Here is a 72,089-nt window from a genome sequence, read left to right as displayed (position 1 = left end):
AGGCCTTCTGTGGAAATGTAGTATTTTCAGATGTGTTCCTCTAACATGTATTGTAAAAGTTCACTAGCATTCCAAAATCTGAAGGGGAGAAAAGGAAGGGAGTAAATGAATAAGAATGCATATTCATACTCTGATACATAATAATTATGGCTGCATAAGCATTATTTTCTCTGGATTCCAAAACTAATGTTTACAAAGTCACATTAAAAAATAAAAAGTAAGTAAGTGAAATGTAACAGTGGATAAGCTTTTTAAATGTTATTCTATATTGGACAACCTCATATACCAAAGCAAACTTGTTTTCCTTCCTCCATTTCCCTAACGGCTACATTTATCTGCTTAGCTTCCAGTTTTATTTCGGAATATATTGTCCTGGGTTCAGCAGAACATGACAGCTTAAACCACAACAATACTTTTTCAGATTACCTATATGAAGTGTTCAAGACCAGGTTGGATGAGTCTTTTAGCAATGTGTTCTAGTGGAAGGTGTTCCTGCCTGTGGCAATGGAGCTGGAACTAAATGATCTTTAAGGTCTCTCCCAACCCTAACCATTTTATGATTCTATGGTACGATAAAAAACATAAATCTACCAACTAAATTTGGCATTGGGTCCGGTATTCTTTGAAGAAGACTTTAATTTTTTGACATATATAAACCTGTTGTGAAATGCTAGCAAATCTGAATCTTAGTATTAGACACTCATTTTGCTCTTATTTTGCACAATTATATAGCTGCATATATAGAGATGTATTTTTACCTTGACTTACCTTTTTTGAGAAAAAAAAATCAATTTGTATAAATATTTGTCTTGCAACAATAGTTTGCACCAACCTATCGGATATTTGAGAGCAGCAGTAGAACGTGTTAACATGCTCTGAAAATTGTTTACTTTATAATTTTTGATAGGCTCAGTAGTCTGTTGGACCAATTTCAATTCCCAAAGGTTCGTTTGAAGATATACCAGAGTAAATTGAATGTTTTTAAAGGGAGAAGTATGCATGTGTTTCATAACACCCTCTTATAATTTCTAGCATATGCAATGTCAAGGTGAAAAAAAAACATTAAGCTTAAAGTGTATTATATTCTTTCTCACTTTTTCATGTGTGATTGGCTTTGAATTTTCAGGAAAAATGATGGTTTTCTTCACTGAATTTGAGGTGTTTTTAAATGTTTCCTTAATGAATAATTATTTCAATATACATTTGGCACTAGCAAAATGTTTATTTTTTACTGGAAGCAGAAATTAATTTTTTTTAACCAGGAAATTACGTATTGTCACATTGATCTTCCTAAAGAACTTAGACCTGCTGACAGTGATTACTGTGGATCTGCACAGTTTAAATACTTGGAACTCATAATTGCTTTTCATAGTTAAGAGAAAATAAATTAACTGCAAGTGCAGTATGAAAAGAAAAATGTCATTCATTCCTTTAACACATTTTTGGCCCTTCTATGATCTCAGATAGGAATTTCCCAAATCATGTATCTAGGCAAAGCATAAAGGATTTTGCCTAGCACTGTAGGAATTCAAAAAGCTTTTCACATTAATCTTTTACTGACAAATAAGTTGTTTGAATTTACTAAGCTTAATACACATGGATAATTAATCATAGAATATACGTGTATGTGTGATTTAAAATTTAACATGTATTATATTTCTGGAATTGTTAGACATGTTCTCTAATTTCTTGGATATCTAGCCAAGTGATTCTGACAATATTCTTCAATTTGGAAGAGTATAGTAGCTTTTCGTATTAAATGTACTTATGTACTAAAAATCCATAATATAATGTTCTTCTGAAAATTTCTAAGTTATCTAGTAGAAACAATATAATGTAAATCATGTGACTAGCTACATCACATAAAAACTTAGCAGGAAACGAATGAAACAAGTAGCTGGCAAGAACTTATGTGCTTTGGAAGAAGAAGCTGAATATGTTCATTTAGAGTAGACTTTTGCAGACAGAGCAGAGCACTGTAAGCAAGCAATATGACAGGAAGCAGCATTATAGCAGCCTTTCAATATCTGAAGGGAACCTATAAGGACGCTGGGGAGGGACTCTTCACTAAGGACTGTAGTGGTAGGACAAGAGGTAACAAGCTCAAACTGAAATACGGGAAGTTTACGTCAGATACACAGAAGAAGTTCTTTACTGTGAGGATGGTGAGACACTGGAATGGATTGCCTAAGGAAGCTGTGAATGCTCCATCCCTGGTGGTGTTCAAGGCCAGGCTGGCCAGAGCCTTGGGTGACATTGTTTAGTGTGAGGTGTCCCTGCCCATGGCAGGGAGGGTTGGAACTAGATGATGTCAAGGTCCTTTCCAACCCTAACTATTCTATGATTATGGAAATGATAGCAATGTTAATTAACCATCTTTTGGAAGAATTTGAAAATTGCAATTGTAATACTTTAAGCATACAGTAGGTGAGATGTCTGCTGTTGCACAAAGAAGCCCACTCGAATTTCTATCCAACTGTTGGGTGCAATTTGAATCAGTAAGTATTAACAGCAAAATTATTTAGATAATCTGTGATTGCTGGAAAAGGGCACTAATTTTCAGATGAGCAATAGTTTCAATAATGGTGTATCTATAAATTTACTTTCCTTCACTGTTGCAGACATTCAACAGGGACCTGATGCTTATCGTAACTAAATAAAGTAAGTAGTTCTTAAATAATTATTCAGTCTAATGGAGTTGACATACACAACTGCTGAAATACACAGCACAGCAATAAAACTCCAAGTCTGGAATTTTGCTACATGAGTGAAGCACACATAAATTGAAGACAAAACAAGACATGCATACATTTAAGACATAAAAATACATTCATAAATGTAGTTGGTGAAAAAGGAAAATGATTCCCTGTAAATGAAGTTTGTTTGCTCAGGGAACAAATTAACATTTAAGAACAAAAAGAAAGGTGGCAGTTATCTATCTTGCCCTTTTATACAGATGCCTGTCACTCTCACGTTTCTCCACTCTCACATTTTTCCACTCCCACATTTCTCCACTCTCACATTTCTCTTATTGAGGCAACAGCAAAGTCAGTAATATACTTTCTAATGTTATTGGTTTAGGAAAGAAGAGGGAAACAAAAATACTTTTCCCATATTGCTGTCAACATTGTCTCTCAAATTGAAAATGTCATTGTGTTCCCATTCTTTCTCCTACTATCCCCTTTACTCTGTCCTAACCTTCAACAATAACCACTGAAAACTCCTACAGATTTTGACCGGCAGCCCTACTGATAGTGACAGGCAGATTTCATACCCTCTTCAGCATGACAGAATCAATACAGAGGATAAATGCTTCAGCAATGGGGAAAGGTCCCATCTTCTTAGATTCCAGTCTGTCAATCATATGCCACAGCAGAGCTGGAAATCAAACTTCTTTATTTTACTGTATTTTTTAGTTTAATAATGTACAGTTGTGTTTAGATTTTTCACTTTCTTTGAAAGTGTGTTAGTGGAGCGTTTGCATCACCTGTAGTGATGATCTCTGTTTTTACTTTGCCTCTACTGTTTAATACCCTAAACTGAAAAAAAACCTCACCCAACCCAACAACTGTTTAAGTTTTTCAACTGAAAAGATATACATGATAGAAATACTGGCTTAGCTTCTTTCCAGGAAGAATAAGCAAAATTTCGAAATATGCCTTACCAAAACAGGTCTTTCTGGAGACAGATGATAGTTTGTACAACTAGGTAGGTTTTCTTGAAGCTTCTTTTACCAGTTTGACTACCAAAGGGCTATGTGGCTTTACTGTGGGAGTAGTAGGGATTAATTTGATGAGAATTAGAGACATAGGAGTGTTCAAGTAAGCACATGGTATTTTGCACATGGTATTTCACCCATGGTATTTCACATGAGTGAGAAACACTAGAAAAAACATACATTTAAATGCTTTCAGGAATCTGCAGATATGGGATGTAATAGAAGTGGGACAATTACTTTTTTCAAGCTGAGTTCTCCCTGAGAAACAAGGTATGAGAGCTGGTTTTCGGTTCATCTGCTGTTTCAGTGACCTATAGAAATATAAGAACTGCTCCCTACTAAATGTTGTGGAGGAGTCCAATATTTTCCAGAGCTACTTTTTCTCCTTATGGTCCTTTATTTTACCCACCAACAATCTTCTTTTTCTGCATTTACTTTTTACCTTTCTTCTGTCTTTCTGTTTTTCATTTCTGGATAATAGTTCTTTATATTGAGAGAATTTGTAGATATCTAAGGAAATTCTAGTGACCTGTGCCCATATTTAATTTGTACAACAAAATCATTTCTCCCTCCTCACAAAAGCTGAAGTGTAAAAAAGGCGTAAAAACTGAGGTGTAACCTGTAAAACAGGTAAACTCATCTGTTTTATACATAAGGGAGATGGATCAATGCTCAAGTTACATGAATTCTGCTAATCCATATTTCTCTCAATTGCATTACTGCTACCTTCTGCGAATTAATTCAAATATGGGTGAATTAAGTCTACTAAGAAAGTAGGCATACTCATATTGGTCCTTTCGAGTCAAATAGTAAATAAAATAAATCAAAACAGCACCAAAAATTGCAGTAAAGATGAAGCTTAAGGAAAGTTACAAATCACTGTGCCAGACTGAAGGCTATCTGTCTGCTTCTCCGACATAGAACTCTGCATGGAAAATACTCTGTTGGTAACAATGATATATAAATCATCCTCTGAAGCAAAGAGGTGACATTTAAGTTGTCTTCCAGTGAAAATATTTCAAGAGTTAACACCCCAGCATGATCTTTGATCTATTAATGCTGCCTAGTTACTTTCAACAGACTGAACATGGCATCAGTTCATAGCCACTTCATGTTTAGGAAGCCCCAATTCCTGGGGCTGGAATGTGGAATTGAAAGGAAATTGCGAATTAGATTCTTAAAGGTGAGCTTGACATTTTTAGATGTTGATAAAATGCAATAGAAAAGGTGGATAGTCAGTTCCTCTCTTCCTCTGAGATCTGCAACTGAAGTACAAGGAGAATTTTCTTAGCTCAAACAACCTGTATTTTTCCTTGACTCAGCATCAACTGGAAAGAAGAATTATTTGTGTGTGTAAAGTAAGATATATTTTGAAATTATTTTCCAAAGTGCTGTGGTTTTTGGCTTATGTCTCTTACAAAATAGACTTCCTTCCCTTCACTTAAGCAGTAATGAAGTATCTGAGATTTGAAACTCTGAAAGGAAAACCACCATCATGAGTCTATTCTCTTTCTCAGTTTTCCTAGATGCTGGATGGATTTAAGAACAAACATTAGACTATACCCCAAATGTCCATATGGGTGTGTTTCTCACATCTGTTTTCCAAAATAGATGTTTGTCTGAATGTGGACACTGGAATTTGACACATCCTTACAGAGGTCTTTCTATTTCTTGCATACTAAGTCCAAACCATTTCCCTACTTTGACAGTTTGCTTTCATATATTCATGAAGAGTGTTAGCCCTTTGCTCTAGTATGAGAATGAAAGGTCAAGGTAAGGAAGTTCAGTGATGATTTTGAGTTGTTTTCTGAATAATTTCTTTCCAGGTAGTCTCCTTTTCTGTAGGTATAGATGTAGTTGTTTCTTTTGGTATTACCCTTACTGAAGTGTGTTAAATACATTTTAGTAGGCTGTGACCATTTATTTGTGACTCAGGTAACTAATCACTTGTCCTCATTCCACCCTTAAACATATCTAGCATATGGCTCCCAGCATTGTCTAATATAGTAATAGGCTCCTAATAAAAATGTTCTATGTGTGGAACCCCAGTGGTAACAGTGACAGAAAGTGTATGAAGTGCCCCCATGGAAACCTTAGGGCTCTGCAGGACTGTAGCCATAAATTTCTCATGGATTTTTAAGTATCAAAATATTGGTGACTAGATGCTAAAATATAGCTTACATCAAAGTAAAACAAAATCAGCTTACTCTTAATAATCTTAAACACGCAAACACCCACAACCTGCTGGAGAATTTCTAAACACAGTAGTGCAGAAAAACACATTTAGATACTGCTGTCATTCCAAGTTTTCTCATGAACATGACTCTTGGAATACCCCTACTGCCTGGGAATTGTTTAGTGATCCAGCCACAGGCATAAGGATCGAATATGTAAGTTCCATTTACTTGTACTCTGTCTATTCAGGACATGAGTTTCAATTATTCTATAGCATATAATGAAAAGGCAGAAGGATTTAACTCACTTGAGTAATCCTATTTCCTAACATTTATTATCACTAACTTCACAGCTGCTATATGGCGTACTTATTAAAAATAAAAATTAGAAATAGAAATCTGTGGATGTCGGATTTATTCAGAATGGCAAGACTTACCACCTGACACATCTAGGTAATTAGAGGGGGACTTTAGCAGAAGGTTAAAGCTCAAATATTATTGCTTGTCATGCTGAATTGAGTCTTGGCCAACGTAAGGAATTTTCCCAGTAATGTTCTGCATTGACATTATGCAGAGATGTTTGAAGAGTTTCTCTTTAGAGTTTGTTTTTTTTTCTCCAGTCATCTTCCTCTATACTGTTGTCCTCTGAAACTCCACTCCAGTGATTCATCCTGAGCTAGGAAAAAAAACAGATGAATGATTATACAGAGCCACACTTTTGTCAGGGGAAGCATGTAGGTGAAGTCAAATTTCTGAACAGAGATGAGATGAAGCATAGTCTTATATATTGTACTAACTTGGAAGTGACATCACCAGTAATGTAATATATATATATTTTTTCCCATTATTCTGTTGTTCTTTTTTTTTCTGATAAAACTTGTGCTTTTTAAATGCACCTTCTGGAAGGTTGTCCTTCTAGAATGATGAAGAAAGAAGTCTGAATTGGTTTGGAATAAGCTTCCTTGCTGTGCACTGCTTCCCCTTCTGAGAGCAATGTCCCAGAAATAGAGTTCTAGGTGTGCAATCTTAAACAGCTATGGTAACAAAATGGAGGAGACATGGACAGAATATTTGCAGTAACAACAGTGTCCAGACATACTGGAAATTATATCTGCTCTAACCAGCCCCATGCATAGCTTTGCGGAACATCTATTTAGTCTTAGGCATTTGCCACTTATCTTTGCATCAGCACAGAGGCCATTGAACTGGATACAACAAAGCACCCCTCATGCCTTTTTGTAGCCAAGCTTACCTTTCAACCATATCTGACAGGCAGGTGCCATTCTAGTATTTAAGTATTGTATTCAACCAGCTTACTTACTGGTGTTTTCAAATAAAGATTGTAGATGACAAAAACATCACTTCTGATATTCAGGTAATCAGAAAACTGGAAAATAATGCTTTCACACTCATTTCCTTTCTCCAGAGTAGCAGAACATTTGGCACCAGCAGGATTTAGACATGTATTTTTCAAATATGAATCTTACAGTATAGTCCTCTTTCTTCAGATAAGCATCTAATTCTGACAGTAAAAGAGAAGAAATTTACAAAATAGGAAAGTATTTTATTGTTTTCCTAGAAGAAACAGTATAATAGAGGTGGACTGAGTATGGGAATAGAATTTTCCCCAATATACAATTCTTGTATCTCCCCTGTGGTTCTATACAAGCATTAGAGAGAATGTTTCAGCAGACAACAAAAGAGAGTGATTATGAAAAGTGAATTAACAATAATTTGGTTAGCCAGCTGTTTTCACTTCCTGTGCATGCCAGTTTTTGAGACATTCCTTCTGGTTTACTTTGCCTGCCATCCCGTCAGATGGTTGCAGTGTAGCATACAACAGAAACCAGCAGAGTACTGTGAGTATTTTTGGACTGCAGTTCAGCATGCTCACAGCTGACCCACAGCATGCGCAATCTGAATAAGACTGATTTGTCTTAAAAGTGTTCCTTAAAGGGAAGGAATTTATCTTTGCTGACACTGTTTTTTGGTGAAAAAAAAAAAATAAAGGTTTTGAATTAGCAAGGTTTGGGGTGGGAGAGTGTGTATTCTTCACAAATGTTCGTTCCAATGTAACCTTTCTTTCCCAGCCCTGTGAACTGGCAAATGCTGGGAAGATTTTTTTGTTATAAATTTTCTCATCATGTCAATTTGTGCTTGTTTCTAAACATCATAAATATTACATGGAAAATCTCTTTAACATAACACTTTTCTGGTCCCAACAGAAATGTGTACCATCTGTCATAGCAGAAAAAATAAAGACAGATGTTGAAGAGGTACTGAGGTCTTTTTAAGTGTAATTTTCAGGACTTTTAAGAGTCCATTTAGTACTCTACATTTAGGAAATTCTTTTTAACTTGAAGAAAGAAACAGTGATATAACATGAAATTATAAGTGATACAGAAATGCACATTTGAGTGGGAGGCCAAAGAGGACATTATTTCACTGATAATGTCCCTTTTCATCTCGATACAGAAGCTATGAAACTTATTATTGCATCTTTATACTCCTACAAGCACACACAACCTCACAAACTGGACATACAAAAATAAGCATGTTCCCCACACAGATATCTTTTGTACATGTGAAGTAAGCTCTCTCTGAGCCCAAATGAGCATTAAAGATCAGGTTGGCTGCAAAATGTAAATTTGGACAACTTCAGTTCAGATGTATCCTTTTTTTGTAAGTAGAAGAATTCAGTTTCAGGTATATTACATGCAAAACTGGGTCTACATAACAGTCAGTGAAGAAATACAAACTTAGTTCTTTGTGGCAACTTGGGTTTTTAATGTCCTGAGTTGCCAAACATTGTATGTATATTCCAGTTCAATCTGCAAAGATAGAAATTAATTTCTTCTTTGTGGATGTCAGTGACATTCATTAAACCAGAAGAACCGCTTATAGAATCATAGAATGATAGAATGATAGAATCATAGAATAGTTAGGATTGGAAAGGACCTTAAGACCATCTAGCTCCAACACCCCTGCCATGGGCAGGGTTGCCTCAGTCTAGACCATAACATTCAAGGCTCTGTCCAGCCTGGCCTGGAACACTGCCAGGGATGGAGCATTCATAACTTCATTGTGCAAGCTGTTCCAGTGCCTCACCACCCTTACAGTAAAGAACTTCTTCCTCATATCTAACCTGAACTTCCCCTGTTTAGGTTTGAACCCATTATACCTTGTCCTATCGCTACAGTCCCTGAAGAGGAGTCCATCTCCAGCTGCTATGGGGTCTCCATGCAGCCTTCTCTTCCCCAGGCTAAGAAGCCCCAACTTTCTCAACCTGTCTTCATGCTGAAGGTGGCCCTCCGGACTCGCTCCAACAGTTCCATGTTCTTCTGATGTTAAAGACACCAGAACTGCACACAGAGCTCCAAGTGGGGCCTCACAAGAGTAGAGTAAAGGGGCAGGATCACCACCTTCGACCTGCTGGTCACGGTCCTTTTGATGCAGCCCAGGATACAGTTGGGTTTCTGGGCTGCAAGTGCACACTGTAGGTTCATGTTCAATTTCTCATTGACCAGCACCCCCAAATCCTTCTCCACAGGTCTGCTCTGAATCTATTCTCCGTCCCCCTCCTCTTCTTCTTGGTTGAACCTCATTATGTTGACATTGGCTCCCCTCTCAGGTGTGTCAAGGTCCCTGGTGGGGACCTTGATGGGTGGTGAGTTGTCATCCCTTCCTGCCAGTGTGTATCAACCAAACCACACAGCTTAGTGTCATCAGTAAACTTGCTAAGGGCATGCTCAATTCCACAAATTCCCACAAATCCCACAGTTTCCCACTTCATGATGTGTTGTGGCTCAAGAAATAAGATTTGTTCCTGCATATGAGGCAGAACATTAGACTATATCAAAAAGATGGTGCACTATGCACTAACACAAGAACATGGTACAGGTTGCAATACAGGGAGCATCTCTGCACCTTGTTAATTAATGCATCACTGGAATCAGAGGAAATGCCAGATGGGAAACATGGTTCATTCTATGTCTCCACATCTTTGCAATACAATTTCACTTCCTGCCCCCCCCTTTTTTAAGTAAGGAGTATGCATCTTACAGCACATAAGCTTTAATAACATTATGGTAGGAGATCTTACAATGGTAGATGTGCATTAAAATGTGAACAAAAAGATATTGAAAATATGATCATAAATTAGCCAGGAAAGACTGACATCAGGAAAAGCATAAGCAGACACAAGAGAAAAAGCCCAATTTGAAAGATATTTTTCAGTGAGAAAGGGAAAACTGGAAATAATTCCTGACAGTAGCATTTAAATTTATGTTAAATTAAACTTTCATTTTCACTGTAAAATGACAAGAACAACAAGAAAACCCACAACACAATATTAAGTTCTGCAAGTGGTTGCACATTTGTTTAGGAAAAAAACAAAACAAAACAAAAAACAAAACCACTAATTCCTTTTAAATGATCTAGTATAATTGTGACTGGAACAATTAATTTATTTGCAGGCTTCTCATTAATAGAGCAATAGAGTTCATAGAATTTAGTTTCCTGAATAGTCATCAACAAATGGGAGACTTCATATGTAGGTTGCCATAAATGCAACATAAAAAATTTTAAAATGCTTCTTGCACTACATTTTCATTATGAAGTTAGGAAAAAAGTCTGGATTACACTTTTGGTGTTCCAAGGTATTTCCAGCATATTTCTTTATCACAACAGCCATGGTGATACCTGTGCTGTTTTACTCCTTGGAGCTAAAAGCTATAAGGATAATTTATCAACAAAACTGACAGTCATAGAGAAAACTTCCTTCAGAACAACACAAAGGCAGGCAAGCATAAAGAGTGTAAGAGGGTCTAATTTAGGACAATCACTGGGTTTAGCTATGCACAAAAGGAGTGCAAAAATCAAATGAATTTTTGACAGAGAGGAAGCTGAGAGAAGAAACTTGAGAATGTGATTAAGGAAAGTTACGTATAGACTTATTAAATCACAGTTGCCTGCTTAAATAACTTAATTGAGTTACAAGTTTTTTCCTCCATCTCCCTAAATGTTCCTCTAGCCACCAATCCAATGCATAAAGAAATTGTATCTATCTTTATTTTAATTGCATTATGCATCACTTAATTATGCTGACCCAAAGGAAGTTATTTGGAGGAATTTTTAAAGGAAAGTAGATATTTAACTTGCAAGAAATACAGAACATCCTTTAAAATGGTGTATACTTAAATTAAGATTCTCCTAACACTTTTCTAATTTCAGTGTTATTTGAAATTTGCATATAGATATATATGACTATAAATACTAAATGACTGCCTTATGTAACTATATTTTGATCTGTTACCAATTAAACAGTTCTTATAATTAAAAAAAAAAATGCAAAACCAGTTGCTATAAGTGCATGTGAAGACAAAATAATTACTAGGTGCTATTTTTTTTAAAGTTTTTAATTTCAAGCAAGCAAAAGATCCTTTGGGATCTGCTCAATTACAGAGCATGGCCTCTTTAAAATTTAGCATCGTGATACCTTACTTTACGTGACCATCACCTGGATGGGAATGTACTGTATTAGATGTCTAAGTTCCCAATACAGTTTGCAGGAAAAGCTAAGAAACAGGACAGGATAATAATAAGCAGGAATTTGCCTGGATCAGGAATCTGTATCCTCAAGTAAGACACTCTCCAGTGCTTTCCTTCAGTTTTCCCCTCAGAGACATGTAATTCCTGACTGTGTTTAACTTGCAGAGTTGATGGGAACTGAGGCCAAAGAAATACAGCTGTGAACATATTCAAGTGATAGCTTCTTTCTCACTTTGCCCTAACACATGAATGTGATGGGACAGATGACCTAATGCAGTCTCTTCGCGCACATACAAAAACACACATGTGCATAGACACATGCACATAAAAAGCAACAATCCCTGAGAATAAAAATCAGAAAACACTTCTAAAATGAATGATCAGTGATCACATTTTCCCCAGTGTTTCTCTTTTTGTGCATGTTCTTGAATTCCCAGTTTCCCCTCTCATGTTCTGGTTGACCTTTGTGCTTGTTTTTGTACTGAGGAAAATTGTGACAGAGAATGCAAAACCCTAATGTTGAACAGATTACTCGTTAGTATACTTTTTCTTCACTTGATTTCATCAGGTTTTGCTACCTCGGAAACTGTGCTTTTACTGATGCTTTCAAACATATTGTTCAGTCAGCAGTTTGAGGAAGTGGAGGACTTAAAAATATTCTTACTGGTGCACATGTATCACATAGTGCAACCACACACTCTTACATAACTAAGAATAATATGAATAAAACAGCAAGAGACTGAAATTGAACTGAAAGGTTAGATGACAGACTTTATTATACACACCATACTAATAAATAACTCCCATTTATCTTTTAATCTTTTTGTTCATTTTTATCTTAATTTGCATTTTCCTGTGTTGAATTCCTGACTGAGGAAGAGATTGTCAGGAACCAGATCATAATAAAAGTGTAATCCAGTTCAAAAATAAGTATACAAATCTAGAAAAAAAGATTGGTAGTCAGAGATTAGGTGTCAAAATAACTGAAAATAACTTTCATGGGAGGAACACAGAAACTGTGCTTTGACATGCTTTTGTGCTTTATTCGAATTATCCGCCTACTAAGAACTTGAAATAGACACAATACAAATTATCCATTTAGATTTATCCGATATATAATAATTTTTTATTTCTAAACTACAAGTTAAACATCACACATTACATCTGGCAGCTGCTTTTGTTACTATCACATAGCAAGAAATATCTGCTAGCAATTTAAGTGGAACTATTCACAAATTCAAAAACTATTACTATAGTTACTCAAAAAGTAACTATAGTCCTAGGAAATCCCTGTATGAATTAGGATGTGTTGATATGTGCCATTTTAGAGGATTGATTTTTACCATCTTCCTTTTAATCCACACCTGCACACTAACTCACTCTCACGTTCTACAGTAAATGAATGATGCAGCTTGTAGAGCCATTTTAGCATCCTGTTCCTGAGTAGAAGCACCTCTTACAGCAGGCTGCATTTTTACCACTTAGTTTTTCTTAGGATGATCCTTAGCATAGCTTTGACTCGGGAATACTAACAGGTTTCTGAGTAGTTGCTCAGAACAGTTACTGCTGATCAGCCTATTTTTGCACATGACTTTTCTGTGTTGTAGGGTATGAGATTTTAATGATATAGACATGGGCCATGTGCTGCTCCTTGTTCTAGTTTAAAAGAATTGTCAATATTTTACTCACTAACATAGATGTAGCCTCGGGGACTGTTTGTGGTAACTAATGTATCTTAACCAATGTGCATATGGCCTGACACCAGCCAAAGCACTAACTTATTTCTGCTTACACAGTTTGATGCTGCTTCACTATGTATTGTTTTACATGGCTTCAGTGAAGTCAGTAGGAACTGACAAGCATGCAGAGATCTGTTTAACCTAAGACAGGAATGCCTTTAGGCAAGGAAATGCAATACAGAAGGAAATTCTTTCATTACCCCATTTACTGGGCATCATGGAGGTCCAAAAGTGGTGAATAATCTTGGCAAATGACCTCTCAGACTATCCAACAATCATTGGTATCTTAGCTCCCAGTGGCTAGCCTCACTGCAATCTGTTCATTTCTGTAGAGGATTACTTCATTACAGAGGGTTCCCTGGAGTACACACTCTCATGCACATGCCTTTGCAGAATGAAAATAGTCAGATGCAAGAAGGAGCTATTGAAGCCATTGAAACCTGCCTCACTACCTGCATTTGGCCTCTTTTTTTCAATTGTAATAATTTATTAACTAGAGAGGAACATTTTAGTGACTTCATCACAAAGGCATTTATCTCTAATTAGAGGCATTAGATTACTAAGTGCTTCTATATTAAGAAGGAAATAAATAAAACATTTCTGTGAAATGCTATGCTACTGTTCAAGTAACCCAGGTGCAGAACAGAACTTGGAGTGACACTCATGGGGGTTTCAAATTTCACAGCAATTTGGTAACTACAGGAATGCTGCATTTTACTGTACCCTATGGAAAAAAGAATCATAAATAAAACCAGTCTGTACATAGAACTTATACATTTAAAATGTTTTACCTAAATGTTTCAGAGAAACAATCAATAGAAATAAATATTTTAGGATCTCAGAGGTAGGGAACAGGATCTGCCCCCGCTGGCAGGTGTGCTGGGACCTGGCAGCTGGCAGCCCCCACTTGGAAGGGTTGTGGGGAGGGGGTCTCTGTCTTGGAGGGATTGGTCAGGGCCACTCTTGATGATCTTAGAGCCCTGACACCTCATACCTTAATGTGCATAAAGCATTTCTCTTGCATATTACTGTCATATACATCTAAAGAGGGGATTTACATCTCTGGTATACTGGAGCAACACTCAATTATACATAGAAACACTTGCTGATAAAGCTTTAGTGGTTTTGACATCTAAGGAACAATTGGAATTAATTGAAAATATGTGTCATGGCGTAATTAATTCACCACTAGAAGGTAGGAACAAATTTCTGCTTTCTGTGGGAACGTACATAACAGAAGATCACAATAGAGTTACATGCTGAGAAATGTCTTTCCTATTGATAGAGGTCTTATGTTTGCTTTTCCTCACTCCACCACAAGCCAGATTGTATAAAATGATGGGATTTTTTTCTATATAAACTGAAAGTAGGGTTCTAGTCTTTGAGAACCTACTAGGTTCTCTGCATATTTATTATAATGGAGGGATATATCATAGAATCTATAGAATTGTTTGTGTTGGAAGGGACCTTTAAAGGTCATCTATTCCAACTCCCCTACAATGATAGTGACTAGATCAGTTTGCTCAGAGCCATGTCCAACCTGACCTTGAATGTTTCCAGAGGAATGTTGCATTTAAGCCTGTTCTAAGGCAGAAGGCTAAAAAATGCAGCATAATTCTGCTGCAACTAACTTTTTCAGCATTCAAGGTATATACTGGCTAGCTTAGCCATTTTTAGATGGTTAAAGTTAGCCTACCCCAGTAAGAAAAATTCTTTCTCAGATTTCTCAATAAATGTCAAATCCTGTCAACAGCTTATTACATGAAGGAGAGCTTTTCTTTACAATTTTAATATCCTGCTTTCAACATGTTTCATCATTATGAGGTATATTTAAAAAAATCAGATGTATTTTTCTTTTACTGTGTACCACTTTGCCCATATTTTCAGGAGCATATACTTGTACTCTAAGTAAGAAAAAAGGTTTTGTACCATTTTAGTAGTGAGGTTATAGAACCTCAACAAAGTAAAAATGCAAACTAGTTACAAAATGGAGCTGATCATTATATCAAAATTAATGCATGGTATGGTTGCATTTGTGGGAAAGAACTGGACTTGACAGTCCAGGAAGGTCTATGACAATTATGGTTTTATGAACATGTAGTGTTTTAGGAGAGGTATTTATATACACTACCTATCACTAGGTACAGCATATCTTAGATTAAGTTTATTGTCTTATTGGGATAGCAGAATAAAATATCTCTCACAGAAACTTAATTTACAACCTCAGAATACTCCTTTGCAGCAGAATTCCCTTTTTTAATAGGAATTTAGTGATATTAGGCCACAGTTACTCTACAGTGTAAAGCCTAGAATTAGGTTCTTTGGAATCTTCACTAAGAAAATAATAATTCATAATTTTTCAGAGACACTTATGAAAACAAGATGCTGACGGGAGGATTATGGTTACTGTGGGATAATACTGAAAAGAAATTTTTAAATTGACTGAGATGTCCTATGAGAATTAGGTTCATGATACTCTGATCTGTAGGAAACTGACTTCAAAGTTTGAAAAGTTTATATATTTTTTTCCTAATTTTCTCTCCTGGGCTTCTCTCAGTAAAAACTTAAATATGCTATTAGGTCGAAGATTGAATGAGATTTACTGATATGATTCTTAATCATACTTAATCACTTGGAATTATTTTCTTATAGCACAGACAAAAAGTGTTTTTCCAGGCATGTAATAGTTTTACCAGTAGGTGTGAATTTTCCCCCTATAGGGAACAATAGTCTATGATCATTTTCTGCATTGTATTTAAGGGCCTATTATGTAGTTTGAGATTTTAGTATTGTTTTTCATTGTTCAGACTACTTTTTGTTAATTTGCCTACAAATCTTTGTTTCAATAGTGAGACTAGTAGGGCTACAGTGCTGTTCCGTAATTACAAGACTGAATATTTTTCATTTGATAGTTTATAAAGTTAATACCAGGGCAATGAACTCATTCTCTGACTCAAACATGATTAAAGTTTTTTTCTGTCTCAAAAATAAGATCTTATATACACCTCCCTTCAAACCCAAGAATTTGTCTGAGTTTACTGGGATTTTGCAAATGAAGCACTGATTGTGACCTTGCATAAGATGAAGGTTTCCTCCATGAAAGTTTCAACAAATCCATCTCACCATTTCAGCTCTGACCTTCTCTTTCAGAGGAAGAAAGAACATTTGAAAAAATGTTAAGCAAATACCATGCAAAAATATGGGTGGGTTTTTTAAGCTCCAAATCAGGGAGAAAATTGGAGCTTTGACTTTTTGGGATGACTTTGTCTAGGACACTTAACAAAACTTAATAAGGCCCTCCAGCTGAATTAGATCCAAGAATTTAATTTTTATTTTTTGCTTGATACATGTCTGTAAAATAAGAATAAAATTCTTTGATCTATTTTCATGCTCAAAAGCTCTGTTGCTGGGTTTTTATTATGGTACTAAATGACTTAGTTATAGTTAAGACTTTTGAACTGGTGTTATGGTATGTCTTTTTGTCCCCCACTTTGTTTTGTGCTGGCATGAATGTGCTCTTAGAACAGGACAGACCAACAGACATGAAAGTGTTAGGAAAAATATGCTGTCAGGGGAGTTTCACAGACAAATAAACACCTTAAACATTCTCTTTGTGAAAAGTGTCATGATGTGTCTCTCCTGGCTTAAGCCCAGTCAGTAATTCAGAACCACGCAGCTGCTCGCTCACTTCCCCCTCCCTGCCCCCCATTTCTTCCTCCCCTGCTCCTGCAGGGATAGGGAAGAAAATTGAAAGGATGTAACTCTCACAGATTGAGATAAGAACAGTCCAGTAACTAAGGTATAACACAAAAACACTACTGCTACCACCAATAATAATAATAATGATAAGGGAAATAACAAAGCAAGAGAATACAACCACTCACCACCTGCTGACTGATACCCAGCGGGACCTAAGCAGATATCTGGCCCTTCCAGGTAACTGCCCCCAGTTTATACAGTGAGCATGATGTGCTGTGGTATGGAATACGCCTTTGGTTAGTTTGGGTCAGGTGTCCTGCCTCTGCTTCCTCTTGGTTTCCCCTCCCCCCTGGCAGAGCATGAGACTCACAAAGTCCTTAGTCAGAGTAAATATTACTGAGCAGCGACTAAAAACATCAGTGTTATCAGCACTGTTTCCAGGCCAAAATTTAAAACCCCAGCACTCCTCCAGCTATTAAGGAGAAAAATGACTGCTACTGCTGAAGCCAGGACAGTATTTAGGTACAAATTGTGGTTATTTCTCATAAATTTAGATAATGGTTCTAATCAGCAAGAAAGACAGACACTAATGTGTAGAGAAGGTACTTTTCTGAGGTGACATGGGTTACAGCTTTGTATAATGCTTCAGAAACGTATAGGTCTTCAGAGGTGTTATATTAAATACAAAATTCAGTTCTAAATATGCAATCTGTTAATTAGATTTCTGTTTCTGTTTACTTTGCATCAGAATGAAAAAGAATGAAAAATTAAAACCAAATTAATTAGAAGATATGAAGGAGTCTTGCTCCAATGATTGTATCTGGAATTTATTGCATTAGTAATGTACAGGATACTTGCTTTATAATTAGCTTTTCAAATGCAGAACTTACCTGGACTAAGTCATGTTTGAACTACAATGCTTCTGAAAGTTATAGCAAAGTACAATCACTCATAACTGTATTGTTACTGGAAAGTCTTCACCCAGAACTATTTTTATTCCGTAAATGCATGACATTTTCCTCAAATTTTACTAATATCTTTAGAACTATAATAAGGGAAAGGAGTAGCTGAGATTAAAGTGCCTCTGACAACTTAAGTACTATCTTCCCTTCACAGAAAAGCTTTCTACCTGTAAATGTCACATCACATGCTAAGTAACAGGAAAAAAAAAAAAAGAAAAAAAAGAAAAGCATTCTCCATTTTTATTCTGTCATCATACTTCTTGTACTGTGGATACCTGGTAACACTTCAGTGAGTAAAAGGTCAATGGAAAGGTATACTTTGATTTTGACAGGAATCTGGCCCTTTGCACATAGCTGGTTTTATCACCCAAATAGTCTACTCCTCCTCTTTGTAAAGGAAGATATTCCTGAGAGATATTTTTGGAGAAAAAAGAGGAAAAATATGATAAAGTCTCAAAATGCAATGTAATATTTTCAGTGATTTTCCTTCTCCCCCCCCCCCCCCTTTAGGATTTACAGTAAGGAGATTAATATTTTAATGGATCCTAAGTGCTATTTGATGTCTATGAAGTTTAGCTGACCAAAACCCACCACAGTGAATCAAATGTTTTTTACATATATATAAATATATATTGGCATGTTTATATACATACATGTATTTATACATGTATAAATATTTCATTTGTATCAAATATTTTTTTGTGACTCTTTGTGTACAGAACTCTTAAATAACAGGTGAGAATGCCAGCTTTTCCACCACCAGATTATGTATTTATTGCCATTGTGGATAAAACTGATGGTTGCTGGAATCTTATTCATTTTGAGAGATATCTGTCAAGTTTGAAATAAATCAAATGAAAAAAAAATGTTGACTAAAGCTCTGAAGTTAAATTCAGCTTTGCTAAGATTTGAAAGTTGATGTGTGAAACTTTTTCTGGTGACTGCACAGCGTTGACTCCAAATTATATTTCAAAATTACTGGATTAGAACGCTTTCAGTAAAGAATACTGAAATCCTTAGTTATTTGTTTTGTGGGTTTTTTTAAGTGACTTTGAATTTACATAAATATTTTAACCCAAAACATTTGGGTAAACTGCTGTGTGTCTTTAATTTTCAAATTCACACTAAACATGTTTGTTAATTCATTGACCAGTTCAATTTAGGAAGTTTGAATATGTGCCTGGCTACTGTTACAAGTTGTTTTGATGAACAGTGTGGACAGAAGCAACTAAAATTGTTCACACACACACAAAAAAAAAGGCTCAGCAGCCAGATTAAAAAGGAAATTTCTGTTTTAATACAACAGTGCAGATACACACGCATGTGGAATGGTGAAAAAAGTTCCTAACAGGGAGTTAGAGGATAATGTTTCAAACTGATATCTTCCCCTTTCATAGAATCATAGAATACCAGGTTAGAAGGGACCTCAGGAATTATTTGGCCCATGCTTTATAGGCACAGTATGACGTATCCTAGATGCCCCAGCACACCTGTGCAGCAAGGTCTCCTCTTCAAATATATCTGCTAGAAAGGGAAGGTGATGATACCCATAGATAAAGCCAAAGGTATATCAGGAGACAGAAAAAGCAACAGAAATAAATTGATGTAAAAATCCCCAGCATGATATGAGAGCTTCTATCCAGAGACAAAACCACGCTTCTTGTATTTTTAGTATGATCTAGTGGAGCTTAGCAAAGTAAAAATTCAGGAAGTTAAAGCAAAAAATGATTGTGGAACTCATTGGCATGTAAAGATATAAGGATACAAGGCAAGAAGAGTATCTAGAGAACAGACTTTTAGACCTAGATATTGAAGATGAATGCATGTCAGAGGAAGAGGTAGCTACCAGACTAACAGTTCAAAAGCAAATTTGCTGGATTAGAAGATACCTAGAAGAAAAATGGGTGAAGAAATCAATCAAACAAAAGACAAACCACCACCACCAACAACAGGGAAAACACTAATCAGAGAAAAGAGAATGGATACAATAAGGAGTCAGAGCATAGGAAGTAAAGATTGAAAGACCGAATTATTTACAGACAGAATAAGAAAGAGAAGGGAGATAATTGAGCTCCACACAGATAAGAAACAGCAGATATTTTTTTAGGCTGAGAAAGTTGGGGATGTTCAGGCTGGAGAAGAGAAGGCTGCATGGAGACCTCATAGCAGCCTTCCAGTGTCTGAAGGGGGCTTATAAGGATGCTGGGGAGGACTATTCATTAAGGACTGTAGTGATAGGAAAAGGGGTAACGGGTTAAAACTTAAACAGGGGAAGTTTAGGTTAGATATACGGAAGAAGTTCTTTACTGCAAGGATGGTGAGGTACTGGAATGGGTTGCCCAAGGAAGTTGTGAATGTTCCATCCCTGGTGGTGTTCAAGGTGAGGTTGGATAAAAACTTGGGTGACTTGGTTTAGTGTGATGTGTCCCTGCCCATGGCAGCGGGGTTGGAACTTGGTGATTTTAGGGTCCTTTTCAACCCTAACTATTCTACGATTCTATGATTTATGACCATGAAGTAAAAATACCAAAAGGCATGTTGCCAAACCAAATTCAGTGAACAGAAGGGTTTTGCTGCCTGTCAGATGATATCTGAGAAGAATTTAGTCAGAACAAAATGGCTCTCAGACAGTATTCCCTCTTAAAAAACTTTTATTCAAATGCTTGAAGATAATGCTAATGACATGTTTAACATCAACTAACATTTTTGGGGGATCCCTATCAAACCGGACGAAAACATTGAAGCTCATGTATTCAAATACCATTCTTTAATGGAGAAGCTTTATACAGTGGAGTCTGCATAGAGTTTACACCATAGATTTTTTAGGGCTCAGTGTTGTAGTTTAAACTCAGCTGGCAATTCAGAACCACACAATTGCTTGCTCACTCCCCCGCCCCCCCCATTTCCTTCCTCCTGCTCCTGAAGGCATGGGGAGGAGAATAGAAAGAATGTAACTCCCACAGGTTGAGATAAGAACAGCCCAGTAACTAAAGTATAACACAAAAACACTACTGTTACCACCAATAATAATAAGGATAACAGAAATAACAAGGCAAGAGAATACAACCACTCACCACCTGCTGACTGATACCCAGCGGGACCTAAGCAGATATCTGGCCCTTCCAGGTAACTGCCCCCAGTTTATATAGTGGGCATGATGTGCTATGGTATGGAATACGCCTTTGGTTAGTTTGTGTCAGGTGTCCTGACTCTGCTTCCTCCTGGTTTCCCCTCCTCCCTGGCAGAGTATGAGACTCACAAAGTCCTTAGTCAGAGTAAATATTACTGAGCAGCAACTAAAAACATCGGTGTTATCAGCGCTGTTCCCAGGTTGAAAGTCAAAACCCCAGCACTGTGCCAGCTATTAAGGAGAAAAATGACTGCTACTGCTGAAGACAGGACAGCCAGGTACAATGAATTCCACTGAAACTAATTATAAATACATACGAAAATATGGAGAAGTTCAGATGGTCATGATGATCTGACTTTTATCGGTCTCCAGAAAAGCGTAGTGAAATCATAGTGGATTAATAGCAATTCATGAAGTGTTTTATGATAAGAGTATTGTGTGACATCCACAGGGATCTTATCAAAAGAGAAAGAGAGAGAGAAATCATATAGCACTTCGTTAAGGAATGTGGAGTTTTCGTAGATGAGGAGAGTTGTAAACTAAGAAATTATGTTAAAATGAATGAAGTCATATAAAACTGTTGCTGATTACCCCAGTCCTTTTGCTTTCTTCATACTTCTTATAACATTTATCTATTGTCTTGTGTTGGAGGTAAACATGATAAGGGTATTGAGCTACGAATTCAACCTAGAATGGTGAATAGCCATATTCCTGGTATAGACTTTTTACTAAAGTAGCAGATTTATTCAAGTTGCTACTTAAAACAAGAAGAGATAACATATTTTCTTCTTTTAAATGTTTACTACGTAAAGATCATAATAAATGTTAGTAAGCTGGCAGAAAAACACCTCATCTTTCATTTTCAGATTTAAAGCCTTATACAGTTGAATCCATCCAGATGATTGAACTAACAAAGAAACAAGACATTTAACAAAACATGTTTCTTTTAAAATGTGTTTGATGTTTTCCATTATCACTGGCACACTGAAACAAAAACATCAGGTTTAGTAATACTCCTTCCCCTCCAAAACAATCCCACAATACAATTATTTTGTGGATTATATGGCATCTTAAAATAGACTGTAGATACCCCTTTCCATATTCATAGTCTTACACTGGATGCTGATTATTTGTTTAAATTCTATTTTTTAATTTAGACAAAATTGTAGATTTTCTATGAACCACAACACAAGGATCACACAGCAGTTTGGAAGTTTAGCACACTGAATTTTGATTCAGTGACCCTTTTAATATTAACATAATATTTAGCATCACATTTGTTAGAGCAACCTACAGAGAAAGGATGTACTTCTACTGCTGGTGACAAGTAATTTAATGACCTCCTTTGGAAAGAAAAAAAGTCCTTCAGGGGTGGCTACCCCAGCCTAACTTAGGTATTCTAAGCCCTGCTTGGAAAAGGATTTGTTTCTCTGTTGATTGCAAAGAAAACTCAGTGAATTAAGTAAACCAAGAAAACCAACCTCTATGACTACTCTTCTTTGAGTTAAAAACATATTGATCCAAAACTTTGGTACAGTGTGTGGTTCTTGGTCTGGTGATATGAGTACCAGAGCAATTCAGCTACAGAATTTGAATGACTTGCATTAGGCATCAAAACAGCAAGGAGAACAATTCCATCCACTCTAAAGAAGGGAAAAAAAAGACAATTTCCAGAATGTCTTAAACCAGGCAGCTAGTCTCTTCAGTCTTGTAGCTAATGAGCTAGTCTCTGCAAGAATCCTCTTTCCGAACTGGAAATGTTTTAAATCTGCCAGCTGGAAAACAGGATCCTATGTGGTTTCCCATCTCCAGCACCTATTTCTCTTGGCAAGCTGGGACAGCTGTCCTTCTGGGTCTTCAAAGGACTACTTGGCCTCTTATAGTCTTCCCCATGTAAATCATTTCAGCAGAATACAGGAGAGGATTGACATGCACAGCTCTTTCTATAGCACTTCTTCATGTAGGAGATTTACCATAAACTTTCAAGCATGTAGACATTCAGCTTATTAGAAAACACAGTTGCAACACATCATCTGTTCTCAGTCAAAACAAAATCTGAACAGCATAAAAATAACCTTTAAATTATCTTTCTGCTCCTTTTGACACCTCTGCAGAAGCTGAGCACAGAATTAGACCTCCATATTATTTATATAGCACCCTGAAGCATTCTGGTTACATTGTAGATCAAAATACAATGACACTTTCTCTCACTTTTAGAAGACAGTTAATTTTAAACTCATGGCAAGTTATAAGAACTGAATAAGGGGAGAATGAGTGGCAAAGAATAGATATTACATTATTATTAAAGAAATAAAAAGACCCATGATTTGTAATTTTTCCTCTAAGAAATCTGCTCACAATTTTTGTTGTAGTTTATTTATAGATGATTTTTAAAGTGCCTTCTATATCATCTTCATCCGTGTTTTTGTGGTATTCCTAATTGGCACTTCTCTCTCTTTTGAGCAGTTATCCAAAACAAAAGCCTATTAGTCCCTACTTCTATAACTTCACAGAAACAATCACCTTGAGAAACAATATGAGTTATGTAATATAGAGGCATAAAAAGGAAGGAACATGCCATACAGGGAAAAATATTAGCTGTTTATCTTAGTTTGAATTCCTTAAGAAATGGCAAAATCATTTTAACAAGAATCCCATACTGGAAACATGCACAAAACCATAAAGATTTAGATGTTCCTTTTTCTAATTAATATTTTCTGTAAAATACTCTGCTGACAAAAACTGTTACAATGAGCGTCATCACAAAACAAAGCAAAAGCTAACTACAGAGTAGTAGTAGTACATAGACTTTTTACTAAATCTATTACGAAGACATAGGAAATAATCAGATTTTGTAAATTTAATCCCTTACACTCAGTATTCGATGCACTCAGTTCCTGAATTGATGTAGCTAGTACCTGTCACTGGACAAATTTTATGTTTTGTAGTAGAGGAGGTGTGATCTTAATAGTCAACTCACTTGTCTCACTCTCATTGACTTGAGATTTTTCTACTTTACTGTGTTTTGGTTTACATATCTGGTTATTTGCTTTCTTCAGAGATATGCAGTTTTCATTGGTTTCTACAAAAAATAGGCAGTGTCGAACGCTTCGCACAAGTTCAGGTACATGACATCAACTGCTCTACCCCTGTCCATCATTTCCATAACCCCATTATAGAAGGCCACCAAATTGGTCAGGCAGGATTTCCCCTTAGCGAAGCCATGCTGGCTTTCACCAAGCACCTTGTTGTTTTTCATGTGCCCTAGCATGCCTTCCAGGAGAATCTGCTCCCAGATTTTGCCAGGCAGAGGTGATTCTGACTGGTCTGTAATTCTCTGGATCATCCATTTTCCCCTTCTTGAAAATAGGGGTGATATTTCCCTTTTTACAGTTGTTGGGAACTTCACCTGACTGCCATGATTTTTCAGACATGATGCCAGCTCCTTCAGGACCCATGGATGGATTTCATCAGGTCCCATGAACTTGTGTACGTTCAGGTTCAGGTATCTGGAAGAGGTACATCTCATAGCTCATATGAGATCATAATTGATCTCCTGGAGATCAGTTTTAGCTCTAACTAAAGATATCTCAAATTTTTGCATAATTCCTTCTTTAGATTACACTATGTCACAAAAACAGAAAAGGCAGGTGAAAGCTGGTTTTGGGATATCTGCCAAAAGGAAGGATCTGACCAATTTGGGCCATGGCAGATGCCCTGTAAGGGTTGGTAGGAGTACACCTCTGTGCCTGCTGTTCAGTTAGACAAGTGAGGTGAGCATCACTGTCAGCCTAACCAAAATCCCATCAGGAAAGAAGGTGTAGGAGTGATGCACAACTGCATTAATGTGTTATGTACATACTTTATTGTGAAAGGCAGTGTGAGTCACAAGCCAGTGTTTTGAGCCTTACATTTAGTATGTGACACCTGGCATGCTTGCAGTGTTATTGCACATAGTATTGGGAAGACTTAATAACCAAATGACCAGCCGTAGATACATGATATACCAATCTGCAATATCACCTTTATATCAGACAACTCAGATTTCTATCTTATCTTCTGCATAATTGGAGAACAGTTAACTGCAGCTGAAACTAAGAAAGCTACAATACTTGTAAAACTGGAACTTCTTTGAAAAATTTCTTTGGAAAAGTAGTTTTACAGACTGAAATCAACTTTTCTGTATTGCTTCCTCACTGACTACAAAGCTCAGTTAAAAATCTCACTTAAATTAATGTTCTTGATATGGCCAGAAGCTTTTAGTTTAGTATCTCTCATGTCTCAGTTTCCATTTTATTACCTTAGTCAGGCTACTATCTATAATGCTCTTCCGTGTTTTCTGCTCATCAAATGCGACAGGTTCCAAGATGTTACCTTTATCAGAGGAAAGGAAATCTGATGAAGTAAAATGTACACGCTAATGCTAATACGGAAAAATACCTTCCTCCCCCAAAACTGTTTTAGTATTTTTCACAGGTTAGATTTTGAATACAGCAGAAAAGAAGTGGAACAATTTCTCCTGGTACAGACTTAACTTTTTAAACAATTGAAGTAAAATTCTACAATTAACTATGAGATTAAGCTATGAGAACAGCACATATTCTGTTCTTTTAGCTCTCAACACCTTTCAGCTAACAGAAAAGTTTAGTCTTTGCAGTCTTCTTTCCGACATAGATGTAATCTTTGCCTTGAATTGTAAGATTACAATTACCTTTGGCCATAGAACATTCTTAAAATTAGTTCTTAATCAGTATTCATCCAACTTTGTTATACATACTCATTATTATTATACTGCTTGCTGTATCATTCATGAGCTGGCAGTGTGTACTTGCAGCCCAGAAAGCCAGCCGTATCCTGGGCTGCATCAAAACGAGCATGACTAGCAGGTCAAAGGAGGTGACCCTATGACAGGGGTGCTGGAATGAGGTGATAGCTTAAGGTCCTTTCCAACCCTAATTATTCTATGATTTTATGCAATCCAATTTAACTTAATTTCATGCAGTTTAACCTAATTTAATTTTAATAATTTAAAATATTTTATAATTTTAATTATTTGACACACAGAGATTGCAACATTACCCAAAACATAGTGACTTTAATTGAACCATTTCCAAATGTCACCGTTTACTAAGGACATGTCATGAGATAAAGGTGAATGCATGATAGATGAGCAGATATAAAGGTACTTAATTTCCTGTCAAACTGCACTAAAAAGTGCATATAAGTCTCTTCTACCCATTCACCACTTTTGTTCTGAATTTATAGCAGTTTAAAAATCTATCTCCTTATTCAAAAATATAACTGTCCCTTTCACCTTTCTTTTCAGTTTCCTTCTGTTTCTCATTTTGGTATTCACTTTGTTACAAAAAGTTATCAGCCTTTTGAAGAAAGATCTTAACACAGGAGTCAAAGATATTAAAAAATTAAATACATTCATTGTTTAGAAAAACATTAACTTATACTGAATTTATTATAGACAGTGAGAAAAGACAAACTTCTATTTCACATGAACTTAAAAACCTGACATGTAACACCAAGCATTTTTCTCAGAATAAAGACTAGACTTACTTGAACTATAGGCAGGATCAACTTAACAGTTGATAGCAATGGAATTTTCTAGGTATTGTAGTACAGAAAAAAGCCAGCTTGCTCTTAAATTAATAAAATACCCCTAGGGAAATGAAATATGTCCTTGGTTTTCTGTTGAACACCAGGTGATTTTTTGTTCTAGGAAGGTTTTACTAATTACAGCTAAATATAACCACCTAAATGACAATACATTGCTTTCTATAAATCCCTCACAGATCGTAATCCTGTTTGAATCAATTGGTACTTGAAATTACTCACCAAAAGAAATCCAAATGCATATCTTCATTGTTGTAACTGGTATTTCAATAGTTCTATCAGGGAGCAAACATATTTACATGGAACTTTCAAAACAACCCCCCCCCGCAAAAGAAAACAAACTAAACCCAATAAAACCAAACAAAAACAAAGGGGACGTAAAAATAAGTTATTTTTTCCACTAGAAAAAATCACTTTGTTTGAAATGAAACTTTCAATAGAAACCAGGATCACCTGTGAGGAGCAGGAGTAATTTGCCCTACATGTTATTATGGTCTAATCTGTGACATTTTGTCTCAGTGAGACAAGTTTTCCAACTGTCCAAGAAAAAGATTACATACGTAGATTTTAATTTTATCATAAGATAAACATAAAAAAGTAAAATAAAAAAAGAGAAAATGTATTGGCTTTTGCATTTTCCCCATGCTATTAAATTTAGGGCTGTAAAAGACTACATAAGCAAATAACGAAAGTTTAAGTCTTATAGAACTCTCAGTGAAACATTCCTCTTTTGCAGCAACTGCTAAAGATGATGTTGTCTGAAGTCATTTAAACCTTAGCTTTAGTTCAATGAGAAAGTAAGCATTAGTATGTTTTCTGGTGTAGTACAGTGAGACAAGAAGTTAGGTAACTTGATGAAAGTGAGGAAAGATGTAAGAATTCAAATTGACAACATATAGTGAATTAGACATTAAGTCTACAGCTTTTAACAAACAATTTGATAATATAAACATAATTCTATACATGTATAATACATAACTAAGTTACTGAAAGTATTTTATAGCTGAAGTTCAAAATTCCTTAGCTGGGCAGGAAGCACGTTTGATATGTTTCTCTTTCTGACTCAATGAACACAAATTACTATACATGCATCTGTCAGTATTAATTCTGAAATCACCTTCTATGTGTTTTCTTTAACATTTGCTGATTTATTTTTTTTTCTTCAGCAAACACTTCTAGTAATGTACTCAGCTGACAGAATATCCATAAATATCAAGGAACAAAGGTAAGAACACAATTAAACAAATTAATTTAAACCTTGAACCTTCTCTCTCTGAATACATGATTTAATTGTAACCTTGTTTGCAACATTTCTGATTGAAAGAAAATGCATTTACTCTTCAAAAATATTATAAAGGTCACAGCTTTACATATGCAAGTATTGTTGCAAACGCGTTTGATCTACTCACATTATTTTAGGAAACAATGAAGGAACAATGTGATCTCCACATGCTAAAGACAGAAACTGTGAACAAATGTACGCTAATATACAGCCAAGCCTGCATGAGAATAATGCATGCAATTTGGTGGTTAGAATATGTCTTTTGCCCATGGTGTAATATTTATTCTTAATATGGGTCATATTTGTCCTGTAAATTTACCTGTGTTCTCATAGGTACACACTGTAACAAGCACTACAGTTGAATAGTTAAATATAAGTCAAATACAAGTTTTTAATTGGAAGCAAATTAAAAAAAAAAAATCACTATGTATAGTGGACAAGATTCAGTGGTAAACGAATCTGCAAGAGGAAGAGAAGACTTTCAGACTTCGCAAATTGAAGTCCTTATGTATGCTTATGCTTCTTTACAGGTCAGAAAGATTAGAATTCACAAGCAAATAGAATCCAGAGTTTAAATTGAAAGAAACAACCCACTAACAGTAGTTATTCAGGTTAAGGCTATGTGACATCTTGTATAGATATGGTATTGTGAAGTCAGGCACATTCACATTATGTTAGACATATACAAGCTGCGGTCCGATGTTTTCCATTTGACCCTTCATTTAAGCCATGGTTCTATGAGGCCTAATAGGCCCTTGGAATTTCATTTCTTTGCTTCATAAATTCATAAACCCTAACACAGAATTTAAAGGGGGGTTGTATTTATAATATTATATACCTCCCAAGGATTTTAAGCAATAGTCTTGATTGAACAAGAAAACTCTATTGGAAATTATTTAGCCTAACACATTTTTATGGCTCTTCATAACAGATTAGTGGGAAATGCTGTTCAGGAGAGCCTACGCTGAGATTTCCCAAATACAAATTTTTAATTTATAGTGTGTAGGTGTTGCTTTTCTCTGATTGCTTAAATCCCCCATCATGCGCCACAGAATGTTTTTACTGTTTTGCTTTCCAGTAACAACTTGATGCCGTCCAACTTCTGATGAGACAAACTCCAGAATTTTAAGAATTCAGAATACTATCCAAGCCTGAACTCATCTAGAACACCAAGAATTACATTTAAAGAAGTTAAATTCATGCATTTTGGCATTTTAAACTATTGCAAATGTTTAGAAACCTTTAGTTGAGTGATGAGGTGTATAACATAATGCCTTCTCTTTCACTGATTGCAGTTTATATTGGCTAGATTTTAATAAGCTGACAAACTTGTCCTCCAGCACTATCCAACAAATGATGCTGTATTTTTACGTCCATAAATTAGAATATCCAGTAAGAAAAAAAACCCCAGTTAAATACATGGTACACTTTTCTTCGATACATATTACATACAAATAAGACCAACTAGAGAAGATTCTATTGAACAGTGATATCTTATGAGGCAAAACTTTTTTCTTTCACTTCTGTATCTTTTTAAAGTTATATATGTAAGAAAAATGTTGAGACACTAGTTGTGCTATTTAAGACTTGAATAAACTGGAGATCATTTTCAAATGGTTAGGAAGTAAAAGGATGCAAGCAAAGCACAAGTCAAAATTAATGACAGGCATACATAACATTGGTACAGGGCAAGGGGATCAGATCCTTTCTCATTCAGCCTTTTACTCTGTCTCCAAAATGCTGTCACCATATTTAGGTTTGGTCTTTTTCCTTTTTAAAATACTCATCCATTCTTTCCCACTTGCACCCAAGATATTCACATCTCCATTGTAGCTCACAAGTGAACAAGCTTATTGGTATACAATTTCTGAAGACTTTGAAAGTGTGAAATGACTGTTTAACGAGACCTAAGTGTTGTGCCAAGAGCCTGAAGCATCAGCTCTGAAAGTACAGACTGCTTCAGTGATCGCATGCAGAGTCCCAGATGCTGTGTCTATATTGCTATGTAAAGCAGCCCTTAGGGTAGCCTCAAGGCCAACAGTGCTGCCCATCTACCTTGTTCACTGCTTGAATTACTCCACAGGCTCTGGGGCAAACCTACTGGTATTCCTGGATAGCAATGGGAATTTGCGATTTACCCAGTCATAGGTAACAACATTTGTATGTAGCCTTCAGCTATTCTATTTGCCATTTCAGTGACATCAAGTAGGGAAAAAATAAAATAGTACGGAGATTATTCCTTGAAGGTGCCCTCAGGTTCTTCCTAAGAGGACTCCAAATGTTTACTCTCTGAAGGGCAAAAGGGATTTTTGGCAGCCTTAGTTCAAGTTGGAGACAAAAAGATATAATGGATGACAAATATGTACATCCTCTTATTCACAGCAAATCTGTATTCTTCAAATTGGGTATAGTATAGAGGCATACACAGAGAATATGAGGTCTCCATGCAGCCTTCTCTTCTCCAGGCTGAACAGCCCCAACTTTCTCAGCCTTTCTTCATATGGGAGGTGGTCCATTCCCCTGGTCATCCTCGTGGCCCTCCTCTGGACTTGTTCCAACAGTTCCAAGTCCTTTTTCTGTTGAGGACACCAGAACTGCACACAATACTCCAAGCGAGGTCTCACGAGAGCAGAGTAGAGGGGCAGGATCACCTCCTTTGACCTGCTGGTCACACTCCTTTTGATGCAGCCCAGGATATGGTTGGTTTTCTGGACTGCGAGTGCACACTGAAGTCGGCTCATGTTCATTTTCTCATCAACCAACACCCCGAAGACCTTCTTCTCAGGGCTGCTCTGAATCTCTTCTCTGCCCAACATGTAGCTGTGCCTGGGATTGCTCCCACCCAGGTGTAGGACTTTGCCCTTGGCATGGTTAAACTTCATGAGGTTGGCATCAGCCCACCTCACAAGTGTGTCAAGGTCCCTCTGGATGGCATTCCTTCCCTCCAGCGTATCAATGGAACCACACAGCTTGATGTCATCAGCAAACTTGCTGAGGGTGCACTCAATCCCACTGTCCATATCAGAGATAAAGATGTTAAAATAAGACCGGTCCCAACACTGATCCCTGAGGGACACCACTCGTTACTGGTCTCCAGCCAGACATTGAACCGCTGACCACAACTCTCTGAGTGTGACCATCCAGCCAGTTCTTTATCCACCGAGTGGTCCACCTATCAAATTGATGACACTCCAATTCAGAGACAAGAATGTCATGTGGGACAGTGTCGACCACTTTGCACAAGTCCAGGTAGATGACGTCAACTGCTCCACCCCTGTCCATCACTTTTGTAGCCCCATCATAGAAGGCCACCAAATTGGTCAGGCAGGATGTCCCCTTAGTGAAGTCATGCTGGCTTTCACCAAGCACCTTGTTGTTTTTCATGTGCCCTAGCATGCCTTCCAGGGGAATCTGCTCCCAGATTTTGCCAGGCACAGAGGTGAGACTGACTGGTCTGTAATTCCCCGGGTCATCCATTTTCCCCTTCTTGAAAATGGCGGTTATATTTCTGTTTTTCCAGTTGTCGTGAACTTCACCTGACTGCCTTGGTTTTTCAAACATGATGGCTAATGGCTTAGCAACTTTATCTGCCAGCCCCTTCAGGACCTGTGGATGTATTTCATCAGGTGTCATGGACTTGTGTACATTCAGGTTCTTAATATGGTCTCGAACCAGATACTCTCATACAGTGGGTCCAATTATTCCTAACCTGATAAACTAGAGTGAATAATTTAACTTCAACCTTTAATAACTTTTGAAACATGATGAGGGTAGTTTAAGCTCATGCTTTATTTCACAAGTGGGATAAGCTAGAAGTGTGCATGGATAACTACTGCATCTCATAAAATTCATCTAAATGTAGTATCTTGTTTGATTTGCTTGCTCACACATGAAGTTACCAGAGCAAGGCACATAATTGCAGCAGCTGGGCACTTCACCTCTGGTTTTCCCTCTCTCTACCTTGAAACCCCTTAGTCACTTTATAATCTGTCTCCCACTATATATTCTCTTACAAGAGAAAAACAACTGGATTACAGCACATTGTTTCTTCTGGAAAGGAGGTAGGGATCAGAAATACATGAGCTTGAAGCAAAAAATTAGGAAGCAAAAATTGTAGTCTATGTAGTTATGCTGCTAAAGGCAAAAGAGAATTTGAAAATACAAATCCATGAAGTTGATCACCACACTGGTTCTCTTCTTTGTACCCTTGTTCTACTTTTTCTTATGATGAGAATCATGACAGAAGAGGTCTCTAAATTCAAACAAAATATAATTCCAAGAGGTAGGTTTCAGGCTGGGCATTTGGGAAAAAGGACCCCAAAAATCTGGAACTCAAACCCACTAACTCATAACCAGCATAACAAGAAAACATATTCTTTAATGTAAGGTGATTTTGGAGCACAGGTCTCCCTCCACCAAAGAGAGCATTCTGTGGTGAGTTTAGAGTACAAGACAATAACAGATTGGTTTGTTGCTTTGTTTTGTGTTGTTTTTTTTTTTTTTTTCCCTGAGTTCATCACATACTCTTCCACATTAACTCATATTTGATTATCAACACCACCGGATTTGTCAAGGCTTTTTGTAGGTGTAAATCATAGAGGATCAAATAAGTAACACATGGTACTGTAGAAAATATTTAAGTTTTCCTTCCTGGACTGAAGAAGCCTGTTTCAAAGTATTGTACCTTGAAAAAAATGAAGTGACCCCAGAAAACATATTCCCCAAAGTCCTAAAAGCTTTAGTCTGGGAATTATTCATATATTTATCACTTTTAATGAGTCTGTAAAAAATGAAAAATCCCTAAAAATTAGAGCACTAGTAAGTTTTTCCATCACTAAAAAAATATTGGAAACAACATTAATAAAAAATGGGGATAACCTGATGACAAAACCAAGGAATTTAATGATATGATTAATCTGGGGGGTCTGCCAAAAATATTTAGAGACTAAAATTGCCATCTTCTGTGTCACTACTGAAAGGTTTAAATATCATCCAAGATGGTTTCTGTCCCTTTTCTAAACAATATAAGTCTTGTTAATAAAGGCTACTCTTGTGGTGTAGAGTACTTCAGCATCTCTACAGTATCTGAGCTAGCCCAAAATGAAACTTACAGTATTTGAAATTAGGAGGATATAAATAATAGGTTTTTAAAATGGCTTATTGAAGGATCTAAAGTTGTAGGTGTTACAAGGGAGTTATTCATAAGTGCTTCCAGTTAAGTGCCCACTACTATATTCAATAAATCTTTCTAGTAAATAATTGAGACAATGACACTGAAGTCCTTATGGTCAAATGTATAGATAACAGATTGCAAGTACAATAAATAATGAGGTGCAACACAGCTAGAAAGTGCTTCAAGCTCTTGAAGAAACAGTTACTTCCCTCTGTATTAAAAAGTGCCCTTTTAGGTTGTATCTGGGGGAAATTAAGAGTCTATAGTTACACAACTGGATATTTAGACCTCAAAAGGAGTGAGTCAAAGTATTTAGTGATTATGCCAGATCATTGTTTCCTCATGTAATTTAAGTGCAGTGCTTGGTAAAACTTGCATAGAAAATCCTGCAAAAGCACAAAAGTGAAATTATCTTGCTTCACGGCATCAGTAAGTCTTCTGGTGAAATACCATGCATTTTTATGGTATCTACCCCTCTACAATTCATTAACAAAAAGTCAGAACAGTTCTAATCCAAAGAACTGTAAGAAAGACTTTGTCAGCTTAGCTTTATGAGCTGATGCAGCAATTTATGAGGAAAAAAAAGGTCGAAGGAGCTGACTGGATCAAAGACTGTGGGTACTTAAGTATATGGAGCAAAAGTTGAGGTGGAAAAAGGAAGGCTTTTGATATTAAAGAGAAAAGAAGTCAGTTGGTTGGAAAAAGATTTTAGAAAATTCAGCTTTAAATAAGACAAACATTGCCAATAGTGATGATAACTAATGCGTATATAACTTATCAGTGAAGATTGTAACTTCAATATTGCTGGGAATGTCTAAAGAAAAATGTGTATATTTGTTAAAGAGATTCTTTGACCAAGGTTTGAGAGGCATTCTTCATAACAGAAGAGGTGACAAAAGCAGAAACAGTGCTCTTTTTAGCTCTAAAGTGCTGCATATATGAGAGTTAATTCTTCCTGTTCCTCCTCTGCCTCAGTTAATTTCCATTCTGAGTGAACTCCCTAAGTACATTTAATAATTCCATCACCATACAAATGAATTTAATCAACTGTCTTGCTTTGTGTTTTTTCTGGTTGCATAAATTGGCTTTTGATTTTATGAAGCTTTTTATCTGGTTGGGTTTGAATATTGTTGAAAGTGTCCTGATTTTCAATTACTAGTCTTTATTTAGGTCTTTTAATTACCTGTTTGATGGCCTCACTAATCACACCTGACTATTTTCACATGCAATGGCGATGTCCAAAAAGCAACCAATTCTGTTCAGCTTACTTTTGTGTAATTTCTTTATCATCATCACATCTCTGACAAGGCAACTGCACAGTGTTAGCTGGGTCTGTTCTGTTCACCTTTCTCCCTTGTTTACCTCTACCTGTGGACGCTGGTAAGTGGCCTGAGGATTTCATGTCCCTTTCTTAGGTAATAGCAGGCTTCCAGTATCTGAAGGGGGCCTATAGGGATGCTGGGGAGGACTATTCATTAAGGACTGTAGTGATAGGACAAGGGGTAATGGATTAAAACTTAGACAGGGGAGGTTTAGATTGGATATAAGGAAGAAATTCTTTACTGTGAGGGTGGTGAGGTACTGGAACAGGTTGCCCAGGGAGGCTGTGAATGCTCCATCCCTGACAGTGTTCAAGACCAGGTTGAATGAAGCCTTGGGTGACATGGTTTAGTGTGAGGTGTCCCTGCTATGGCAGCGGCATTGGAGCTATATGATCTTAAGGTCCTTTCCAATCATAACTATTCTATGATTCTATGATTCTATCCCCAGTATTTTATACTGCTGATCCTTCTGCTCCCATATTCAGATTTAAAATCCCATTCACTTTGAACTCAAAGACAAAAATTTATTTCTTCAATTGACCTCGTGAAAGTAAAACTCTGTAATATTTTATTAACGTTGATAGTTAGAAACCATGTATTACATAAGCAAAACACATTAGAACTTCAGACATTTTAAGTAGACATATTTGCAGCTGCACTTGAATTTGCAATTGCCCTGACACTTTGCTTATAGTTACCATTCAAACATAGTTTTCCTCAAGGTCTGGAGACTCTCAGAACTGAATTTCAAGCCAAACCATATGCATGGTCCTCTACCGTACAGTATTAATAAAATTATTATTTCATTCTGAAGAAAAGGTTTACAGTAAGCAAAGTCCTTAGGCTTCTCCTTAGCTTACTATTTCATTAATATATAATGTGACAAGAGCAGTATTCAAATATAAACAAATTAATTATGTATGTAAATCAGACTCTAATTTAGTTATCCTGAAATATAGTAAGGTTAACAAAATTACACTGAAGCTATTACTACTGCTGTTAGCACTGGAATGAAAATAAAACACCTTTTCATGCTGCTGGTTTAGAGACTTAGTATGAACAGTATTCAAATAGCTTTCTAACTTGATTCATTTGCAGAGGATGGGCTCAAAGTAGTGCCATAAAATGTGCTTGCTCTCTTTCCAAGCTTCATACATCTGCTTTATGGTTTGCTTTAATAACAAACATTTTTATTGTTGAGGTGTGCAATAAATAGAACACATCCTGCAAGGTATAAGGAAAAACTGTCTCTGTGTGAACAAAGGAGATAGTCTGTGCAAGACTAGATCATTTGTCTTCAAATAAGGCTTGTTTCCCTGTGACAATCAATTGATAGTTTGCCCTAAGGGCAAGTATTCATTTATAACAATGTCCAAGCTTGTATTTGTTTCTTGGTTCGTTTCTTTGCCAGTGCTGACAAAATTCTATTACTCTGGTAAGATCAGATACATTTTGGGGCTACATTATGTCAACAGCTGAATTTCTATTCCTACAAGGGCTTTAAAGGAAGGTGTAAGGCTAAATATATGACCCATACTATGAAAATTGCTATGATTTTCTTAACTGGAGTGGTTTAGATTTTTAATATACAAGCAGACACCCAGTTCTACATCGGGATTGAATAAAGAGTATACTGGGTTTGGGTAGCAAAGGTTTTGGTAGCAGGACAGTTTGCAGGGGTGGCTTCTGTGAGAAAACACAAGAAGTTGCACATGTTGGACACAACCAGCTCCAGGAAGCTCCAGGACACACCTTCTGACTGCCAAATCTGAGCTGACTGGTGATGCTGGTAGTGCCTCTTTGATAATATATTTAAGAAAGGCTAAAATAAATTTCACAGCAGTTGGTAGAGAGGAGTGAGAATCTGTGAGAGAACCAGTCCTGCAGACACCCAGGTCAGTGCAGAAGGAGGGCAGGAGGTGCTCTGGGCACCAGAGCAGAGATTCCCTTGCAGCCCTTTGCACAGCCCATGGTGAGGCAGCTGTTCCCCTGCAACACATGGAGGTCCATGGTTGAGCATATCTCCACCTGCAGCACATGGAGGACCCCATGCTGGAGCAGGGGGATGCCCAGTGGAGGCTGTGACCCAGTGGGAAGCCCATGCTGGAGACAGCTCCAGGCAGGAGCTGTGGCCCCCTGGAGGGAGGAGCCCACTCAGGAGCAATCTATTCCTGAAGGATGCACCCCATGGAAAGGTCCCATATTGAAGCAGTTCTTGAAGGACTCTATTCCATGGGAGGAACACCATGCTGCAGCAACAGAATAGCAGGAGGAAGGAGAAGCAGAAGACATGAAGTGTTAAAAATGACCACAACCCCTATTCCCCATCCCCCTGAAAGACAGGGAGGCTTTGCTCAGGGGGATGAGGTGGAAAGAGTTTAGAATACAGTTGAGCCTGGGAAGAAAGGGGCTTTTTGTTGTTGTTGCTGTTTTGTTTTGATTTCTCACTGCATCGTACTGTTTACAAAAATTTGCCATAAAATAAATTAATTTTCTCAAGTCAAGTGTGGTTTTCCCATGACAGTAATTGGTATCTCAGCCCATAAACCCATGAACTTATCATTGTATTTTCTCCGCCTGTCCTGTTGATGGAAGAGGAGTGATAGAGTTGCTTGGTAGGCACTGACTGACCAGCCACAAACAGCTCTCTCACTGTCTTTCAGAAAGCCTTAGTCCTTGCATTTCTAGTGACATCCAGGGAGTGAGGCAGACTTGGCTTTAATGCCCTACTTGCCATAAAGGAAATTCAATTTTATATGTTTAAGTTTCTAGAAGAAAGTCTTGCTTAAAACCATATTAAAAAAAATAAAATCTTTCAGAACACTCAAGTACTCAATACTTACCTATTTCATCACTTTCATCTTATACCAGGGTCTCCGAACAGAATCTGTGATTCCCTAAGAGACAAATAACAAATAGGAACACACCTATGTAATCCAGTAACAGAGGAAACCAACTAGTTTCTGTCTACTTCATTTTACCAACAGACATTTGAAGATTAGAATTCAGAGTCCTTCTTCCAAGCTGAAGGTTAAATTCCTTGAAGTGTTTCATGAAACAACATGTCGAGATTTTAAATTTATTTTCTCTTTCCTACACGAAACCTAGGGGATTTATATTCCATTCCTGAAATCAGTCAAGCAGTGCTTAAGAGCATAGTTCAAGGCTGATTTCAGAAAATACCAGTTAATTTATCATGTAATCTGAGATACTTTGGATCCCTGAAATGTGATTTAACTGCCTATGTATTTGTATTTAGTGCCAATTTAGACATGCTAGTGTCCCAATCAATTTCTGTTTGCTTTTCTAGAAATATGACGATCTCTTGTGGTTGATATTGTGTAGCTTATCAGACAGCGACAGGAGAACAAGTTAGACAACTGGGCATCTGAAAATGGAAGATATTTGTCCAGGAAACTGAATCTTATTTTTGATACCAGAGAGAGAAATTTCTATGTTCACATGAAGTTGTATTAGTAGGATTCTACAGTCACATCCTGGTTCTTGGCAAGCAGTGGCTTATTTGGTTTACAGTTATCCAAAGATCTAAGTCCCCAGGAATATATTTGTTCAAATCATGCCTACCTCCTTAAGACTCAAATGGAAAAGCGTGTAAACTTTTAGCAGGCCCTTGCTAAATCATTAAATGTTCCTCATATTTAAAAATCTCCCTTTTTATTTACCTTCAGCAAGTTTGCAGGTGATAGAAAACAGCAAAGAGTGGCTGAAAGACCAAAGGGTTGCACCACCATTCAGAAGGACCTCAACAAGCTGAAGAAATGAGCCAAGAGGAAATCCATGGAGTTGAAAAAGGGAAATGCCAACTCCTGTGCCTGGAGAAGGGTAAATCCACACACCAGTGAACACTGGAGGTTAACTTTCTGCAAATTAGCTTTGCAAAAAAAACAGTCTAATAATCCTGGTGGACAATAATTTGACCATTAACCAGAAGTATACCATGACAGCAAACAAGTGCAAGAGCATCCTGGGCAGCAATAGGAAAAGCATTGCCAGCAGGTTCAGGAAGGTGATTCTTCTCTTCTGCTCAGCATTAATGAGCATATCCTGTTCTGGGTTCTACAGCACAAGAGAGTCATGGACATACTGGAGAGAGTCCAGTGCAGGACTACAAAGATGATTAAGGGGCTGAAGCCCCTTTCATACAAGGAATGTCTGAGAGAGCTGGAAGAGTTCAATTTGAAGAAAGAATGCTGGAGAGCCTTGCTACAGGGTGCGTAATTTGCCAGTGTCTGTAATCTGATGGGAGGGAATGAAGAAATGGGGGCCAGATTATTCTCAGTGATACTGACTGATAGGATAAGAGTCAATGGACACAAACTGAAAACCATGCAGTGAGTCTCTGATTCTCTTTTTTATACTGAAACATTGTATAAGTAATGAATCTAGCATCTTGTGTTGGTACTAGATTTGTATTTATAGCAACAATTGCTGTTACTGTCATTATGTTTTATATTATAGCTGTCTATGAAAGTTGGGACTTATCAACTGAAGAATACTACTTTAACAGACATGAGATAATAAAATGGGGTGATAGCAATCATTAGATTAGAATTTATAAAATCTGTTTTCTGTAAGTTACCTATAATAGTTAAGGCTCACTGTAATTGATCTTTTTTTTTATCACTGCAAAATATGTTCCTATCCTCATTATAAGAGCTGTTGTTGCAAGGCAGTTTGTAGGTGACTTTGCTTGATTCATTAAATTCTAGTAAAATTATAGGTTTTGTCCCCAAGAGAAGAAAAGCAGAATGGGCTAAATATGCTCTTTATACAATGTCTTCAAAATGCACAAGTTTCTAATTCAAAGGATATCAGCCCAAAGTTTCTTAACTGTAAAATAGTTTGAGGCAATCTCATTGCAAATCATTAAAGACTAAGTTGAATTCCCAACATGCGAAAGCTCTAAAGCTAATTCTTTAGGAACATATGACAGATTGATATGGTGAAATGTTGCTGTAGTTCAGACAGCAAAAATCCCTGCAATAGGTCAGAAGCATGGAGAATTTTTATCTATAAAAAGAGTGTCTCATAGGGGTCTAACCCTTGCAACATCTAAATGTATAAAAAGAACATGAAGCAAAAAAGAATCACTGTGTGCTGTCTTCACTACAGAGAGACATGCTTTTGTTTGCTTGTCTAGCTTCAGTAGTTTTGTAAATGTTTCTCTCAGAAACACAAAGTAGAACATACTATGATAACTTCATTATGAAGATATTCTACTAGCTTGGGAGACATAGAAGTCTGAAATCCCACAAGATGAAGGTCAAGAACTTCTGAAGTCTGCCTGAATGCCAAGCTCCTTTATAAATAATAGGAAGCATCATTGTCTTTATCACTATTTTCACAAAAACTATACCTTTATCCATCATGGGGGAAATACATGTTTTAAACCCTGAGTCTAAGGGTTCAGTGGGTTCTAAGTTTTACTCATGTGAAATTCCTCCTGGGTTCCCTAGACTAAGATGTTGCAGTGCCTTACACAGTGCTAAACATCCAGCAAAGCATGGGGAGTGAAGGGGATAAGATTTGCATGAAAAAAAGTTTGGGAATAAGCTCTGAGGCCTTGGTGCTTGACAAGCCCTGGGGCAATGAGTTGGAACCTTGAAAGACAGGGAAGCTAAACAAGCAAGCCTTGATGGGCCAGGATGTAGTTGTGTGGGGAATCTCAGTTGGAGGCCAGAGGATGTGGGGGTTATGAGAAAGTCTGTAACATTGTGATTGGACTATTTACCTGGAGAGTTTCACAGGCAAATAAACAAAATAAAAATGTGAAAAATGTACTGCATTTTGTTTTCTTAATGCATCTCCATAATGCTTTTATCTTCTTTTTTTTTTAAATGGGGAACAGTCTAAGGAACTTTCTGAAGTTGAGGTGTCAGTAAATGGCTATTAAGATAAACCAATAAAGAGATTAATAAGAAATTGGTATGAAGAGATGATATTCAGCCAGGAACTCTAAAGGTAAGTAAATATGAAATTGCTAACATCCAGCTAAAATCAGAAGGATGGAAAGGTTCAAATAGGACATCAATTTTAAAATAGTCTAAGAGAGAACTAGAAAATGAACTGGTAAATCTGATTTAACTTCAGGCAAACTGTAAAGATTGGAACTGGCAGGGGAGAAACTAAAAAGAGAGAGAGATGGGAAAAGAGGAAGAATCAATGGAGATTCTATAGAGAGCAGTCTTCCCATCCAAAATCAATACAGTACTGTAAAAAAATCAGTGGGTACTTTGGGAAGGTTCCCAGGCAGTGGAACTTGATTCTATTTACCAATAACCTGTTAGAATACTCTATGGAAGGCTTTTGACTTATGCCAACTATCACTGTCCTGCTTACAATTTAAGAGCAAATGCAGTTCGAAGACCATTCTCAACATGCAGTCACCTGTCTTGGAGAATATGAAACACAGACTGGGCACTACTAATGAGTTCAAGTGCCAGAGAACAGTTGTAGGCACATTAAATGTGATGGTATTAATGCATCCTTAGAGTTTGAGGATAGTGAAGATCTAATCACTACATACTACACATATCTAAACATACATGCATTTGCAGGGTTTTAAGAGATCTGCCATCAAAGTCCCTTAAATAAATGGAGACTTCTTAGGGAAATCCCAAAATGAAAATCTGTGCATGGAGATAGTAGAAAGGGTAGGGGGAGGGAATTTCTAGTAGTACAGACATGATGACAGAATTTAATTTCACCTCAACTGATGCAGGAAATATTTGATGCTGGAGAAAGTTTAATGCTGTAGTCCCTGAGAGCAGTCAAGAAGACAGGAAATCTGGCTGGTGTTACTGAAAATTATAGAATTATATAATTGTTTATGTTGGAAAAGATCTTTAAGATCATCAAGTCCAACTGTTGATGTTGCATTGCCAAATCCTTCAGTAAATTATGTCCCTGAGTGCCACACATGCCTGTCTTTTAAATACCTACAGGGATGGTGACTCAACACTTCCATGGGCAACCTGTTTTAATGCTTGATAATCCTTTTGGTGAAGAAATCTTCTCCAATATCTAATCTAAGCCTCCCCCGACAGCAGCAGTTTACAATAGGTTACACCTTCTTTTGAAGTAGCAGCATGAGAAAATGAAGTGTTCTGAATCAAACTGTTGGCAGTGTAAGGTTTAGGGAAAAAGACAGTGATGATCCCATTGCTTTTGGCATCTGTCCTCCACATCCTCAGTCTCAGCACTGTTCTTTCTGACTTATCCAGCTGAATTATTGTACCACTCCTTACTTTCATGCCCATTCTCTCCAAAAGGACCCTTATTCTTTACAAATATTCATTACAGGAAAGTCTTTTCATTAACATTCTCTTGTTCAGCTTCTCACTGCACAATATGTTAATACAATATTTTTCTTGACATAACCCTCCAGATGCCTGTGAAATCAGTGTTTGTAAGTGGTATTTAAATTATTTTTTTAAAGGCAACCTCCTTCTATTTCACGGAATTTGTTTGTACTTGGCAGTATTGTCAAGAAGGCAATATAAAATGGTTACTCTTACCTTTTCTTGCTTAAACTTCAAGCTTACTTTAGAGGATGAATTAGTAAATTAAAAAGCAAAAAAAGGAAAAAAAATCAAATGTATGCCTTCCAAATCAACAATAGACATTACTTTAATAAGTGTCAAGTTTAGATATAGTCATAATCCCATTGCTGCGTTCTGATTAGGGCATAAGCTCCCTGCACAACTCAGTTTGTTACTATGCCAGTTCAAGGCATCTGGCTGTACGATAAACCCAACATTGAGACTGAACAAAGAAATGTATTTTGTTTCAAAATGCTTCTTCCATCATAAAGTTTACTGAACTTACCATGCCATCATGAAAGAAGAAACAGAACTCTTTTTTAGATGATGGGAAAGAAAATCAAGACTAAGATGTCTTTTTGAAGTTTTGCTATATCAATTAGCTTAAATAATGCAAATGCATTTTTTTGTATATGAACAATGTGAGTTGAGAAACAGCAAAGGTTGGGCTCAAAGTAAACTAAGCATATCTTAAAATAAAGAGCACATGTATAGTATACCATGTGTTCAGTGTGTTCTTTAAGTGATTACTTCTTAATGACAGTGTCCTGAAGAGCAGATTTGTTTAGTTTTTGTTGTTTCCAGATGCTATTGTGACAAATACTTTTTACTGATGTTTATGAATAGAAACTGACATTTCAGAATAAAACTTAAGACTAGATTGTTCTTTGTTAGATTTCTACATGACTGAAGGCACAACAAAATGTTTTGCAATGAAGTATTTTGATAGTGGTTAATGTGCAGTATATTAAAGTTCATTATAATGCTAAGCATACTAGGAAATGTGTCAATTTGTAATGTTTATGGCTAACAATGCCATCAGAGTAACTTCTGGTTTATTGCCACATACACAGCAAGAGGAAGATGGCACTTTTAAATAAAATTAAAGTGGTTTTATAATTTTCTTTACTGATTTTCCACATGGCAGATACAAACCCTTAATATTATGAAAGCTGAGCATCAAGATTTAGTGCAATAACCTTGTAAATACTGTAATTCACAGACTGTGTGGTATGACTATCTGGAGAATTTCACCTTATCTTCTTTTGTTCACTCACATATATTTCATATCGCACTCTGTTCCAATGTCTTTATTTATGATGGCTATGAACTCCAGCTGTGTTTTGAGAGTGGCTCAGAGAACTTCAGGATCTAAGATGTTCAAAACAGGTATCCCCACTGGGAAGCTACTCAGAAAAACATTAGTCAATTTGACAACATGTTGAAGTGCAAGAAGTTATTATAATTGATATGTGGGAAAGGAAATAAGAAACAACTGTAGCAACAGGAAAAGAGACTCAGCTGCTGAAAGAAGATGCCAAAATCAAAGGTCAGTGCTGTGTTACTTTTGTGGTAGATATAGTTTGTTTCCTGCCCAGAAAAGAAAGGAATGCCTTTGTTTCCCTTTACTGAAATCAAACTCAAAATGTATTCAGGGTACAAAAAAAAAAAAAAAGAAACACCAAACTTTTATAGTTTGAATTTTCCAGTTGCTTTTAGAACCAAGCTGTGTTTTCAAAAGCTTTTTTAGTGGTTTTGAGAAGTTTTCTTTCTGTACCAAAATAAGGTTTAAAACCATCATCCATGCTTTTGGAACATGTATAGATGATTGCATTCACCACCTTAAAGCTGTGATTGCTATAGGGATCCTTTCCTCCCTATTCTCAGGAAACAAAAGACATAATTTGTTAAAACTAAAGCTAATGTGTTGTGTTTTCTGCATCACAAAAAACTTTACAGATGAGAATAGAAAGGCTTGAGATTATGAAAACAGCATCATTTTTAAAGAATTTTGTAAAGATGACATACTCAATTAAAATTATACCTAAAGTATGAGCTTAGGTTTGAGTTTTGTGTAAAGGTTCCTGATTGTCATTACCCATTTGACTTTAAGACAAATCTTTCAGGGCAGTTTATAAAGTTTCTGCTTATCTTGAGGCAAGGGGGGGGGCACAAAACCACAAAATGGAATATATAAACCTTTAGAATCAGTTTTAAGTAATGTTAAGTTCGATGGCTTTGTAACAGTAGCAGTGGAAAATTACTGAGGTGTGTGATACACAGAAAAAAAAGTAGAGTACAGCTAGAGAACATCCTGAGAATTCTTGTGCAAGATAAATCATTATAGTTGACATAGTTTTAAGAAAAACAGTCTAGAAGAACAGGACACAGAGATAAGGAGTATCTGGGAATGGCAGGTGTCCAGGATGGGCTACAGTTAAACCAACTGATAAGGAGGAGGACAGGAGGATTATTATGTCTCCGGTGCTAACGAAACAATTAAGCTGGTATGAGCATCTACTGCGTGTGCTTCAAAGGCTGCCAGAAGTGATGAAGATTGTTGGAAGAAGTAAACACCCCTCAGAGACCACCACCACATTTTTGTACATATGCGGGGAACTTTCTGGAAAATTATGTAGTCCATGCGTAGCATCCCGAATATGTATGTATGCCCAGGGACTATATAAGGACAGCTTGTGTAGCAATACAGAAACACACTTAGGAGGAGCTATCCCCCGGGGTTGCAATAAAGAACAGTTGCTTGTCATCTTGAAGACTTTGTTGGCAAGTTTGTTCCTGGAGTTTTCTCTGAATCAATCTGCAGAGAAGAACTAGCCAGGATAAGTAAGAGCATAATCCACAGCTCCTACAGTCACAATTTAAAGTCAGGTTCAGGTATACTTAACAAAAAGGTCTCCTCTGAGATGCTTGGCATAGAGAAGTGATACAAATTGTCCACCATTCATGTACTTCCAGGGTCACATGTCCAGTAAGTAAGCTGAAGATACCTATTTTACCTGTAATCTGCTTTACCTTCACAGCTCACCTTACCAAAGAACATAAAAGGAGATGTAGTCTTAGCCATAAATTTACAGCTGCTGATAAGAGCTGGTTTGGGTGGTTCAGTATGTTATAACAACATATCAGAATATAGCCGCATACAGGAATGCTCCCAGGATGCCCAACTATGAACTATGCACTGCACAGCTTTGGATCATGGCATACCTTGATCAAAGAACTTCAGAAGTAGTACCATGAGTAAAACAGAGTTCTCAAAGATAAGGTTAAGAATTATGCAACACCTCCAAGGTTGTAGCTGCAGGTCCAGGAGAATTTTATTACCTGACTACCACATTGGGGCAGAGCTGATTTCAGCTCTCTAAAGCTAGATAAATGCCCTCTCAGTGTCAGAGTTCCCATGCTGTCCATTGCATTGCAAAGACAGAAAGAAAGGATCAAGGTAAATGCTAAAATTTTTTACGGCAAACATTTTTTTTCCTAGAAGGCAAGACATAGAAGGAAGTAAGAACAGCTTAATATGTTAATGAATAATAGGAATTACTAACCTGCTATGAAATCTTAAAATGAAAAAAATCTAAGAATACGCTTGTGCAAAACAAGACCCCATCAACATATCATAGGATAAAATATTCTCTGTTATCAGGGCCAGGAATATAATTTGAAAGAATCAGGGAGTTCTTGCCAAAGCAGATGTCTTCTGAAAATTTTAAGACCTGGCCTAGGATATGTTTTTTGAGATACTACTACACATCCTTAAAGCCTTGGTATACCTATTATGAGGTTCAAATACTCTGTATCCCTGTGCTGCATAGAGATGTAGGTAACCTGTCTGGAATGATGGGTGTGAATACCACTTAAAGGAATAAAGTCAGGAAGAAAATGAATGAAGCACATTTGTCTCTTTGAATAGAGGAGCTTTCTCTGCTGTTGGAATTCTTAGACATTGAAAAACCAACCCCTTGGTGGACAGTCTGTACTATACCTCTTTTATTTATACTCCTCATTAATTTCCTAAGAACCAAGAATTAATGAGAACTAAAGGGGACAGCTGGCAGCTCCCAGGTCCTCTACAGCCAGAGAGCAAGCAGGTGTTCACTTGTCAAGCTGCAGCAGTGGTGCAGGATTGCCCGTGTGGGTTACAGCTGTCCAATGGTGAAGGGAGGAGCCTGCATGAAAACCTCTGGTCTTTCAGCTCAGATTGCCTGCCAAGACATCTGTGTCAGTCCTGCATTACTAGTTGGCATAGAGTGCTTTGGGGAGATCTGAGTAGGAAAATCTCATAAAATATGAAATAAACATGTTCAAAATAAGTACTTTTAAAAAATTCTGTAAGAAATTGGGTCATAATATACTTACAAGCTCCTTCCTGCTCTGCCATTTGATCTGCCTCAAGTGTTTTACATCACCAGTCCTTCCTCATATCTCTATCAGAAGGAACCCATTGCTGTGTGTGTCTGGGGCAAGGGAGATGCATATATTGTGCTCTGGCACAGTGCACTCTTGTGCGTGTAGCAAATGTTCTGTAGTGTGCCTTTTGGCTAGGATTGGCACTACAAGGCTATCAGTGTTGTCCAGGATTTTGTTTTCCTAGCTGAGAAATGTGGGAGCAAGACAATATGATTTAACCTATCTGCTCAGAGTGGAGACATTTTCCAGATACCCTGCTTAGTCCATGGCTGTGAAAAATCTATCAAAGTAAGATCTATCTTTGCCCATTGCCACCTGCTCTCCTCCCACAGGACCCCTGTCTTCTTCTATTTCTCTTTTCAGTATCAGGGAATGTCACTACGTTTAGCCACTTGCAGCTGCCCTATGGACGTGGGAAAAAAATATTCTAAAAGATCAGGTAAGGAAGAAGAGGTATTGAAGAAGTCAGATCTGCCCATAAGCCCCACTGTTCCCACCCTCTGGTATTTTTGGCTGGGTATGTCAACAGTGGTGCAGTTTTATGATTTAATTTTAGCAAGAGTCACAATTTAAAGCATTGTCAGCCATGTCTGCAGAACAGGTGTGCTCTGAGAAAATTCAAGCATCACAACAGCTTCAGCTGTGCACCTTTCCTAGCAAAATGTCTTGTAAACCAAAGTTATTCCTGTGAACAGGAGAAAGATGTTGACTTGAAGGCACATACTCAGAAAAGAACTATGATGGTTATTCTGAGGGTTGTGTCTAACAGGTGTCAGACTCAAAACTGGCTTTTTTTGATGTTTACAGTATATGGTATAATGTCTTCAGGCTAAAATGATCTAGTTGTATAAAACTATATTAAAGCTAGTCAAAGTAAGTTAAATTCTAGTCTTAGCTGTTGCACAATTCTGTGCTTCATCTAAGAATAGTTAAAATAAGACCAGAAAAGTCTTGACAATGCCAGGAAAGTTCTTAGGCTTTATATAACTAAGCCAGTACAAAGTTCTGGTCCATTAATAGCAATGAAAACAGCATAATTACTGCAGAACTATACGGTGCTGAAACTTCTTCCACTGTGGGAATAAATGTCTCTCACAAACATGGGACTTTAGAGCAAATACTAGTAGCTGTTGATTCCAGTATCTTCATGTAATTTAATCAAAACTATGAGAAGTATCACTCATAACTTCACTTTCGTAGCTTATTACAAAATAGTGACATTTATGGCAGTTGCTTTTATAATAAATTATCTTAACTGCTCTATACTAAAGACTGTATTGCTTTTTATTTTTCCCAACAAAATCACATAAAAGGGTTGTGAGGCTACCTGACTAATTTTTTGCAAAACACAAGTTTTTTTTTTTCATGACACGGTCAGAAAAATACTGTACACAATTTATAACAACAACCACCAAGCTTGTAGTTTCTTCTCTTCACCAAGCTAGTTTAAAACAGATTCTCTGTTGAGCTAATTAGGAAGGTGTGTTAATCCCAAATAATTTCATGTTGAACTCACTTCTTCTTAGCTAAAGAGCTTGGGTTCCTGTTGTTCTGAATCTTTTCAGCTGGTTTACAAGATAACAGTGAAAATGTTATTAAAAGGATTACACCAAAAGTTGCTGTGACTACTAACACAGGTCAATCTATAGAACTAGACACTTCCTCAAAATTCTCAGTATATGGAACCAGATAATGAGTATGTATTAGTTACTATGTATGCAACCCTGTTTTCACACCTCAAAATGGGGTAGCAAGGGTAATAAAGATCCTGAACAATTCCCTGTGGAAAGACAAGTCACAAATTTCTTAGTTTGGATCAGCAATATGTAGTTAGTGACACCTTGCATAAACAATTGTCTCTACATACACAGGGAACACTGAAGAAACTCTCTCTAGGATAAAGAAACCCAGAGCACTTAAGTAATATAACCCTTACTAATATATTTCTGTTATACTAGAATCCCTCTGTAGTGCCAATAAAAAAACCCAGTCTGATGTCAGTGTCAGCTGTATGTTCTACTTAGCATGGTTATATTATTAATAGACACTGATGCCTTCTCCCAGGGCTGACTGAGAAATAAGGAAGGGGGAAACTTCCTACAAATATATAATGCCTGAATGTTCTGTCAGGTAATGTTTGTTTAAATGGGAAATACTAAAGTATGTTCTCATACATCAGTTTTTGGAGAGCCTAACAAGATACAAAACAGCAGCAGGAGCCTAACACTAAGTTGTAATCTGAAAAATCAGTATTTCTCCCTCTCCTCAAAGAAGAACCCTGACTTTCATATCAAATTACAGATGGTTTTCCAACCTCATAAAGCTAAATAAAACATAATTCTAATGAAACTAAGCTTTAAATATTCATTTTCCAATGTTGTTGAAGTGATTGCTATTAATTACTTCCCTCAAAAAAGCAATTTACTATGTAGAAAGATGACTCTTCTGAAAGCTGCCCACCAGGCTCAGGGCTCTTCTGACTGACCTGGGACTAGACTATCATACATGGCTCTGAAAGTAATAGAGACTCCTGTCCTCAGTATTCCATCTAATCAAATCAGATTGCTCAGAGGGAGAGACAGTGGCATATCAATTTACTGTAGCTCATTCACATGAATTTGTTATCAGTTCAAATCCTGACAGCTGGTGCCCTTATGGATGACAGTCCTTCATTCCATAGGCAGCCTCATATTAGACAACTCCACTGACTGACCTTTCAAGAATTCTGAGCACCCAGAATGCAACTCCTAATTTAGGACTAAAAAAACTATCTTGACCTATTCAACTCTAACTGAATATTCTTAGACTAATATCATAGAATCATAGAATCGTTAGGGTTGGAAGAAACTTAAGATCATCTAGTTTCAACCCCCTACCATGGGCAGGGAAACCTCACACCCAACCAGATTGCACAAGACCCTGTCTAACATGGCCTTGAACACTACCAGGGATGGAGCATTCACAACTTCTTTGGGCAAGCTGTTCCAGTACTCTCACAGTAAAGAATATCTTCCTTATATCCAATCTATATCACCCCTCTTTAAGTCTGAACCCATTACCCCTTGTCATATCACTCCAGTCCTTGATGAATAGTCTCTCTTAGGCATCCTTGTAGGCCCCTGTTTCACCTGTAAATATTGGCTGAAGCTTAATTACTATGAGTTGTTGGTGCATTTTCAAAGCACCTGTCACCAGCATGACAGCATCCTAAGAAACTGGTTTTCTACTGATTCAGCTCTGATGTTGTTTTGGTAATATCAGGTTCCTGACAGGCTTGAACTCTTTAGTTCAAAACTGCATCTAGAGTACTTTATAATTTGTTAGGAGCTGCTAAAGCAATACCAGCATATCATAAGTAAACATTAAGAGTCCTGATTTATAATGTCCATGGGACTTTCATTACCAGGCCAGATATAAAAGTCTTTTTGTTTCTGCATTTAAATGTTGCAGCAATTTATAATTTCTACAACAATTTTAAACATAGTTACAATCCATAATCTGGAAGTTCAAATATGTTTTGATGTCTTCAGAACCATCAGTTTGTTTTCTGCCAGGAAACCGAAACATTTCAGATTTATACATCCCATTTTCTTGTAGCCAAAGATACCTTTGTAATGCAGCAGACTTCATTCTCTTCAGTATGTTTTCAGAAACCTTATTCTTAGTCAACCTTTCTCTAATTTATGCTAGAGAAAGTGAATTGGATAAAACGAATATGTAAATTCCATGTTAGGAATTATTAGGAGATAAAGTAAGTGTAAAATATAGAAAATTACTGTAACACTGAAAAAATTTATAGTTCACCTGCTACTTAAATACTGCTTCACTATCTCAGGAGTACAACATTAGGTTGAAAGGTAAAGGTGTTTATGTCAATCACAAAGATGGGCCTAGATGGCCCTTCTTGCATCCAATAAACAATAAACCAGAACTACCCAGTCTGAAAAAAAAAGCAATCGTTGGAGATGTGATACAGGTCTACAAAGTCACAGGGGTTGTAGAAGAGTGAACCAAGTGCAAAAAAGTAAGGGCATCAAATGATGTTATGAGAAATACTTATAAAACAAAAGCAAAAATGGTGATTCCTCCTACAACATGTGTAATGGTTTGAAGTGCTTTGCAGCTCTTCAAAGCCACCAGTTTTAACTAGTTGAAAGATGGACTGGATGTGTGTAAGGAACTCCAATGATACAGAAAAGTGATGTATGTCTCAGAAATCCTTCAAGACGCAAATGTTTGTGGATTGACTATGCATGAAAACTACTGTACATGCTGAATCTAGTGTCCTATCTTTTCCATCTTTTTAGCTGCTTCTAAGACAGTCTACCCGTCTTTGACCTAAAACAATATAGCTGGCTTTATGCACTCTGTGGCTCTTTCTGCTGCTTCTTTCAGTGCCTCTGAAGCTTTTCAAAGAAGCCTGCAACCTCTCCCTCTGCTGTCACCACTCTGCGCTGCAGCTTTATAGAACAGATGTTTGCAACTGGGAGCTGTCATGGCTAGAATTGAAGATCCTTCTCTGAGCTGGTGCATTAGAGGACAAATTACTGCGTTACAGTAAGGTTATCCTTAAGCTAACGCTGATTTGATTCTACTTTCATGAAGTTCATGCCCTACAAATACAGACATTTACAACCATTCCATCCAGTTTGTTGGCAGTTATGTGGAGTACAAGAATCTGTCTGAGATGAAAACAAAATAAGGCAGTCAAACAACTTCCTGGTTTATACTGATCAGAATATGAACAATATTTTCATTTCAGCAGAATAGGGGGCATTCCTTTATAGAGGGCTATTGCACTAAGTTCTTTTTATTATTATGTAAAGCTGATCATTCCATGCGACACTAGTTAATTTATCTAATCAGTTATTTTAGTGGGAACAACATATGTGCTCACCCATAAATACACAACTTATTGATGTCATGACTTTTTAATATAATAGGCTTTTTGCAAAGTGAGGAATAAGCGTATATCTTTTCACTGTCAGTTGCCCTAAGGTGTTATTATTCCTTCCTATAAAAATAGTGTTTCTAAAAATAATAGAAATGCAAATAATATAAAACCTATATGACTATGGGTTGATTTTTGTTTGGTCTTTTTTTAACGAATGTCAAAGTAGAAGGAAAAGGAGCTGGAGGCAGAGGTGCATGGCCAAAGGTCACTGGTCAAAATTAATGATTCAGACAGATCTTATAGTGTCTTCTGAGTATACCTGGCCAGTAGATACAGCAGAAACTAAAATGATGGGGGAGTGGTATGGCTCTTTGAAGTCTTGGTTGCAGAGCACTGTCCATGACCTATTATAGCTGCCTCCCTTGGGAAGAGAAATCAGCACAGCTTGTTCCATATATGACTGTGGAGCAGTTTGAAGAAACAATAATAAGCAGAAATCTGAGCCAGGTACAGAGCTTCCAGGAAGCTCTGCTCCATGATTCAAAGACCCATTGTTGCTCGAATTTCCCATCCATGCTCTTATCAGTAGATGAAACTCTTAAACTAAAAATCAACTTGAAATCAACCTGAAAGAGGTCAGACAATGTCTACATGCATCAACCAGTGATCCTGCCATGGTTTTTACCTTTGAAGAGAGATAAAACCCCATAAGCTTATGATTTTATAATGACATGAAAGTTGGGGTTTTGAAAGAAACACTTAATATTCACAACAGTAGGTGCTTTGATCATAACAATACATTTTGTTACATGATATATAAGTAGTTTTTATAATTTTTGAGAAACAATCAACAGACCTGAAATATGGTACCATTTAAATCTCCAGAAGAGGGGGTTTTGTTATTGTTTTATCTATCTGCTGGATAAATACAAGTAAGCCTACATTACTCCAAGGGAAAGATAAAATATGAATTACAGCTAATATGTTTAATTTAAAATTATAAGACTTTATTTTGAAAACTTACCAAATATTAGAAAACCAGAAAAAAAAATACAAACTTAATTATTTTTTAAAATAGAGGTGTTTCTTTACTTGCAAGTCATATAAAGTTTTCCTAGTATATATTTTATCACCGATCATGATCGTGTTTGGTACTTTATGTGACTCAAGGATTTTAACTGAACAGATACCTTTGCTACATTATGTCCTCTGCCCTGGTTTCAGCTGTAACAGTTATTCTCCCCTTACCAGTAGCTGTTGCAGTGCTGTGTTTTGGCTTTAGTCTGAGAACAATGCTGATAACACATCAATGTTTTAGTTGTTGCTAAATAGTGCTTACCCTGATCAAGGACTTTTCAGTACCTCATGCTCTGCCAGTGAGGAGGAGCACAAGAAGCTGTGATGAAGCAGAGACAGGACACCTGACCCAAACCACAGCATGTCATGCCCAGTATATAAACTGGGGGGAGTCACCTAATAGGGTGTATTACTACTCAGGTTGGGATGGGTATTGATCAGAGAATTGTGAGTGATTGTAATTGTGCCTCTTTTACACTGTCTGAGCTTGCTTTTTTTTTTTTGTTTGTTTCCTATTATTATCATCATTATTGTTAATTCTTTCTATTATCACCATATTTTAATTTAATTTTATATTCTCTTCTTATCTCAACCTGCGGGTTTTTATATTCTTTCAATTCTCCTCCCCATCGTGCTCAGGGAGGGAGGAAAGATAGATGGTAAGCAAGCAGCTACGTGCTAAGCAAGCAGCTATGTGATGCTGAGTTGCCAGCTGTGTTTAAGCCATGACATCCTCAATATTCACAAAAAGGAAGAGTGCTAAAATGAGCTGTTTTGTAATGTTTGTACTTCAACTATGTATAGAACTGCATTTTAATGTGTATTAACTTGAAAAATCACATTGAAATCAGGTAAGGTATATGTACATAGTTACTATATAAAAAATGGTAAAATAGTAATAATCTTCATATTCAAGCACTTTGTTATTTTATTGTCTCTGTATGTAAGATTTACAGAACCTGTCTTCCCAAAATCCCTGTTGTCAACAAGGTGAACTACTAGTTGCTAGTTTTGAAATAATTGAAAAGTCCAAATGTGGTCCTTGATCAGAGTAAAGAAGAACTGAAGCACTGTAATTTCATGGGCTGTCTTTTCAAGCAAGATTCCAGCCTCTTGCTAATGAATGCAGTTCATTCATATTAAAATCAAATGCAATTTTATCACTGCTAATATGACTTGCAAAATACTCATCAAGCTAATGTCAGGGTTTTTTGAAAGGTGTTCTAGCTTCAAAAGAAGTTATTTTTAAGATTCTGTGTTGTCCCTCTCTTTATTTTTCCCTTTCCACAGATTTTAATATTCCAGTGTTCAAGCTGATGCTTCTTTCTTTTTTGGCTTTTTCTCCATTTTCCAAATGGATGCTGCTGTCCTGCAGGGGGCTGATGAGGAAATGCACTTGCATCAGAAACAGTCGGCTGGTGCACTGGTACAGAAGATCTCTACTGGTGCCGCCAGGAAATAGCGGTGGGTTGTAGTAGTAGGGGACTCTGCCTTGAAAGGGACAGAAGCACTCATCTGTTGGCCTGACCTGGTCTCAAGGGAGGTGTGTTGCCTACCTGGGGCACGGATCAGGGATGTTGCGGAGAGGCTGCCTGCTCTAATAAGTCCCACGGACTATTACCCACTTCTAGTGATACATGTGGGTGCTAAGGATATAGATAGTAGTAGCCTGAGGAGTATAAAGAAGGACTACAGAGCCCTGGGAGAGGTGGTCAGGGGTTCTGGAGCTCAGATAGTCTTTTCGACAATTCTCCAAGACACAGGGGAGGACCTTCCAAAGGCAAGGAGGATTGGGCAGGTTAATAAATGGTTAAAAGGGTGGTGTCATAGTCAAGGGTTTGGGTGTCTTGAACATGGGGCCCACATTTGTAGGCCAGGCCTACTGGGGCTGGTGGAACAGCTCTGACAAAGAAAGGGAAGAGTGGCTTTGCTGGGAGGCTTGCCAGACTTGTCAAGGATGCTTTAAACTAGTTGTGTTGGGGGAGGGGAGCATCATTCCATCCCAACACACCCAGTCAGTTGCCAGCACCTATAATAAATACTCTGAGCAATGTAGTAATATTCTAGCCACTCCAGCCACTGAGTTGGCTTCATTGGGAGCTCGGATCAGATGCCTCTATACAAATGCCCATAGCATGAGGAACAAACAAGAGGAATTAGAGATGTGGGCACATCTATGGGGCTATGATATAATAGGCATCACTGAAACATGGTGGGATGGCTCCTTTGACTGGAGTGTTGGAATGGAAGGTTATAGGCTTTTTAGAAAAGACAGGCCCGGTAGGAGGGGAGGGGGAGTTGCCCTTTATGTTAGGGATAGGCTGGAGAGTATGGAACTCTGTCTGGGGACAGGTGATCAGTTAACAGAAAGTTTGTGGGTCAGGGTTAAGGGGAAATGGGTGATGGGACACATTACTGTGGGGATATGTTACAGACCGCCTGATCAAGAGAAACGTGTGGATGAAGAACTCTACAGACAAATAAGAAAAGCCTCACGCCCACAGGCCCTTGTCCTCATGGGGGACTTCAACCACCTTGACATCTGTTGGGGCGACAGTATGGCCTGGCACAAGCAATCCAGGAGGTTTCTTGATTGTGTGGAAGACAACTTCCTTCTGCAAGCAATAAAGGAGCCGACAAGGAGAGGTGCCCTGCTTGACTTCGTGCTCACCAATAGGGAAGGGCTCGTTGGAAATGTGACTCTCCAGGGAAGTCTTGGATGCAGTGATCATGAGATGGTCGAATTCGAGCTCCTCAAGACAGTGAGAAGAGCATGCAGTAAGCTCACTGCCCTGGACTTCAAGAGAGCAGACTTTGGGCTCTTCAGGAACCTGCTTAGCAAGGTTCCATGGATATAGCCCTTGAGTGTAAGGGGGCCCAAGACTCTTGGTTAATATTCAAGGATCACCTGCTACAAGCTCAGGAGTGTTGCATCACAACTAGAAGGAAGTGCAGCAGGAGGGCCAGGAGACCTCCTTGGATGGATAAGGAGCTGCTGAGAAAAATTCACAAGAAAAAAGAGGCTTATAAAAGGTGGAAGCAAGGACAGGTGGCCTGGGATGAATACAGGGATGTTATCCAGGTAGTTAGGGACCAAGTTAGGAAAGCTAAGGCCCAATTGGAGCTAAACTTGGCAAGGGATGTTAAAGATAATAGGAAGGGATTTTATAGGTAAGTAGCAGGTAAAAAACAGACAAGGGAAATGTAGGCTCCCTCTGGAAGCTTTCAGGAGAACTGGCTACACAGGACTTGGAGAAGGCTGAGGTTCTGAATGGCTTCTTTGCCTCGGTCTTCACTGGCAAAGTCTCTGACCGCAGCACCCGAGTCTTGGAAGGAGGACGCAGGGACTGTGAAAACCTAGACCTTGGGCCTACCGTACATGAGGATCTGGTTCGAGACCATCTTAAGAACCTGAATGTACACAAGTCCATGGGACCTGATGAAATCCATCCGCAGGTCCTGAAGGAGCTGGTGAATGAAGTTGCAAAGCCACTGGCCATCATATTTGAAAACTCATGGCAGTCAGGTGAAGTTCCTGATGACTGGAAAAAGGGAAATATAACCCCCATTTTCAAGAAGGGGAAAATGGATGACCCAGGGAATTACAGACCAGTCAGTCTCACCTCTGTGCCTGGCAAAATCTGGAGCAGATTCTCCTGGAAGGCATGCTAGGGCACATGAAAAACAAGGTGCTTGGTGACAGCCAACATGGCTTCACTAAGGGGACATCCTGCCTGACCAACTTGGTGGCCTTCTATGATGGGGCTACGGAACTGACAGGGGTAGAACAGCTGATGTCATCTACCTGGACTTGTGCAAAGCATTTGACACTGTCCCACATGACATCCTTGTCTCTAAATTGGAGTGTCATCAATTTGATAGGTGGACCACTCGGTGGATAAAGAACTGGCTGGATGGTCGCACTCAAAGAGTTGTGGTCAACGGTTCAATGTCCGGCTGGAGATCAGTAACGAGTGGTGTCCCTCAGGGATCGGTGTTGGGAACAGTCTTGTTTAATATCTCTGTTGCTGACATGGACAATGGAATTGAGTGTGCCCTCAGCAAGTTTGCCGATGACACCAAGCTGTGTGGTTCGGTTGATACGCTGGAGGGAAGGAATGCCATTCAGAGGGACCTTGACATGCTTGTGAGGTGGGCTGATGCCAACCTCATGAAGTTTAACCATGCCAAGTGCAAGGTCCTACACCTGGGTGGGAGCAACCCCAGGCACAGCTACATGTTGGGCAGAGAAGAGATTCAGAGCAGCCCTGCAAAAAAGGACTTGGGGGTGTTGGTTAATGAGAAAATGAACATGAGCCAGCTTCAGTGTGCACTCACAGCCCAGAAAGCCAACCATATCCTGGGCTGTATCAAAAGCAGCGTAACCAGCAGGTCAAAGGAGGTGATCCTGCCCCTCTACTCTGCTCTCGTGAGACCTCACTTGGAGTCCTGTGTGCAGTTCTGGTGTCCTCAACATAGAAAGGACATGGTACTGTTAGAACAAGTCCAGTGGAGGGCCTTGAGGTTGACCAGGGGACTGGAGCACCTCCCATATGAAGACAGGCTGAGAAAGCTGGAGCTGTTCAGCCTGGAGAAGAGAAGGCTGCATGGAGACCTCATAGCAGCCTTCCAGTATCTGAAGGGGGCCCACAGGGATGCTGGTGAGGGACTATTCATTAGGGACTGTAGTGATAGGACAAGGGGTAATGGGTTGAAACTTAAACAGGGGAGGTTTAGACTGGATATAAGGAAGAAATTATTTACTGTGAGGGTGGTGAGGTACTGGAATAGGTTGCCCAGGGAGGTAGTGAATGCTCCATCCCTGGCAGTGTTCAAGGCCAGGTTGGATGAAGCCTTGGGTGATATGGTTTAGTGTGAGGTGTCCCTGCCCATGGCAGGGGGCTTGAAACTAGATGACCTTAAGGTCCTTTCCAATCCTAACTATTCCATGATTCTATGATGATTCTATGTTGAGGAAACCACCACATCAGAGCTGAGAGAAGCATGTATAGGAGCTGAAGGCGAGGGAGAAAAAAGGACTTGAACAAAAGCAAAGATATTTTTTGTTTTAGGTTGAGATAAACTGACTTATTAAGGTTGTTTTGCTTTATTTTTATTTTTACTCAGGTTATGCATGACTGGTAAACAACATTTTATGTTACCTGAAATCATTATTTTAATATCACAAAGTATCATTTTATGTGTAACTAGATCATACATGTAAATAATTAGGTTTTTGAATGTATTTTGAGAATGCATATTGTTGTCAAATACTGCCAGTTCCATTTCTGGTTGCAATGTTTTATTAATATTTGTGTGTTTATATTAATGTATTTAATGAATATCAATGTAAGTGCTTTGGGTTTTTTTTCTTTTAAATTTAGAGTCAATGAAATCAAAATAGAAAAAAGTCTTCTTTTAATGTTTACAATTGTGTTTATACCTTCAAGAATTAGTTTTCCTTTCCAAAATACATACTATGATCATTTGTATTTAACTCAGAAGTTCGAGGCCTCATTTCAAATATCTATGTATTCTGGAGATCATATGTAGATAACAATAACCAGTGAAGTAAATAGCATTTTATTAAATCTCATTTATTGATCTTGTAGCAGGAACAGATTATCATGGTTTAAGTGCAGCCTGTCACTCAGAAACCGCACAGCTGTTCCCTCACTCCTCCCCTCTTCCTCCCACCGCTCACAGAGGGATGGGGAGGCGAACTGAAAGAATGCAACTCCCACTGGTTGAGATAAGAACAGCGCAGTAACTAAGGTATAACACAAACCACTACTGCTACCACCAATAATAATAATGATAAGGGAAATAACAAGGGAAGAGAATACAAGTGTTCACCACCCACTGACCGATACCCAGCAGTGATCTAGCCGTTTCGGGTAACTGCCCCCAGTTTACATCCTGGTCAGAACATGCTGTGGTATGGAATACCTTTTTGGATAGTTTGGGTCAGATGTCCTGTCTCTGCTTCTTCCTGGCTTCTCCTCCTCCCTGGAAGAACATGAGACTCAGAAAGTCCTTGGTCAGAGTAAACATTACCGAGCAGCAACTAAAACCATCGGTGTTATCAGCGCTGTTCCCAGGGTCAAAGTTAAAAGCACAGTGCTGCAGCAGCTACTAAGAAGGAGAGAAATGACTGCTATTGTTGAACCCAGGACACAGATACAACAATTACATACAAGAAAGCAGATTTGTTGTTTTAACAAACTGCTTAAAGGATTTAATCCATTCTTTTCAGGATGTTGTCCCCCTTTCCATTCAGCCCTCACAAATTAGAGATTGGTTCCACTTATAATGCTCTTTGTAAATAGATCTGGCTCCATTTTGAAAATTCACTTTTTGCCTTTGTTTTAGTCTATTTATTTTCTCACTATACAGATCACCACAGATGTAAGTGCTGAAAAGCAGTTAAATGAAGATTATTTACCCAAAAATACTTCTTTGTTATGGCTCAATCTTGCTTATTTTATGAATACACTTTCCTGTCATGGAAGGGCATTTACTCACAGTGCTGCCTATCTTAAGGCTCCGAGGAACAAAATACAGTTCTCAAGCAAAGTTTTAAAGTTCACATTACCAAACTTTTTAGCAGACAGGCATGATCACATGATAGGGGTTTTTCAGGTTAAGATGCCCTTAAGAGGTTATAACTCTTTTACTAGAAGCCTTGGCCCTAGCAGAACTACAGTAAGATACCTTGCATTTGCACCTTCATGTGTGAAGGAAACAACTGGGTTTTAAACAATTCTATTTCACTTTGCATTTGCAGCAAGCTAAGGTATGCACAGTAGAAGTTACTACAGATCACATGAGTTTTCAAGTGTGGAGCAATAACTTCCTGAAGTCATGTGAATATTTGTCTGATGTTCTAATATTCTTTTTTACTTTCCTTCTTTCTGACATACCTAAACTCCAGTTATACCAAATCTATCTTGTTCTGTGAGCATCTTTCTAACTAAGACATATCATATGAGGATATTTTCTAGTGTTCTCACACCAAGAATACAATTCCCACTTGTGACTATTCATTTCTACATTAAAACAAAACAAAACAAAACAAAAACACACACATACAACCACACAAAAAAACCCACAAACAAACAAACATATCTACTTCAATGACACAAAGAAGGTCATATTTTGGGTGCAGAATACTGTCTCATCATTAAGCTATAACTAGTACCTGCCAAGTAGTCACCAGAGTGTAGGTTGGGTTATAAATGCTATTAAAGAATTAAGTTTGAGACTTGGATTCCCACTTCAAAGCTCATGTTCTTTAATCTTGTTCTTTGGGATAAACAATTTTCAGTGGACCCCCAAGCAGACACATTTTCAATTTTATTACTAATACAGCTTAACATCACTTTCTCTATTAGTAGTGAAACTGCCATAAGATTTTTCCTATATTTACATTTTCAGCTTCATCATTTCCAGGTGACTCTTGGCAGGACTCTAGAAGTAGCGATTTGAAGTTTAAAGGTTTTAGCTTCTGGGGGACTTATTACTGATTTGTATTTTAATCACAGGTTTCTACAAAGACTACAAATCTTACAAGCATTTTGGTATTGTAATCAATGAATGGAAAATATTTGTAAATAACCAGCATCTTTTTTCTTTTTTTTTTTTCCCCCCCCAGAATCAGTATTTCAGTAGCTCATGAAAATACTCATGGAATTTAAGAAATGTCATTAACCAAAAGCCAAAGCTGACTTTTGTGAATGAAATATTGGAAATTCAATGAAACTGGTGTCATCCAAACTGGTGTCTCTAGTGGTGGAGGTTAACTAGACCTACACAGCCAGTTCAGGCCCCAGTGACAATAGAGCACATCGAGATGGGGCTTCTTTGGATGAGCAAAACAATGGGTAGAAACATTCAGGGAAAATGTAATATAAATAAATGTCACTGTAAAAGCCAGCATGTGTTCTGTACAGAGGAAAAATAGCTGCTATTGAAGGGACTATAAAGAAGTTCAAGTTATATTTCGTGGCCTGCAGGAAAAGTCTTCTTTTGTTTCATTTTTGTTTCTGTCTCAATCTATGATCCTACCTGTTTAAACCAAACATTTCAGTATGCTGTTCAGTTACCTAGAAACAATATCTTTGTGTTTTTCAGAAGCTGTGGAAATAAAGTGCAACTACATTTTAACTAAAGCATCTAGGTTTTGACACACTGCCTTGTGAAATTTACTGATATAAGTGAAATTGTTGAATTTGAAAAGGCTTGTAAAATTTAGAGGAGCAAAACATTATCAACTTCCACTAAAGCTTTCTAAATTGAACATGATAATCTGTGTGAAAAACCCATTAACGAAGGGGAAGAATGTTGAAATTTAGATTGTTTCATTTAATAATGCCACAGATCTCATACAAGTCTTAATCTTTAGATAAAAACTTATCATAAAGCTGAGAAAAAAACATTCTTCATGTTGTTCTAAAATGGTTCTGATTAGCATATTTGAAATAAAAAACACGGATGTAGCTTTATAGTTGAGAGTTTTTCTGTTAAAATCTGCTATTGTATGAGACCTCTTACTTTGTACCGTAAAGCTAGATAAGAAAGTAGAAATAGCAATTATTATAGCAATCTGCAGCTGGAAAGTACATTAATGTGAATAATGAAAGCTTGGCTTTTATGAATACTAATGTTTCATTGGAAAAATCTGTTTATCCGTAAGGTTAAGTTTTAAATAATAGTATCTCATCAGCATCTTCTGACACAGGGTGTAAAGGACTTGCCACAGCTCTACAGAACAGTTCAGACACAACAACACATATATATAGATGAGAGCTACATTTCTCACAGACTTCCACTATGCTATGCAACAGATACATTTTGTAACCCTATGAGATTATATAAAATGGACTTCATAGTGCTGAGTTTAGTATTGCAACTTGATGAGAATTTCAAAAGTGATCTTAAATAAATAAATGGAATATTAACACAAATAAATAAAACCTTTAATTCTCAGAAAATCTATTAAATAATGCACTGAGACTTCTGTATGGAAACTTGTTAGTCAAACAAAAAACTGGAAATGACTGAGACAGAAACTGCAGAACCTCTGGCATGGTTTAAGCCCAGCCGGTAACTCAGAAACACACAGCAGCTTGCTCACTCTACCTTTCTTTCTCCCTGCTCCTGGAAGGATGGTTCTGAGTTATCCATCCTCCTTTGTAAATCTGTGGTCTCTTTGCTGAAGACTCTTATTTCCCACTTGCCAGCTTTTTGGTCGTGTCCTGCACACCGAATTTCAAGCAAAATATTTTTAAAATATAAATATCTGATATATATATAAAATATCTCTAAAATTTCACATAGAAAAAAAATGAACCATCACTGAAATAAACATACAACATTCAAATATATTTCTAAAACAGCTCCAATTTATCTTAAAATTTGAAAAGTTATTTTTTATCATCATTCATTCACTACTTGAGATTATTTTTACAGTATACGAATGGAAGACTGAAAAAGGTACAGTGACTATAGCGTTCCAATACAACAAAAGCAGGATGGGTTCCAGGCAAAAGGTGTCTATCAAGGGTTACCTATAACACCATTTGTATGCTTTTAAATTGTGTCGCCCACAGACTGTGTCTTAACAGGGACTGTGATGGCAGTGTTGCTAAAGAAGGAGGAACTTCATAGAATAAGTAGAAAAAAATATTTTACATGGCTTAGTAATGATAGGAATAAGAACCATGAGCTGTCCAGAGGGACCTTGACACGCCTGTGAGGTGGGCTGATGCCAACCTCATGAAGTTTAATCATGACAAGGGCAAGGTCCTACACCCGAGTGGGAGCAATCCTAGGCACAGCCACAAGCTGGGCAGAGAAGAGATTCAGAGCAGTCCTGCAGAAAAGAACTTGGAGGTGTTGATTGATGAGAAAATGAACATGAGCCAGCTTCAGTGTGCGCTTGCAGCCCAGAAAGCCAACCGTATCCTGGGCTGCATCAAAAGAAACATGACCAGCAGGTCGAAGGAGGTGATCCTGCCCCTCTGCTCTGCTCTCGTGAGACCTCACTTGCAGTATTGTGGCGTCCTCAACATAAAAAGGACATGGAACTGTTGGAACAAGTCCAGAGGAGGCCACGAGGATGATCAGGGGACTGGAGCACCTCCCATATGAAGACAGGCTGAAAAAGTTGGTGTTGCTCAGCCTGGAGAAAGGAAGGCTGCATGGAGACCTCATAGCAGCCTTCCAGTATCTGAAGGGGGCCTATAGGGATGCTGGTGAGGGACTCTTCATTAGGGACTGTAGTGACAGGACAAGAGGTAACGGGTTGAAACTTAAACAGGGGCAGTTTAGACTGGATCTAAGGAAGAAATTCTTTACTGTAAGGGTGGTAAAGCACTGGAATGGGTTGCCCAGGGAAGTTGTGAATGCTCCATGCTTGGTGGTGTTTAAGGCCAGTCAGGTTTAGTGTGAGGTGTCCCTGCCCGTGGCAGGGGGGGTTGGAACTGGATGATGTTAAGGCCCTTTCCAACCCTAACTATTCTATGATTCTATGACTCTAAGTAGAAGTTTCTCAGCTTCTTACAATGGACTATCAGATATAAGACAGGATGTGAATGGATAGGACAATTAAAATAATTTTGTCATAACTTCTGAGGACAAAATTACTGAAACATTTCCAAAGAAACCCACCAAAATACTAAAAAAGACAAGCTGGTGCTAGGAAAAGGAGGAACAACATACTGCAATTTCACCACAAACATTCACATGGATCACTTAACAGTGATCTTAAGGTTCCAAGATTTGCCCATTGTTGAGATGATACGTCCTGACAGCACTACAGCATTCTGTATTGCCAACAGTGTGTAAGCTCCTAATTGACATGTTCATCTTTTTAGATTGAGACAGATTAAAAGGACATAATTTTCTCTGTAGTCACTGATGCCTTAAATACACGCAAATATCAAAATGCTTTCAAGTTTCTTAATCACTCTCCACTTGGAAGTGTAATAGTCCATTCGTTGCTTGATGATCTTCAAGGCAATAATAGGGTAGCACTGGAACTCTGAAGATATAGAAAATATACTACAGTCCAATGATTTGAACTTTGACAACGTATTAATGGTTTGAATGATCACTCAACTGCTAAACTTAGGAGACATAGTTCTGTCCACAAATTAATGGGAAATGAGAATAAATATATTTCCAGTTAATTATACAGTTCATATTCTGCATAATACTGAAAAGTAAGCTTTAGGTGAGCCATAATTTAATTTTGTAGACACAAGTCACTGATCATTATTATTCATTTCCCAAAAAAAGTTTTAGAATTATAGAAGACATTTCATTCATCACATGTGAATACAGGGAAATGGCTAGACATGCCTCCATAAGACAGATACCTAAATATTCTTCAAATGCAAGGATATTAAAATATTATCTATAGAATCATAAACTCATTTAGGACTTTCAGTTAATAATAATTGCATAATTGCTTGTCCTGTGATAAGTATGACGAAGTTAGGAATGTTGGAGTCATCATAATGATGAAATAGTAATAATACCTTTTTACAAAGTGCAAATAGTTTTTCATTATATAGTCTTTAGTTTTACAGTTACCTGATTTTGCATGTGCTGATGTTTATTACATGGTACATTGGTGCATGTTAATATACAAGAAAGAATCTGCTAAAATTCTTGATTATGAAATTGCATCTTGGCAAGAGGAGTAAGCAAAAAACCCAATTCATTTTATGAAGTGCATTAGATTTCAAATGACTGACTTTATATTTTAATGTCAGGTAACTGAAACAAGTTACTGAGTTAGTGAAATGGCAAGCATTTCTGAAAGCGAAAACTGATGAAGTATAAATTCTTAACTGAAACATTGTGTAATCAAAGATAAGCAGACTGCACACACACATTTTAGGAGTCTTGTACTAGGTCTACAAATATATATTGAAATGCTAGTTGTCTAAATATCTTTAAAGTTGTAGAATTTATAATGTCTGTTCCTATCACAGCAGCAGCAGCAGAGAAAATATTTTTTGTGTATACACAGATTTACACAGGTTAGAGAAACCTGCTACATGCTGATGTCAATTATAATCTTTAAATTATAGCTAATTCCATATTTGTCTTTATAAAACATTAATAATTGATTAAAAAACCTACAAATAAAATTCATTAGAAATGATTACACTTTTAAACAATAATTAATTTTATAACATCAGTTCAGATTCACTCTGCATGAAGAATTAGAATCACAGAATCATAGAATTCTTCTGATTAGTTGTCAATTTATTTGGGAAGAAGGTCTAATGCTTTAATTCTCCCGGTTATTCCATAGAGGTGGGTTTGTGTTCTAAGAAATAGCCTTTGACTTTGTTGAGTAACCTGCAGTTTCAGCAGAATATCCTGATAACAAAACAGCTGTTAACAAACCTTGCAAAAATGTGTTAAGTTCTATGCTGCAGATAAGCTCACTATGTCCACAGAGGACTGTAATTCATATCAGAATTCTCTGTACTAGGGGTTGTCTAGAAATGCTCTTTGGGACAGAAAGTGTTTACACGTGAGTTTTATATCAGCTGTTGATCTGTTCACATCAACAACACATCTGAAGATATTATTTAGGAAAAAATTTCCATCATCTGAGTAACAACTACAGAATACAACTACAGAATAGGAGAGGGAGGTACTAGTCTACCCATAACTTTATTCACAGCACTTTGAACTTGGAATCATAGAATCATAGAATAGTTAGGGTTGGAAAGGACCTTAACATCATATACTTCCAACCCCTCTGCCATGCGCAGAGACACCTCACACTAAACCATACCACCCAAGGCTTCATCCAACACGGCCTTGAACACTGCCAGGGGTGGAGCATTCACATCCTCCCTGGGCAACCCATTCCAATACCTCACCACCCTAACAGTAAAGTATTTCTTCCTTATATCCAATCTAAACCTCTGCTGTTTAAATTTCAACCTGTTACCCCTTGAACTTGTTAGATGATAGAAGCCTGCTGTACATTAGAGGCTGTAAAACAGAAATAAACACAAAACCCCACAGCTTATCTCACTGGCAATCAAGATAAATTTTATGTAGTAAAAGTTAAATATTAAAATGAAAGACTGAAGAAGGATTTGGCTAAAGATTTTTTTTTTTCTAGAGCCAGGCGGTTTTGTTTGTTTTTTTTTCTTTTCCTTTTTTCTTTTTTTAATAATACACAAAGTGTTATTGGAACAGTTTTGCTATTCTGAATAAGTTTGGTTTGTGATGTAAATATCAGACTTTAAAAAATACGCTAGTTGTCAATATCTGTTGAAATCTAAAAGCTGATTGATTAGCTGCTCATCACTGAATAGCTAGAGTAGTGTCCTGGGTTCAGCAGTAGCAGTCATTTTTCCTCCTTCTTGGTAGCGGGTGCAGTGCTATGTTTTGACTTTCGGGCTGAGAACGGTTGCTGAGAGCAAGTATGTTTTGAGTTACTGCTCAAATGTTTGGTTTGTCCAAGGCCTTTTCTGAGCCTCGTGCTCTGCCAGGGAGGAGGGGAGGCCGGGAGGAAGGAGAGACAGGACACCTGACCCACGCTAGCCAAAGAGGTATTCCATACCATAGCACGTCATGCCCAGGATGTAACCGGGAGAGACCCGGAAGGGCTGGAGCTCTGGGGGGATGGAGGAGGTATCGGTCAGTGCTCGGTCAGGCAGGGTGGGGTGAGTTATCGGTCGGTGGCTGGTGAGGTGTTGTTTTCTCTTCACTTGTTATTGGCTTTATCATTATTATTGTAGTAGTGGTGGCAGTAGTGATTTATGTTATACCTTAGCTATTAAACCGTTCTTATCTTAGTGGGGGCTACATTCTTTGGATTCTCCTTCCTAACTCTCTGGAAGTTGGGGGAGCAAGGGGGGCAATGGGTGCACAGGCTGTGCAGTTTGGGTTTAAACCACCACAAGTAGTCATCTCTTTGATGAATACACATCTCCCACAAAAAAAATTTGATCCTATGTTTGCTAGCTCATGGAAAATATCAAGTACAAGCTTCTGAACATGGAACTTGTGGCCTCTGCTCATTGTGCTTGGTCATACTTCTCTTGTTCAGCAATCTAGTGTGCAGGTGATTTGTTTCTTATCAGGTTATATGTAAAGTGAAATCATTGGCAATGAAGCAAGTGAATTTTTTGTGTTGACAACAATAGAGCCATGATTGTTTTTTCTGATGTTAGCTTATTAATTTACAAGTTCAAAAATATAACCACTTAAATTGTATATGAAACATGAATAGAAAAGTTATTTTTTTCACCTATGTCAACTGAGATCTGTTGAAAGCTTTCACAGTGGATGACAGCATACATCATATTGCATGATGGTTTTGAATCTTGCTTTCCATTTTTCTGGTATTAGTTAACAGCAGACTGGAACAATTTGGTTTGTTTTTTTTCAGAGAGATTCAATGCAGTAAAGTGAATAACTGCAGCATGAAACTGCTATGGTAAGATAGATACACTAAAAATCTCATCACCTTTTTATTGGTTTTCATGATATGATATGTACCGTATTAATTCTAGCACAATCATCCATCTATTTTACCAGTTGTCCAGCATATCAGTTAACCAATGATGATCACATTTATTGTCACTAGCATTTTATGCCAAATTATCAGGATGAGATCCAATTATGCAGGTCTCCTAGAATCATAGCATCATAGAATAGTTAGGGTTGGAAAGGACCTTAAGATCATCTAGTTCCAACCCCCCTGCCGCGAGCAGGGACACCTCAAATGAAACCATGTCATCCAAGGATCTGTCCAAACTGGCCTTCAACAGTGCTAAGCATGGGGCAACCCATTCCACTGTCTCACCACTCTCAAAGTAAAGCATTTCTTTCTTATATCCAATCTAAACTTCCCCTGTTTAAGTCTGACCCATTACCCCTTGTCCTGTCACTACAGTCCCTAATGAATAGTTCATCCCCAGCATCCCTATAATACCCATTCAGACACTGGAAGGCTGCCATGAGGTCTCCACGCAGCCTTCTCCAGGCTGAGCAACACCAACTTTTTCAGCCTGTCTTCATATGGGAGCTGCTCCAGTCCCCTGATCATCCTCGTGGCCCTCCTCTGGACTTGTTCCAACAGTTCCATGTCCTTTTTATGTTGAGGACTCCAGAACTGCACACAGTACTCCAAGTGGGGTCTGATGAGAGCAGAATAGAGGGGCAGGATCACCTCCTTCGACCTGCTGGTCACGTTTCTTTTGATGCAGCCCAGGATACGGTTGGCTTTCAGCGCCTGCAAGCGCACACTGAAGCCGGCTCATGTTCATTTTCTCATCAACCAACACCCCCAAGTCCTTCTCCACAGGGCTGTTCTGAATCTCTTCTTTGACTAACCTGTAGCTGTGCCTGGGATTGCTCCAACCCAGGTGTAGGACCTTGCACTCAGTCTCACTGTCCATGCTACTTACATGTTTTAGGTCTGCAGCTCCTTACAGTGCACACATTTTTAGACAAAAGTGAATCATTTTATTAGAGGTCAATGTTTTAGAAAGAAGAATTTCTATGGCCTTTATTAATATGCACTTAAAAAGGCTTAATCTGTTTAGGGTAATAGTGGTACCATTAATGATAACATCACTGGTAGTCTCCCCATCCCTGGAAGTTTTCAAGGTCAGCTTGGACAGGGTTTTGATCTGCCTTGGCTAGTGGAAGGTGTCCCTGCCCATGGTAGGGGGTTGGAACTATATGATCTTTAAGGTACCTTCCAATCCAAACTGTTCTGTGATTCTGCTGTATCATAGACTGTATAGATAACTTATACAAGTGAACTCATTCCTTTATTTTCTTAGTATCTGACTTTTGAGTTTTCCATCTGTATTGTACGGAGTTAAAAGAGGTCAGCTGTGGAAAACCTTAACATTTGTAGTGATAACAGAAATTCTATATTTCAGTAACTAGGGGGCAAATTCTATCATCTTTTTAAGTATGAAACTGAAAGCCCTCTTCTCTGTTCAACCCCAAATCATATACACAGGCCTAATCCCATATTCCTTATGTGAATATATGTGAGCATACCAAGAAATGGTGAGAACAGTAGATCTGAATAAGCATGTTGTACACAACTGCTGACCTGTACTGTGCCTATCACATTTAGGAAAATATAAATGAGTGTCTCTGTTGTCTGATGTGCAGTAAGGAATAATCAAATTTTATTTTTAGTAGCTTTTGAGTTTATTATCACTTGGTAATGGAAAACTGTAGCAAAAAAGCATGATCATCATAATATGAATAAGAGTTATACAGAGAAGTTTATTTGAAGCTCAGCTTTGATAGCAATTGCTTTTTTTAGTTACTGCCTCTTTTAATCAGAGCTAATGCTATTTAATCTGAAAACCTAGCTCTGCTGGCTATCAACTTATGTACAGCCACACAGAGTAGTACAGAGCTGAATATTTTACGTGGAGAACAAAGCTTGTGTTTAAGTACTAAGCAGTAATTCTTTAAATCTCTGTGGGAGGAAGTTTAGGGTATATGCATCTGAGAATACCCTAGTGACTGGTGTGACATTGGTGTCTGCTGTGATGCAAAGTCAGAGAAGCTCAGGAAAACCTTTTTGATGGTCTAAAGCTCTTTGATACAGCAAAATTCTCAAAATATTAACTAAAGAAAGCATAATTATAGATGCATGCAGTTAATCTAAAATGTGCCCAGCTTTTTTTAGAAGCTACAATATGTCAGAGTGTGAACAAGCATATTATAATGACAGGTTAAAAAAAAACAACATTCAACTATTGGCTTTACACATTCCAAGTTAAACTGTTGGATTCAACCACTTAAATTGCCTTTGCTACATTATTACCACGTTTCAAAACACAATTTGCTTTCTTTATCCCCCAGAATTTTCTCTTCAACTTGTCTGCTTGAACCGCAGGATTTTACCAGCAAGAGCAAAAAGACTAGATTTGATCCTCTCCTATTGCTGAGAATAAAGAATACCTTTATGAAAAACAAATGTAAACATGGTCTACATTAGAGGATAAGACAGTGCAACCTTTAAATATGCCTGTACTATAATTTAGAAATTTTCAATGAGGACTTTAATGTCACTCACTGATCATTGCCATTTTTATTACAAAATGCACAGAGACTTTTGGAGGTTATCCTACAACCTAGCAGTTCATTTTCTCCATATCAAAAGGTTTGGATCGCTGCTCTTGCACTGAGGATGAACACCCTCCCCAGAATTCATGCCAGAATAAAAATGGCATGAGAATGGCAGGGGGAGGGGGATTATTCACTTACACAATTTAAGCCACTAAGTTATGAGAAAACAATTAAAAGGAGTAATGGTAAGAGTGCTAAGAAAAGGAAAAGACCTAGGTAAGAAATACCTTCCAGACACCCCCTTGTTGATGTTAGGAAGAGATCTCTTGATAGTCCCTCATTGATAGCAGGGAAAAATCATCCTGTGTCTCTCTTGGTCACAAAGGTAAGTCAGATATGGATAGTGTGGAATGAGCTGTTCCAGTGTCCTGCTCCAGCTCAAGCAGGTGATCAAACTCTGGGCTGGATGACATGCATTCCTGATGAGCCACAATCACATTATTAACTACCCCTTCTACATTTTTTTTCAGGCTACAGTGTCTACATCTTTACCACTTTCATCCCCTACAAAATAAGTCATCTAGTCCTATTTACTTTTTCCCCAGGGTCTTAGTATTTGCCAGCTTTCTACACTTATTTGTTATTCATAATGTGGTTTCACTGGGAAATTCCACTTTGGTCAGCAGTTCTCTCAGTAATGGCTCTCTTTATGCAGTTTTTCGTTTCTGCCATTTCTCATGTTGCTGTCATCCTAGTTTAGCCACTAGTCAAGGTTGGCCAACTACATTTACGTTACTACTCCTTTGCTATCTATAACACCAGTATTTCTCTTGCTGTTCCCTTCTTAGTGTAGTTCAGGGTGAACCTTTTGTCTGAATATTCCAAAACACGAAGCAGCCCATAAACACTGCTTATTTATCTGGCCTTTAATCTGCCCTAGACAAAATACTTCTCCCTAGGAGAGAAGACCAGAACATACATCACTATCATCACAGAAAAAAATGCTACCTACTGGCTTTTGATCAAGTTTTGCAAAAAGAACACTAAATGAAGCCAGGAATGTGCAGATGAGGATTTTTTGCTATAGCCTCTGATCAGCTCCGTTCCTTTCCCTGAGGTCCTGAGCTTCTTTTGTTGCTATACCTAGGCTAAAAATCCTCAGTACTGTTCCTAGAGCCACCTCTGAACTTTAGCTTTGAACTGCCTTAGAAATCACAGATTCTTCTTCAGACCTCCCATACAAGTCTTTCCCCTTAAGGTGCTACTGCATGAAAGCGTCAGCACTCTACATGGACTGCTACATCCTCCAAGGAAAACCCTGCTCATCAGAATGATGCAGAACAAATTGCTAATCAGTCAGGATCTAGAAAAAATGCTATCATCGTTATTTTCACCACAGATATGTAAAAAGGAGAAAACTTTCTAACCTTTATGGTAGGAGTGGCGCTTGTGTTGCAAAGTAACAGAAATGATATAAAACAATAACCCTAAGAGACAATGTCCTTGACTGAGCAGCACAGCTCTGAACTGCCATCCCATAGTGATAACATCTTGTTTTCCTCTTTTGTTTTCAATCCTTCCAGTTTTTAAGAAAGGGGATGGCATTATGCATTGGCAGGTACATATTGAATGAAGGAGACTGATGCCAAAGCAGAATTAGCATAGACTGTGTGCAAATGGTATGAAGCAGTTAATGCATATATTTCTACTTTAAGTGACTATGCTAGAGCTTGCAAATAAGATATCCATTTATATCCATTGGCCATTATCAATGAAACAGAATAAAAAAAACACAGGCATTTTTAGTCAGAGAATACTTTCATTAACGTCTAAGGCCTTCAATAAAACAGACAGGGCCAAATTCATCTCTGCCTGCTAGTTCCTGACACTCTTTTCTTAACATCGAACAGAGCTTCAGATAACCTAAACATGGATTGTTCCATTGGTACCAATTGAGATGTAATAATTTATAACCACTGAAATCTAGAACCGTGTGACTGCAAAACGTACAAAATGATCCATTGATTTTCTTCACAATTCCTTGTCCATACCTTGTACTTTGCAGTGCTTTCCATTTTCTCACTGTTTCTTACGGATACTGTCTGTAGCAATTTGTCTTCTGTTCAACATCTTTGTCAGTGACATAGACAGTGAGATTGAATGCTCCCTCCTCAAGTTTGCCAATGACACCAAGCTGTGTGGTTCAGCTGTTACACTGGAGGGAAGAAATGCCATCCAGAGGGACCGTGACACGCTTGTGAGGTGGGCTGATGCCAACCTTATGAAGTTTAACCATGCCAAGTTCAAGGTCCTACACCTGGGTTGGAGCAATCCCACGCACAGCCACAGGTTGGGCAGAGAAGAGATTCAGAGCAGCCCTGTGGAGAAGGACTTGGGGTGTTGGTTGATGAGAAAATGAACATGAGCCGGCTTCAGTGTGTGCTTGCAGCCCAGAAAGCCAACCGTATTCTGGGCTGCATCAAAAGAAACATGACCAGCAGGTCAAAGGAGGTGATCCTGCCCCTCTATTCTGCTCTCATGAGACCTCACTTGGAGTATTGTGTGCAGTTCTGGTGTCCTCAACATAAAAAGGACATGGAACTGTTGGAACAAGTCCAGAGGAGGACCATGAGGATGATCAGGGGACTGGAGCACCTCCCATATGAAGACAGGCTGAGAAAGTTGGGGCTATTCAGCCTGGAGAAGAGAAGGTTGTGTGGAGACATCATAGCAGCCTTCCAATATCTGAAGGGGGATTATAGGGATGCTGGGGAGTGACTCTTCTTTAGGGACTGTAGTGATAGAACAAGGGGTAATGGGTTCAAATTTAAATAGGGGAAGTTTAGATTGGATCTAAGGAAGAAATTTTTTACTGTTAGGGTGGT

Source organism: Melopsittacus undulatus, chromosome 5 (assembly GCF_012275295.1).
Source record: "Melopsittacus undulatus isolate bMelUnd1 chromosome 5, bMelUnd1.mat.Z, whole genome shotgun sequence".
Lineage (NCBI taxonomy): Eukaryota > Metazoa > Chordata > Aves > Psittaciformes > Psittaculidae > Melopsittacus > Melopsittacus undulatus.
The sequence above is the reverse complement of the archived record's forward strand: the minus strand, read 5'-3'. Positions refer to the sequence as shown.